The sequence below is a fragment of the Pristiophorus japonicus genome, chromosome 2 (genome assembly GCF_044704955.1).
Source record: "Pristiophorus japonicus isolate sPriJap1 chromosome 2, sPriJap1.hap1, whole genome shotgun sequence".
Lineage (NCBI taxonomy): Eukaryota > Metazoa > Chordata > Chondrichthyes > Pristiophoridae > Pristiophorus > Pristiophorus japonicus.
The window spans coordinates 375,261,468-375,330,518 of record NC_091978.1 but is presented as its reverse complement, the minus strand read 5'-3'; the positions used below and the strand labels follow the sequence as shown (position 1 = coordinate 375,330,518).

Here is a 69,051-nt window from a genome sequence, read left to right as displayed (position 1 = left end):
GGTGGGGAGAGAGAGAGATGGGGGAAAGAGAGAGAGAGAGACAGGGGGTGAGAGAGAGAGAGACACGGGGGGGAGATAGAGAGAGACAAGGGGGGGGGTGGGAGAGAGAGAGAGAGACGGGGGAGAGGGGCTGTGGGGAGAGAGAGATAGAGAGAGACAGGGGGGGGTGGGAGGGAGTGAGAGAGAGGACTGGGGGCTGGGGAGAGAGAGCGAGAGACACGGGGTGGAGAGAGAGAGACACGGGAGGGTGGGAGAGAGAGATACGGGGGGGGAGAAAGAAAGATGTGGGGAGGGGTGGGGAGAGAGAAGAGAGAGAGAGAGGTGGGGTTGGGACAGAGAGAGAGAGAGAGAGAGGCGAGGGTGGGAGAGAGAGAGAGGGGGGGCAGAGAGAGAGATAGACACATAGAATCATAGAAAATAGGTGCTGGAGTAGGCCATTCGGCCCTTCGAGCCTGCACCACCATTCAATAAGATCATGGCAGATCATTCCCTCAATACCCCTTTCCTGCTTTCTCTCCATATCCCCTTGATCCCTTTAGCCGTAAGGGCCATACCTAACTCCTCCTTGAATATACCCAATGAACTGGCATCAACAACTCTCTGCAGTAGGGAATTCCACAGGTTAACAACTCTCTGAGTGAAGAAGTTTCTCATCATCTCAGTCCTAAATGGCTAAACCCTTATCCTTCGACTATGTCCCCTGGTTCTGGACTTCCCCAACATCGGGAACATTCTTCCTACATCTAACCTGTCCAGTCCCGACAGAATTTTATATGTTTCTATGAGATCCCCTCTCATCCTTCTAAACTCCAGTGAATACAGGCCCATTCGATTCAGTCTCTCCTCATATGTCAGTCCTGCCATCCCGGGAATCAGTCTGGTGAACCTTCGCTGTATTCCCTCAATAGCAAGAACGTCCTTCCTCAGATTAGGAGACCAAAACTGAACACAATATTCCAGGTGAGGCCTCACTAAGGCCCTGTACAACTGCAGTAAGACCTCCCTGCTCCTATACTCAAATCCCCTAGCTATGAAGGCCAACATACCATTTACCTTCTTCACCGCCTGCTGTACCTGCATGCCAACTTTCAATGACTGATGTACCATGACACCCAGGTCTCGTTGCACCTCCCCTTTTCCTAATCTGCTGCCATTCAGATAATATTCTGCCTTCGTGTTTTTGCCACCAAAGTGGATAATCTCATATTTATCCACATTATACTGCATCTGCTATGTGTTTGCCCACTCACCTAACCTGCCCAAGTCACCCTGCAGCCTCTTAGCGTCCTCTTCACAGCTCACACCGCCACCCAGCTTAGTGTCATCTGAAAACTTGGAGATATTACACTCAATTCCCTCAGCCAAATTATTAATATATATTGCAAATAGCTGGGGTCCCAGCACTGAGCCCTGCAGTACCCCACTAGTCACTGCCTGCCATTCGGAAAAGGACCAGTTTATCCCAAATCTCTGCTTCCTGTCTGCCAACCAGTTCTCTATCCATGTCAGTACATTACCCCCAATACTATGTGCTTTAATTTTGCACACCAATCTCTTGTGTGGGACCTTGACAAAAGCCTTTTGAAAGTCCAAATACACCACATCCACTGGTTCTCCCTTGTCCACTCTACTAGTTACATCCGCAAAAAATCTAGAGGATTTGTCAAGCAGGATTTCCCTTTCATAAATCCATACTGACTTGGGCTGATCCCGTCACTGTGGGGAGGGGTCCTAGATGGTTTATCCCTTATCCTTAGCCTGTGACCCCTGGTTCTGGACTTCCCCAACATCAGGAACATTCTTCCTGCATCTAACCTGACCAATCCCGTCAGAATTTTATATGCTTCTATGAGATTCCCTCTCATTCTTCTAAGTTCCATTGAATATGAGCCGAGTCGATCCAACCTTGCTTCATATGTCAGTCCTACCATCCCGGGAATCGGTCTGGTGAACCTTCGCTGCACTCCCTCAATAGCAAGAAAGTCCTTCTTCAGATTAGGAGACTAAAACTGCACACAATACTCAAGGTGTGGTCTCACCAAGGCCCTGTACAACTGCAGCAAGACTTCCCTGCTCCTATACTCAAATCCTCTTGCTATGAAGGCCAACATGCCATTTGCTTCCTTTACTGCCTGCTGTCCCTGCATGTCTATAGGGCAGGACTGTTGGTGGGGGGCTCAGATTGCTCACTGAAGTCAATGTTTTGTCCCTGCTACATGACCTTCTTTGATGTAATTTGCCTTCATCCATTTTTTCTTCTTTCTCATCCAGCTTTAGGAATGCCACTGGAACCCACAGGGCCCGTTGGCACCATGAAAGGCTGGAGCACGTGGACAAAGAGGACATAATGAACCTGCTTTTGAAACTGCTATCCACAACAATGTTGTCCCGGACCACGCCGTGGATCATGATGACTGGGGGGCAGTGCTGTGTGGTGGGGTCAGGTTGGTGGAGGACCTTTGTCTTATGGATGTTTAGCGTAAGGCCCATGCTTTTGTACACCTCGGTGAAGGTGATGACAATAGCTTGGAGTGCAGCCTCTGTATGTGCGCAGACGCAGGCATCGTCCGTGTACTGTAGCTCGACGACAGAGGATGGGACAGTCTTGGATCTGACCTGGAGGCGACGAAGGTTGAACAGGTTCCCACTGGTTCTGTAGTTTAGTTGCACTCCAGCGGGGAGCTTGTTGACTGTGAGGTGGAGCATGGCAGCGAGGAAGATCATGAAGAGGGTCGGAGTGATGACGCAGCTCTGCTTGATCCCGGTTCGGATGTGGATTGGGTCGGTGGTGGATCCATTGGTGGATGATGGAACAGTAAGTAGTTTATCATTTCATTTCCGATGCTTCCCATTGGCATTCATATTTGAGGTGGTGTGAGTAAACATGTCCTTGTGTACACAGCCTGGGATTGTCTGGTAGAAATCCGCTCGATAGGGACCTGGCTGGATCATGAGCAGTTCTATTGGCCAACCCAAGGGCAGGGAAGGAGCAAAGGGAAGAAATGACAACATTCCTGGCCAGGGGAACACAAGAGGAAAACTCATTGATGTAGGTCAGTTGGAAAAACTCTGGCTAAGGAAGCTGGTAGGGCCTTGGCCTGTCAACGTAAGGGAGACAGCCAAGCCCAAGTGTTACAGAGACAGTTCCTCATGGGAAGGAGAAGCTGAGATGACTTAAAGTAAAATTTCATTAATTATGACTGTTGCTCTTTACTGACTGTAAAATAAAGCAGCTTAATGATTTATATCTGGCTTCATCTCACTAAAGTGCTGACCAATCCTCCTTTTGGAAGGAACGAGTAGCACAGGCGCCCTCTTGTGTGGGGAAAGTGGGTTTACTGTGTTAGCGTTAGTGTTTTCTTAGAAGAATCACTCAACACTCAGGGTCGGTTCCAATGCTGAAGCAGCTTTTAATACGCTCAGCGGGAAGGAAAAACTCAGGACCGTATCCAGGTTTCTCTTCACAGAACAAAGAGTTACATGTACCTTTATATGTTTCACAACAGTTACAAAACAGTTTACTACAGTTACACAGCCCATCACGGCTGGACACAAGCCAATCAGAACGATTATAGATTACATATAGGTTCTTTAATCCAATAGAATTCTCCTACTATCCAGGGAACCATATGTTCGGTTATTGTCAGCTTGGGCTGATCGATGGCTTTATAGGTTCTCTCCCTAGTTCTTTCATCTGGGAGAAATAATTGGTATATAGCCTTGTTTACAGCAAATGGTTTCCCTCTTATCTTTCTTCCTGAAATAATTGGTTTCATGGCCTTGTTCACAGGAGATGGTTTCCTTCTTATCTCTGTCTTCCCAGGCATTCCTACAGTGGGCCTCACAGGGTTATTGCTCGGTCAGTGAACGTTCAACAGTTCACAGTTTGACTACCTGATTTCCCATAATGCCTGGGCAGCCATTTTATGTGTGTGTCCATTTAAGCTTATGTGAGTTTTAAATATCCAGCAGGTGCCTAATGCCTAAGTCTATATATATTTCTACTCTCTACAACAATTCCCCCCTTTCGGTAAAGGGACTAGTCCTAGTCCCCTTTTAACCGACCGTACTGCCTTTATCTGATATTTGTGCACTGCCCGGTACTCCTTGCCTCAACGTGCTGGCCAGTCACGCGGTTTCAGGAGTTCCGGTTGCTTAAATCAAATTAACAAAGGCTAGCTCCTCCCGTCCCCTTATCAAACAGGCCTGTTTAATATCCAGGGAACGGTGATTAGTCCGTTTCCGCCATTTGTGGCGCCTGCATACCTGGCAGGCCATCACGCCCCATGTTATTGCTAAGATTAATTGTATTCCGACCAGTGTGTGTGAAATAATTCGGATCCATGGGTGGATGTTCACATTTATTCCCCAGTCCCAGACCTTTCTCCACCAACTCTGACTTTGTAAGTCTACCTCGGTATCTTCTTTGATTTTAGTTTGTAGCTGGTGATAGAGTTTTACAGATTGACCCACTCTGAGCCTCAACTCCCGTAATACTTCGGTTAGATGTGGGATAGGGACCTGCTCTGGCTCGTCATAATCCTGCAAATGATCATGGAGCTGATCAGTTACTTCAATAACTTTGGACTTCCGGCGCCTAACCTGGGTGATATGCGCTTGCCCGATCGCGACAGGTCGTAGTGGTGTAAAGCAAAAGTTTGGCTGCGGTATAGGGCACTGTAGGTCATTATACTGGTATGAACGCTCAGTAGTAGAGACGCAGTATCTTCCCCTCCCTCCGTAGCCTGCCCTCGCGAAGTGCATGTGTGCGGGCACTATTTCTAGTACACACCCGTTGGTTCGGTTAAACCCGCACTCGTCTAGTTCCCCTCGGCCCACCGGGTGAGGGCATACTGTGATTTCCCCCCTTTGCTTGCAATCTGCTAGGGAAATCCCAGTAAGTATGTTGTTTCGACGAACGGCAGAGGTGGTGGTTAGGTAGTAGCGTATGGAGACATTTTCCCGTATTACTCCGATATTCTCTAGTTGGTATAAGGGGAACGGCCCTGAGTCCGGCGTTGCTATGGGGATCAACAGGACTATCCCTATCCCGGTAGTCCTACCCATCTGGCAATCTGGAATTGCGGGGTATACTCGGGTCAGTCCCTTCAGAGTACAATTATCCAGTGTCCCCCTTTGGTTCGCCAACTGAGCTAAATGTGAACTGTCTATCCAATCGGGTACTTCCCCACGTTGGATCTGGTCGAGGTTGTGGCGGATCTGTCCCACCATCCACAGACCATAAGCATGACAGAGTTGCCCCTGTCTTTGCTTTATTGTATCTTCTTGTTCTCTATCAATGAGGTGATTGATGGTTTTAGCGTGAGCTTCCAGGACTGAGATGCCATCCAACTGGATTTCGGCACCCTCCTTTCCTAGGTTGGCCTGGTCTTCCTGGTTTTGCTCCAACCTCTCCAATAACCCCTTCATCACCCCTTTAAGCTGTTCTACCCTCTCATTTAGCCCTTGTATGTCTATCGAGTTCACTACGGAGGTTCCTGTATTAAAAACGGTAGCAACATCATTTACTATTTCCCTCTTCACCCTGGGTGCTAACCCCTGTCCCCGGAACTTACTGGCACCCATGGCATCGGCAGCCTGCTGCATTACGACTTTACTTAATACATTGTACATCTTCCTTGACTGTTCGGTACAATATTCCGGCATCTGGATGCCTGAAATATTGATCAGAACAGGCACAATTTCATGTTTAACATTATCATACAATAATTCCCCTTCGTTGTACATTGCAATCCCATTTTCTGGTCCCTTAGTAGTTATGGGACAAGGCAGTTCTTCGGGCAATGTAGTGATTCTTATGGGGCGCGGTGTCGGAGGGGGTGAGAAACATACATACAATGATATTGCAGCCGCCCCCGCCTCCTCGTAATACCCACACAGCCCCATTCTCTTCTTGCGGATGACTGATTGCTGGGATTGTCCCGGAGGCGCGCAAATTATGCCGAAAGTACATTCATCAGGCCCTATGACATCCCTCCGTTTAATGCATCTGCTCCTTATACCCGTGGAGCACTGTACACATACTCTTATTCTTATTAGGATTCTTATTAGGATTCACTTGTAACCATGCATTAAAATAAGTCCTGTCCTTGCTCCAGTCCTTGGCTGCTGGGATGCACATTCCGTCCGTTAAATTAAACAAGACTCCATAGTTCATATAGTTGTTTATTTCCAGCGTGCTCTGCTGTCCGTCGGTGTTGCCCAGGGTACGTGCATGTCGCAGGGCTATCCATATTACGAGTAGCGCCTTTCGTATTCCCATTCCGGTAAGTATTATCTGTAATTTTAAACAGACGGCCTGGTCGTCACCAGGGGTTAAGTTTTTTTGCTCTACGAGTGTCCCTGTCACCCTGCAAAATCAGAAGGACAAGGTTATAATCGAACCATTTCGAGCTGAATCTGTAGGGCGTGCGCCCGTGTCTTTACCCACTTAAATATTACCCAAACTCCTATTATGACCAAGGCCAAAGCTATTCCTCCAAACATCGCTGTCTGCTTTACCGTTAGGTTGGGTTTGTGGACTACACCTACCCACCGTGGGGTACATTGGCTCTATTGCCAGAGGTGATGGTGCTATGGCTGCGCACTGCACTATCCGTCTAGTCCCGTTATCTCTTCCAGCCTGTTTATCTTAGCTTTTAACTCTTCAATTTGTTTTATTGAATATCTATTAAGAAATCCAAATTAATAATGTTCAGTATAAAACGGCTGTCAATGGAAAGGGTTAACTCCTTTCCAGGTTTGTAAGAAGACCTGATGTCATTACGTGACTTCACGTAATCATCTGAAAAAAAAGTCTTTGTGCCTTCAAAACTGGCTTCGAAATTAGGAATCCGTTAAACAGCATAAATCATTAGAGTAAACTCCAATGTTTTCTTAACTTCTAATTCAAGTACTTGCCAAATAATTTTTTTTTTTAATTGTTTTAAAACAAGACCACACATACAATAGCAATTTTGTTTACTGAAATTCAATTCTGTTTTTTTTTTAATTTCTCTCTTTCTCCTCGTTATCTTCAAAACCCTCCTGCTTGTTTAGACTGTTCGGGACATTTTTGATAAACACTGTCCATTTTGGAAATCTTTTCAAACTGCATTGAAACTTTTTCATAATTGAAAATTCGAATCCATGTAGAGTGTTTTTTTTACTTATTCCAATTTTTTTTTCTCTTCTAATTAAACCAATATCTTTTTCACAGCAAACATCAACTAGTATTTAGTAAGTTATGTCTTTTTCCATTTAGTCCGTTACATCTTTTTTTTTCCTTTCTTCAAATTAGGTTTTGTATTTTACACGGAGGGTTCGTAACTCCATAAAGTTGTTAATTTAAAATCATTTGTTTACTTTCAAAGTGGCGTCTTTATCTTTTTCTTTTTCTCCATAACTGGAATGGAGACCAGCTTTGAGAGTTTGAGTGCTGCCTTTCGTTATCTCAAAATGCTCCAGTTTCAAAGTCGTTACTAAAGCTTGCTGTTTTTTAACATTTTCCAAAAGTTCCTTTTACACCTTCGCAGATAGCTCGCCACTTGCCCAGGAGTTTGACCTGATCAGATTTAATTTAATCTTTCTCTTTTTTTTTAAATCCACCTCAGTATTTCCTGTGCCTTCTCTGAATATCTCAAAATCCCAATTCAAACGTTGTAATTTCAATCTTTATTTAAAACTTTTTTTTTAGAAGCTCTTTTTTTTTAAAGCATTCTTTATCTCATTCCGAGACTAAATTTATGTCTTTCAACCCAATCAATCATTGCATGTTTTCTTTCGGCAAGTAAGTGAGCATGTCAAATAAATATTTTGCTCAACAAACCTATTCTTTATTTGTTTATTTTCCTAGCTCCGTAACTTATCATCCGAATAAATCCACACCTGCGTTTCTAACTTAAATGTCTTAAAACTTCCCACATACAGGACAACATTACAAAGGGTTTAAAAAAAGACTTTCACTCTGTTTCTAAAATAAACAGACACTTGCATTCCTCTTCCAACCAGGCTTTCGGAACATGAAAACATAAAAAATTCATTCTGCAGTCAAAAATCACACAGACACTTCTCACTCAACGATCAGACATTTACAACAGTCTCTCTTCTTGTTTTGGCCGGCTCTATTTTTGGATCCATGACCTTTCAGGGAATTCGTAGTTTTATCTAAATAATTCCTCACATAACTAATTCCTGAGGATTCCACCCTGCTTTAATCATTTTTTCAATTAGCTTCTTTTGTTTTTCCGCCAGGTGGCGGGTAAGCGACCCTTCTGGTCCCCACTCGAGTTTACTTGTTTTCATGGCCATTCCTGGGTAGGACTACTACCGTTAGGAATCTACTCTCAGAGGTCCGCTTTCTTTCTAGCGCGACTTGTAGTAAACTGTCTCTTGGCTACTGTCAGGTCACAAGTTCTGCTGTTGCACAAACTTATACAATTCTTAAAAACGCGTTTAAGCAATTCCCGCAGTGCTCTACGTATCCTTAACGACTACCTACCACCGCTCAGCCTGTTGGTCCGACCCTGTTCACAGGTTTGGATTCCGTTAGCCGCTGTACACCGCTTGGTTCTATCCCGGGGTATTTCAAATTACACTACTGAGTCCGGAAGATGTCTCTCGGTATCACGATCCCACGGTCTAAGTGTGTTCCCTACGCCTACTTGGTTCCTGGCCGTCACGTGGGACAAAAGTCCTCTTAATTCAGGCTCAGGCTAGGCGTTTGAGATATTAGACCGTCTCCTCATGTCGATCAACCAGCTTCCACCTTCCGCACCCTTTATACTTAAAAATAGTTTTTTATACTCACCCGGGTTTTTTTTCCAAGGGCGTCCAGCGACTCCGGGAAATCCCGTCGACTACGCCATTGTTAGCGTTAGTGTTTTCTTAGAAGAATCACTCAACACTCAGGGTCGGTTCCAATGCTGAAGCAGCTTTTATTACGCTCAGCGGGAAGGAAAAACTCAGGACCGTATCCAGGTTTCTCTTCACAGAACAAAGAGTTACATGCACCTTTATATGTTTCACAACAGTTACAAAACAGTTTACTACAGTTACACAGCCCATCACGGCTGGACACAAGCCAATCACAACGATTATAGATTACATATAGGTTCTTTAATCCAATAGAATTCTCCTACTATCCAGGGAACCATATGTTCGGTTATTGTCAGCTTGGGCTGATCGATGGCTTTATAGGTTCTCTCCCTAGTTCTTTCATCTGGGAGAAATAATTGGTATATAGCCTTGTTTACAGCAAATGGTTTCCCTCTTATCTTTCTTCCTGAAATAATTGGTTTCATGGCCTTGTTCACAGGAGATGGTTTCCTTCTTATCTCTGTCTTCCCAGGCATTCCTACAGTGGGCCTCACAGGGTTATTGCTCGGTCAGTGAACGTTCAACAGTTCACAGTTTGACTACCTGATTTCCCATAATGCCTGGGCAGCCATTTTATGTGTGTGTCCATTTAAGCTTATGTGAGTTTTAAATATCCAGCAGGTGCCTAATGCCTAAGTCTATATATATTTCTACTCTCTACAACACTGTTACACTATTACACATCTCGATATTGGGTAACAAGAGTAAACTCTTGGTCACGAGAGACACAAGTCAGTTTATGGGAGAAATAGATGTTGCTAATCTGAGAGATTATCTAACGCAGTCCCAAAATGTGCACCAGGTCCATCTGGAGCCTTCATTGCTTCAGATTAAGCCTCGTGTATCAGTTTGTGTTAAGGAGCCTGGTTTACACAGAATTACACAGGATATACAGCACAGAAACAGACCATTCGACCCAACCAGTCCATGCGGCGTTTATGTTCCACTCAAACCTCCTCATGTAACTCTATTCCCTTCTCCCCACCTGCTTGTCTAACCTCCCCTTAAATCCATCAATACTATTCGCCTCAACCACTCCCTGTGGTAGGGAGTTCCACATTCTCACCGCTCTCTGGGTGAAGAAGTTTCTTCAGCTTCAGTGAAATTTGGTGTTGGAGAAATCCGCCGTATTTATTATTTTCATGCTGTTTTGACTTTCTGTTTCTTTGATGTTCTACTTTTAGTAAATCTGATTACTGGCCTTTTAAGACATTCAGAAGCAGACTACACCAACAGGGTTCTGATAATTAGAGTTTTATTTAATACAAGACAAATCACAGTTAACAAGTCAGATTGCTAAAAGTCTGGCGATGGGTCCAATATGTGTGAGTTGTTCCCGATATTGTTTTACAGAACTGAGAGAGCCCCAGCGATCCAGTAATTCATTGTTCTGTTTATTATCCGGCTTCTCATTGACGTCCGGTATGGAATATATCACATGATTTCGTTAGTTGGCACACTGCTGAGCAGTGAGACTATCATGACCACCAGTATAATAAGCTACAGCATGAAATAATAATGATTAATCATTAAACTACGTATAATTAAACGTGAAAAATAATGCTTTGAAATTAAACAGTTTAAGGCATGTAGAATTTTCTTCATGTTCACCACCTTTGCCCAGAGATCTTTATCCACTCTTCAGCTTCCTTACAACATCTGTAATTTAATCAGCAACATTAATCATTGGGTCTTTCCAATACTTTCAGCTGAATGTCAGTTAACCATTTTTCTAGCGGTTTTTGGTGAACATTCAGTGAGCTGAAAAGCCTTTCTCCGTAAAACGAGAGTCACTTTCTACATGTGTCCAAAGGGGCTGATGTTGGCAAGGAAATGAGTTTCCCACGGGATGTGTCCCTTGCTCTTACTGCAATCACCAAGCATGGATACATGGAGCCTTTTAACTCTGTTCACACACAGCTGCGTGAGTGAAGCAAGTTTAACAGAAATTGGGAGGATTTGTTTCATCCTCACACACAAATATTGATCGATCCTCCAATATGGGCAAATGCTGCTCACACTTCATCGCACTCGATGACTCTCACACCTGCACGGTACAGTCTTGCTCTAAGTTGGAAAAGCTCTCTCGGGATTATTGACTATTGGATTCTGCAGGTCCTGTCCCCGGTTCTCTGCTGTCATTAAAAAGGATTTCAACATATTGTAAAATTTGCTCACAATACCAAATGTGGGTCCACAGGTAAGGGAGATTCCTGAACATGTCCAATCATTGCAGGGCAACGATCAAACAATAAATGGAATTCTAAACCACATCACTCAAACAGCAGAGTGTTAGTCAGGGAAAGTCGTGCTCAAGGCCTACTGGTCAGACCACACTTGGAGCACTGTGTCCAGCCCTGGTCACTGAGACACTGGTCAGACCACACTTGGAGCACTGTGTCCAGCCCTGGTCATTGAGATACTGGTCAGACCACACTTGGAGTTCGGTGTCCAGCCCTGGTCACTGAGACACTGGTCAGACCACAATTGGAGCACTGTGTCCAGCCCTGGTCACTGAGACACTGGTCAGACCACACTTGGAGCACTGTGTCCAGCCCTGGTCACTGAGACACTGGTCAGACCACACTTGGAACACTGTGTCCAGCCCTGGTCACTGAGACACTGGTCAGACCACACTTGGAGCACTGTGTCCAGCCTTGGTCACTGAGACACTGGTCAGACCACACTTGGAGTTCGGTGTCCAGCCCTGGTCACTGAGACACGAGGCAGACATTCAAATCCTGAGGCAGTTCAGATAAAGAGTCTGATCCTGTTGTCAGAGAACTGAGTTATAAGGAAAAACTTTGGGCTTTTCAGCTTTGAAAGGAGGCATCAGAGAGGTGGCCTTACAGAAATATACAAGATCAAAATAGTACAGGAAGAATCAAATCCATAGACTTGATCAACATTTGAGGATGGGTTAGTTGGTTATATAGGAGGCTGAAGGAGAGCAGGATAGTGGGATTTGGGAACTGAGCCGGCAAATGGGATCAGGACCATTACTCGCTGGAGGATCCACACCAACACAGACCAGCTGGGTCCAACGGCCTGTTTACAGGTTGTAATTCTATGCAATATTGCGACCACAGAAATGGGACAAAATTAAGGAGAATTTACTCTTCAAAAAGTGACACATAATCTCTGGTGATACTTACTGAATCTGTGTTTTACTCTCTGCGGTTCATTCAGTCTTGCGATCTGTCTATCTGTCTGCACCAGTTTCAGAGCTCGATCCGTGCCTCCAACCATGAGATTTCCTTCTTCCCTTCCGACCACGTCTCCCCCGACCCCGGCTTTTTGCTTTTGAACCTTTTTTCCTCCTGCAACGCCGGTTTCTCCGTCCTCTGCGACGCTTCTAAGTCAAATGGCATTATTTATATCTCAGTCCAGAAAACAGAATTTTCTTTACATTTACATTTTTCTAGAATAGAACATTATATTAAATATCTGAAGAATGGCCCTCTGACGAACCAATCAAGTCACATTTGCAGTTAAACCTGTCAATGCTCAGTACAGTGCCCTCCCTCGGTTTAACTCTGCATCGGACAGAGGTGTGTCAGCGTGGCTCAGGACCGGAGCTTCTTCCTCGGAGTGCACCGATCCTCGAATCAATCCCCACGGCATGGGGTGGAGAACTTTATCCAGCCCAAGGTTCAGTGCGGGACTGGGGGAGTGTTGCACTGTCGGTGGGGCTGGGGGAGTGCTGCACTGTCGGTGGGGGAGTGCTGCACTGTCGGTGGCGCTGGGGGAGTGCTGCACTGTCAGTGGAGGAGTGCTGCACTGTCAGTGGGGTTGGGGGAGTGCTGCACTGTCAGTGGAGGAGTGCTGCACTGTCAGTGGGGTTGGGGGAGTGCTGCACTGTCAGTGGAGGAGTGCTGCACTGTCAGTGGGGTTGGGGGAGTGCTGCACTGTCGGTGGGGGAGTGCTGCACTGTCAGTGGGGCTGGGGGAGTGCTGCACTGTCGGTGGGGCTGGGGGAGTGCTGCACTGTCGGTGGGGCTGGGGGAGTGCTGCACTGTCGGTGGGACTGGGGGAGTGCTGCACTGTCGGTGGGGCCCTTCTGTAGATGAGATGTTGAATCAAGTCTGCTGATGGAGGTGGACACACAGTGTCCCGTAGCGAGATCCGAAGAGCTGCAAGCTCTCGTGGGCAACCTGCTCGCTCAACCGGCGCCAGCAAAGCACATTCATTGCTTTTATCTCATTGGCTAATTATGGATCCTCACTCCGAGTAAGTTGGCTGGACCATTGGCTGAAAGAAGTGTTGGATATAACCAGTCATTAATGATCTGATTACTATGGTACTGAGTCTCTCCAACAAGTTACATAAATAGGGCGGAGGTTTCCGAGGCCTCCCAACACTGAGCTTCGTACGCAGTGAGCAACATATTGCAAAATCATTGGTGCCCCGCCTGCAATAATCCGCCCATTGGCATTTACGGCAGCAATTTTCGTAGGCAAGTTCGCCAATAACATCCTGGCAAGGCGCCCAACCAGCGACCAGGGAATGGAGATAGTTCCGCCCACTGTTACCTCAAGGTGTGATTTCCAAATGATCTGGTCTGGAATTTCCTGAAATGGCGAACCAGCAAGTTAAGCCAAAATTAATGCCGTTCTTCCTGTTGCTGAGTTATGTTGAAATTCTTTGAGAATCCCATTAGCATACGCCAGAATCTTAAAAACCAGCGTCCAACAATTGGAAATCATTGCCCGAGGGACGTGCTGAACTTACGCGCTCTTCTTTCTTTATGTCATCTTTAACAATGAAAATTAAAGTTTGAAGTCATCAAACTATCTTTTATACACATTAGGCACAGCATGTTTCAGCAAATGTAATCATGACGTTTTTAATGCTTAAAACAGTTCTTAATGCAAATCATTCTCGGGTCCATGAAGATACATTTTTAGATATAGAAGACACATTGTATGTCTCAGTGAGCAGAATTTAAAAACTGTGAAAAAACAAAATAAGTTTGGTCCTGTTGTGTGTAAAACTTTAGGCTTAAATTTATAACCCGTTCAGAATGGGTATAAATTCATGAAATTTGCATGAACTTCACTTTTGTATAAGAACATAAGAAATAGGAGCAGGAGTCTGCCATTTGACCCCTCGAGCCTGCTCCGCCATTCAATAAGACCATGGCTGATCTGACCTTGGCCTCAACTTCACTTCCCTGCCCGCTCCCCATAACCCTTCACTCCCTTATCATTCAAAAATCTGTCTATCTCCACCTTAAATATATTCAACGACCCAGCCTCCACAGCTCTCTAGGGCAGAGAATTCCAAAGATTCATGACCCTCAGAGAAGAAATTCCTCATTTACGTTTTAAATGGGCGCCCCCTTATTCTGAAACTATGCCCCTAGTTCTAGATTCCCCCACGGGGGGGAAACAGCCTCTTTGCATCTACCTTGCCGAGCCCCCTCAGAAGCTTATATGTTTCAGTAGGATCACCTCGAAGTCTTCTAAACTCCAATGAATATAGGTCCATCCTGCTCAACCTTTCTTCATATGACAACCCCTTCGCCTCAGGAATCAACCTCGTGAACCTTCTCTGAACTGCCTCCAGTGCAAGTATATCCTTCCTTATATAAGGAGACCAAAACTGTACGCAGTACTCCAGGTGTGACCTCGCCAACGCCCTGTACATTTGTAGCAGGACTTCCCTACTTTTATACTCTATCCCCCTTGCAATAAAGGCCAACATTCCATTTGCCTTCTTGATCACTTGCTGTACCTGCATACTAACTTTTTGTGTTTCATGTACAAGGACCCCCAGATTCCTCTGTACCACCGCATTTTGTAATCTTTCCCCATTTAAATAATAACTAGCTTTTTTATTTTTCCTACCAAAGTGGATAATCTCACATTTTTCCACATTATACTCTATCTGCTAAATTTTTGCCCACTCACATAATCTGTCTCTATCCCTTTGTAGATTATTTGCGTCAACCTCACAACTTGCTTTCCCACCTATCTTTGCATCATCAGCAAATTTGGCTACATTACACGCGATCCCTTCATTCAAGTCATTAATATAAATTGTAAATAGTTGAGACCCCAGCACTGATCTCTATGGCAACACACTAGTTACAGTTTGCCAACCTGAAAATGACCTGGTAAATGCAGGGAGGATGTTTCCACTCATGGGGGAATCTAGAATTAGGAGGTATAGTTTTAGAATAAGGGGTCGACCATTTAAAACAGAGATGAGGAGGAATTTCTTCTCTCAGAAGGTTGTAAATCTGTGGAATTCTCTGCCCCAGAGAGTTGTGGAAGCTGGGACATTGAATATATTTAACGCGGAGATACAGATTTCTGAGTGATAAGAGAGTAAAAGGTTATGGGGAGTGGGCAGGGAAGTTGAGCTGAGTCCATGATCAGATCAGCCATGATCGTATTGAATGGCAGAGCAGGCTCAAGAGGCGAATTCTGCTCTTATTTCTTATGTTCTTATGACCCATTTACCCTAACTCTCTGCTTTCTGTTAGTTAGCCAATTCTTTATCCATGCTAATATATTACCCCAAGCCCTGTGAGCTCTTATCTTGTGCAGTAACCTTTTATGTGGCACCTTCTCAAATGCTTTCTGGAAATCCAAATATATGACATCTACTGGTTCCCCTTCAGCCACCTTGCTCATTACATCCTCATAGAACTTGAACAAATTTTCTAAATATCCTGCTACTACTTCCTTTATGATGGACTCCAGTTAGACTAACTGGTTTATAATTTCCTGCTTTCTGTCTCCCTCTTTTCTTAAATAGGGGCATTACATTTCGAGTTATCCAGTTCGCTTGGACCTCTCCGGAATCCAGAGAATTTTGGTAGATGACATGGGGCCAGAGATATATTGTGGGGAAGTGCGAAATTATCCACTTTGGGAGGAAGAATGGAAAAGCAGAATATTTTTTAAAAGATGAGAGACTAGTAAATGTTGGTGTTCAAAGAGATTTGGGTGTCCTTGTACACCAATCATAGAAAGTTAACATGTGGGCACAGCAAGCAATTAGGAAGGCAAATTGTATGTTACCCTTTATTACAAGGGGTTTGGAGTATAGGAGTAAGGAAGTCTTGCTACATTATGTAGGGTTTGATGAGAGGGTGAACAGCCAGTTGCCGGGGTGCATATAGATACCAATGATACAGGTAAAAAACGGGATGAGGTCCTACAAGCTGAATTTAGGGAGCTAGGAGCTAATTAAAAGTAGGGCCTCAAAGGCAGTAATCCCAGAATTGCTACAGTGCCACGTGCTAGTCAGAGCAGGAATCGCAGGATAGCTCAAATGAATATGTGGCTTGAGGAATGGTGCAGAAGGGAGGAATTCAAATTTCTGGGACATTGGAACCGGTTCTGGGGGAGGTGGGACCAGTACAAACCGGACGGTCTGCACCTGGGCAGGACCAGAACCAATGTCCAAGGGGGAGTGTTCGCTAGTGCTGTTGGGGAGGGGTTAAACCAATATGGCAGGGGGATGGGAACCTATTCAAGGAGACAGAGGGAAGTAAAATAGGGGCAGAAGCAAAAGTAAAAGTAGAGGGCAGAGAAACCCAAGGCAAAAATCAAAAAGGGCCACATTACAGCAAAATTCTAAAGGGGCAAAGTGTGTTAAAAAGACAAGCCTGAAGGCTCTGTGCCTCAATGCGAGGAGTATTCCTAATAAGGTGGACCAATTAACTGCACAGGCAGCAATTAATGAATATGATATAATTGGCATCATGGAGACATGACTCCAGGGTGACCAAGGCTGGGAACTCAACATCCAGGGGTATTCAACATTCAGGAAGGATAGACAGAAAGGAAAAGGAGGTGGTGTAGCATTGCTGGTTAGAGAGGAAATTAACGCAATAGTAAAGAAGGACATTAGCTTGGATGATGTGGAATCTGTATGGGTGGAGCTGCGGAATACAAAAGGGCAGAAAATGCTCGTGGGAGTTGTGCATAAACCATCAAACAGTAGTAGTAAGGTTGGGGACAGCATCAAACAAGAAATTAGGGATGCGTGCAATAAAGGTACAGCAGTTATCATGGGTGACTTTAATCTACATATAGACTGGACTAACCAAACTGGTAGCAATACGATGGAGGAGCATTTCCTGGAGTGTATTAGGGATGGTTTTCTGGACCAATATGTCGAGGAACCAACTAGTGGGCTGGCCATCCTAGACTGGGTGATGTACAATGAGAAAGGACTAATTAGCAATCTTGTTGTGCGAGGCCCCTTGGGGAAGAGTGACCATAAGAACATAAGAACATAAGAATTAGGAACAGGAGTAGGCCATCTAGCCCCTCGAGCCTGCTCCGCCATTCAACAAGATCATGGCTGATCTGGCCGTGGACTCAGCTCCACTTACCTGCCCGCTCCCCGTAACCCTTAATTCCCTTTTTGGTTAAAAATCTAACTATCTGTGACTTGAATACATTCAATGAGCTAGCCTCAACTGCTTCCTTGGGCAGAGAATTCCACAGATTCACAACCCTCTGGGAGAAGAAAGTCCTTCTCAACTCGGTTTTAAATTGGCTCCCCCATATTTTGAGGCTGTGCCCCCTAGTTCGAGACTCCCCTACCAGTGGAAACAACCTCTCTGCCTCTATCTTGTCTATCCCTTTCATTATTTTAAATGTTTCTATAAGATCACCCCTCATCCTTCTGAACTCCAACGAGTAAAGACCCAGTCTACTCAATCTATCATCATAAGGTAACCCCCTCATCTCCGGAATCAGCCGAGTGAATCGTCTCTGTACCTCCTCCAAAGCCAGTATATCCTTCCTTAAGTAACTGTTCGCAGTACTCCAGGTGCGGCCTCACCAATACCCTATACAGTTGCAGCAGGACCTCCCTGCTTTTGTACTCCATCCCTCTCGCAATGAAGGCCAACATTCCATTCGACTTCCTGATTACCTGCTGCACCTGCAAACTAACTTTTTGGGATTCATGCACAAGGACCCCCAGGTCCCTCTGCACCTCAGCATGTTGTAATTTCTCCCCATTCAAATAATATTCCCTTTTACTGTTTTTTTTTCCCAAGGTGGATGACTTCACACTTTCCGACATTGTATTCCATCTGCCAAACCTTAGCCCATTCGCTTAACCTATCCAAATCTCTTTGCAGCCTCTCTGTGTCCTCTACACAACCCGCTTTCCCACTAATCTTTGTGTCATTTGCAAATTTTGTTACACTACACTCAGTCCCCTCTTCCAGGTCATCTATGTATATTGTAAACAGTTGTGGTCCCAGCACCGATCCCTGTGGCACACCACTAACCACCGATTTCCAACCCGAAAAGGACCCATTTATCCCACTCTCTGCTTTCTGTTAGCCAGCCAATTCTCGATCCATGCTATCAAGCGAAATCAGGGATAGCATTAAAGCCAAGGAAGTGGCATACAAATTGGCCAGAAATAGCAGCGAACCCGGGGACTGGGAGAAATTTAGAACTCAGCAGAGGAGGACAAAGGGTTTGATTAGGGCAGGGAAAATGGAGTACGAGAAGAAGCTTGCAGGGAACATTAAGAAGGATTGCAAAAGTTTCTTTAGATATGTAAAGAGAAAAAGGTTAGTAAAGACAAACGTAGGTCCCCTGCAGTCAGAATCAGGGGAAGTCATAACGGGGAACAAAGAAATGGCGGACCAATTGAACAAGTACTTTGGTTCGGTATTCACTGAGGAGGACACAAACAACCTTCCGGATATAAAAGGGTTCGGAGGGTCTAGTAAGGAGGAGGAACTGAGGGAAATCCTTATTAGTCAGGAAATTGTGTTGGGGAAATTGATGGGATTGAAGGCCGATAAATCCCCAGGGCCTGATGGACTGCATCCCAGAGTACTTAAGGAGGTGGCCTTGGAAATAGTGGATGCATTGACAGTCATTTTCCAACATTCCATTGACTCTGGATCAGTTCCTATGGAGTGGAGGGTAGCCAATGTAACCCCACTTTTTAAAAAAGGAGGGAGAGAGAAAACAGGGAATTATAGACCGGTTAGCCTGACATCGGTAGTGGGTAAAATGATGGAATCAATTATTAAGGATGTCATAGCAGTGCATTTGGAAAGAGGTAATATGATAGGTCCAAGTCAGCATGGATTTGTGAAAGGGAAATCATGCTTGACAAATCTTCTGGAATTTTTTGAGGATGTTTCCAGTAGAGTGGACAAGGGAGAACCAGTTGATGTGGTATATTTGGACTTTCAGAAGGCTTTCGAACAGGTCCCACACAAGAGATTAATGTGCAAAGTTAAAGCACATGGGATTGGGGGTAGTGTGCTGACATGGATTGAGAACTGGTTGTCAGACAGGAAGTAAAGAGTAGGAGTAAATGGGGACTTTTCAGAATGGCAGGCAGTGACTAGTGGGGTACCGCAAGGTTCTGTGCTGGGGCCCCAGCTGTTTACACTGTACATTAATGATTTAGACGAGGGGATTAAATGTAGTATCTCCAAATTTGCGGATGACACTAAGTTGGGTGGCAGTGTGAGCTGCGAGGAGGATGCTATGAGGCTGCAGAGCGACTTGGATAGGTTAGGTGAGTGGGCAAATGCATGGCAGATGAAGTATAATGTGGATAAATGTGAGGTTATCCACTTTGGTGGTAAAAACAGAGAGACAGACTATTATCTGAATGGTGACAGATTAGGAAAAGGGGAGGTGCAGCGAGACCTGGGTGTCATGGTACATCAGTCATTGAAGGTTGGCATGCAGGTACAGCAGGCGGTTAAGAAAGCAAATGGCATGTTGGCCTTCATAGCGAGGGGATTTGAGTACAGGGGCAGGGAGGTGTTGCTACAATTGTACAGGGCCGTGGTGAGGCCACACCTAGAGTATTGTGTACAGTTTTGGTCTCCTAACCTGAAGAAGGACATTCTTGCTATTGAGGGAGTGCAGCGAAGGTTCACCAGACTGATTCCCGGGATGGCGAGACTGACATATCAAGAAAGACTGGATCAACTGGGCTTGTATTCACTGGAGTTCAGAAGAATGAGAGGGGACCTCATAGAAACGTTTAAAATTCTGACGGGGTTAGACAGGTTAGATGCAGGAAGAATGTTCCCAATGTTGGGGAAGTCCAGAACCAGGGGACACAGTCTAAGGATAAGGGGGAAGCCATTTAGGACCGAGATGAGGAGGAATTTCTTCACCCAGAGAGTGGTGAACCTGTGGAATTCTCTACCACAGAAAGTTGTTGAGGCCAATTCACTAAATATATTCAAAAAGGAGTTAGATGAAGTCCTTACTACTAGGGGAATCAAGGGGTATGGTGAGAAAGCAGGAATGGGGTACTGAAGTTGCATGTTCAGCCATGAACTCATTGAATGGCGGTGCAGGCTAGAAGGGCCGAATGGCCTACTCCTGCACCTATTTTCTATGTTTTCTATGTAATACATTTCCTCTGACTCCGCGTACCTTTATCTTCTGCAGTAACCTTTTGTATGGCACCTTATCGAATGTATTTTGAAAATCTAAATACACCACATCCATCGGTACACCTCTATCCACCATGCTCATTATATCCTCAAAGAATTCCAGTAAATTAGTTAAACATGATTTCCCCTTCATGAATCCATGCTGCGTCTGCTTGATTGCACTATTCCTATCCAGATGTCCCGCTATTTCTTCCTTAATGATAGCTTCAAGCATTTTCCCCACTACAGATGTTAAACTAACCGGCCTATAGTTACTTGCCTTTTGTCTGCCCCCTTTCTTAAACAGAGGCGTTACATTCGCTGCTTTCCAATCCGATGGTACCTCCCCAGAGTCCAGAGAATTTTGGTAGATTATAACGAATGCATCTGCTATAACTTCCGCCATCTCTTTTAATACCCTGGGATGCATTTCATCAGAACCAGGGGACTTGTCTACCTTGAGTCCCATTAGCCTGTCCAGCACTACTCCCCTAGTGATAGTGAGTGTCTCAAGGTCCTCCCTTCCCACATTCCTGTGACCAGCAATTTTTGGCATGGTTTTTGTGTCTTCCACTGTGAAGACCGAAGCAAAATAATTGTTTAAGGTCTCAGCCATTTCCACATTTCCCATTATTAAATCCCCCTTCTCATCTTCTTAGGGACCAACATTTACTTTAGTCACTCTTTTCCATTTTATATATCTGTAAAAGCTTTTACTATCTGTTTTTATGTTTTGCGCAAGTTTACCTTCGTAATCTATCTTTCCTTTCTTTATTGCTTTTTTAGTCATTCTTTGCTGTTGTTTAAAATTTTCCCAATCTTCTAGTTTCCCACTAACCATGGCCACCTTACACGCATTGGTTTTTAATTTGATACCTTAATATGGTAGAATTCTTTATTAAGGTGGAGAGTGACGCAGTTAATTCAGAGACTAGGGTCCTGAACTTAAGGAAAGGTAACTTCGATGGTATGAGACGTGAATTGGTTAGAATAGACTGGCAAATGATACTTAAAGGGTTGACTGTGAATAGGCAATGGCAAACATTTAAAGATCACATGGATGAACTTCAACAATTGTCCATCCCTGTCTGGAGTAAAAATAAAACGGGGAAGGTGGCTCAACCGTGGCTAACAAGGGAAATTAAGGATAGTGTTCACATAGAAACATAGAAACATAGAAAATTGTTGCAGGAGTAGGCCATTCAGCCCTTCTAGACTGCACCGCCATTCAATGAGTTCATGGCTGAACATGCAACTTCAGTACCCCATTCCTGCTTTCTCGCCATACCCCTTGATCCCCCTAGTAGTAAGGACACCATCTAACTCCCTTTTGAATATATTTAGTGAATTGGCCTCAACTACTTTCTGTGGTAGAGAATTCCACAGGTTCACCACTCTCTGGGTGAAGAAGTTTCTCCTCATCTCGGTCCTAAATGGCTTACCCCTTATCCTTGGACTGTGACCCCTGGTTCTGGACTTCCCCAACATTGGGAACATTCTTCCTGCATCTAACCTGTCCAAACCCGTCAGAATTTTAAACGTTTCTATGAGGTCCCCTCTCATTCTTCTGAACTCCAGTGAATACAAGCCCAGTTGATCCAGTCTTTCTTGATAGGTCAGTCCCACCATCCCGGAAGAGGCGTATAAATTGGCCAGAAAAAGCAGCAAAACTGGGAAAAATTTAGAATTCAGCAGAGGTGGACAAAGGGTTTAATTAGGAGGGGGAAAATAGAGTATGAGAGGAAGCTTGCCGGGAACATAAAAACTGACTGCAAAAGCTTCTATAGATATGTGAAGAGAAAAAGATTAGTGAAGACAAACATAGGTCTCTTGCAGTCAGATTCAGGTGAATTTATAATGGGGAACAAAGAAATGGCAGATCAGTTGAACAAATACTTGGGTTCCGTCTTCACGAAGGAAGACACAAATAACCTTCCGGAAGTACTAGGGGATCGAGTGTCTCGTGAGAAGGAGGAACTGAAGGATATCCTTATTAGGCGGGAAATTGTGTTAAGGAAATTGATGGGATTGAAGGCCGATAAATCCCCGGGGCCTGATAGTCTGCATCCCAGAGTACTTAAGGAAGTGGCCCTTAGAAATAGTGGATGTATAGGTGATCATTTTCCAACAGTCTATCGACTCTGGATCAGTTCCTATAGACTGGAGGGTAGCTAATGTACACCACTTTTTAAAAAGGGAGGGAGAGAGAAAACGGGTAATTATAGACCTTTTCGCCTGACATCAGTAGTGGGGAAAATGTTGGAATCAATTATTAAAGATGAAATAACAGCGCATTTAGAAAGCAGTGACAGGATCGGTCCAAGTCAGCATGGATTTATGAAAGGGAAATCATGATTGACAAATCTTCTGGAATTTTTTGAGGATGTAACTAGTAGAGTGGACAAGGGAGAACCAGTGGATGTGGTGTATTTGGACTTTAAAAAGGCTTTTAACAAGGTCCCACACAAGAGATTGGTGAGCAAAATTAAAGCACATGGTATTGGGGGTAATGTACTGATGTGGATAGAGAACTAGTTGGTAGACAGGAAGCAGAGAGTTGGTATAAATGGGTCCTTTTCAGAATGGCAGGCAGTGACTAGTGGGGTGCCGCAGGGCTCAGTGCTGGGACCCCAGCTATTTACAATATACATTAATGATTTGGATGAAGGAATTGAGTGTAATATCTCCAAGCTTGCAGATGACACTAAACTTGATGGCGGTGTGAGCGTAAGGAGGACACGAAGATGCTGCAGGATGACTTGGACAGGTTAGGTGAGTGGGCAAATGCATGGCAGATGCAGTATAATGTGGATAAATGTGAGGTTATCCACTTTGGGGGCAGAAACACGAAGGCAGAATATTATCTGAATGGCGGCAGATTAGGAAAAGGAGAAGTGCAGCGAGACCTGGGTGTCATGGTACATCAGTCATTGAAAGTTGGCATGCAGGTACAGCAGGCGGTGAAGAAGGCAAATGGTATGTTGGCCTTCATAGCTAGGGGATTTGAGTATAGGAGCAGGGAGGTCTTACTGCAGTTGTACAGGGCCTTGGTGAGGCCTCATCTGAAATACTGTGTTCAGTTTTGGACTCCTAATCTGAGGAAGGACGTTCTTGCTATTGAGGGAGTGCAGCGAAGGTTCACCAGACTGATTCCTGGGATGGCAGGGCTGACATATGAGGAGAGACTGGATTGACTGGGCCTTTATTCACTGGAGTTTAGAAGGATGAGAGGGGATCTCATCGAAACATATAAAAACCTGGTGGAACTGGACAGGTTAGATGCAGGAAGAATGTTCCCGATGTTGGGGAAGTCCACAACCGGGGACACAGTCTAAGGATAAGGGGTAAGCCATTTAGGACTGAGATGAGGAGAAACTTCTTCACTCAGAGAGTTGTTAACCTGTGGAATTCTCTACCGCAGAGAGTTGTTGATGCCAGTTCGTTGGATATATTCAAGAGGGAATTAGATATGGTCCTTACGGCTAAAGGGATCAAGGGGTATGGAGAGAAAGCAGGAAAGGGGTACTGAGGTGAAAGATCAGCCATGATCTTGTTGAATGGTGGTGCAGAATGGCCTACAGCTACACCTATTTTCTATGTTCCTATGTTTCTACACCAAGTACTGTGTACACTTTCCTTTCTAAGGAAAACCTTGCCTTAAAGGGGTGCAACAAAGGTTCATTAAATTGATTACTGGGATGAGAGAGCTGTCCTATGAAAAGATATTGAGCAGATTGGGCCTATACTATCTCGAGTTTTGAAGAATGAGAAGTGATCTCAGTGAAACATATAAAATTCTTAGAGGGCTTGAGAGTGTAGATGCAGAGAGGTTGTTCCCCGGGCTGGAGAATCTAGAACCAGGGGTCACAGTCTCAGGATAAGGAATCAGCCATTTAAGACTGAGATGAGGAGAAATGTCTTCACTCAGAGGGTGGTGAATCTCTGGACATACAACCCCAGAGGGCTGTGGATACTCAGTCGATGAATATATTCAAGACTGAGATCAAAAGAATTTTGGCACTAAGGTAATCAAGGGATATTGAGATCGGCTGGGAAAGTGGAGCTTATGTTGAAGATCAGCCGTGATCTTATTGAATGGCGGAGCAGGCTCGAGGGGCCGAATGGCCGACTCCTGCTCCTATTTCTTATGTTTTTTTTATATTAATGTGGAGGTGTCACAGAATTGGTGCAAAATATCATGGCACTTCAAGCGCAGCATAAAAAGTGTGTAAGTGACTTCCACGATTTTTAGTGCCGAAAACAGTCTTTCACCGTACTTGGGCTATTGTTTTGGCACAGGTGATCAGAACTTTGTAGGCCATTGTTTCAACTAGCATAAATTCAAAATATATCTGTCATATACACTTACTCTGCATCTCTCTGATGATTCACTGCTTTCCGATGAAGATGAAGATGATGAGAATGATGTTGATGTTGCTGTCGTTGGTGCGTCAGTTGTTGTTGGTGTGTCAGTTGTTGTTGGTGCACCAGTTGTTGTTATTGCGGCGGTTGTTGTAGGTGCGTCAGTTGTTGTTGGTGCGTCAGTTGTTGTAGGTGCATCGGTTATTGTTGGTGCATTGGTTGTTGGTGCACCAGTTGTTGTTATTGCGTCAGTTGTTGTTGGTGCGGCGGTTGTTGTAGGTGCGTCAGTTGTTGTTGGTGCGTCAGTTATTGTTGGTGCGTCAGTTGTTGTAGGTTCGTCAGTTGTTGTTGGTGCGTCAGTTGTTGTAGGTGCGTCAGTTGTTGTTGGTGCGTCAGTTGTTGTAGGTGCGTCAGTTGTTGTTGGTGCGTCGGTTGTTGTTGGTGCATCAGTTGTTGTTGGTGCGTCGGTTGTTGTTGGTGCGGCAGTTGTTGTTGGTGCGGCGGTTGTTGTTGGTGCGGCGGTTGTTGTAGGTGCGTCAGTTGTTGTTATTGTGGCAGTTGTTGTAGGTGCGTCAGTTGTTGTTGGTGCGTCAGTTGTTGTAGGTGCGTCAGTTGTTGTTGGTGCGTCGGTTGTTGTTGGTGCGTCGGTTGTTGTTGGTGCGTCAGTTGTTGTTGGTGCGTCGGTTGTTGTTGGTGCGTCGGTTGTTGTTATTGTGGCAGTTGTTGTAGGTGCGTCAGTTGTTGTTATTGCGGCGGTTGTTGTAGGTGCGTCAGTTGTTGTTATTGCGGCGGTTGTTGTAGGTGCGTCAGTTGTTGTTATTGCGGCGGTTGTTGGTGGGTCAGTTGTTGTTGGTGCGGCGGTTGTTGTTGGTGCGTCGGTTGTTGTTGGTGCATCGGTTGTTGTTGGTGCGTCGGTTGTTGTTGGTGCGGCGGTTGTTGTTGGTGCGGCGGTTGTTGTTGGTGCGTCGGTTGTAGTTGGTGCGGCGGTTGTTGTTGGTGCGGCGGTTGTTGTTGGTGCGGCGGTTGTTGTTGGTGCGTCAGTTGTTGTTATTGCGGCGGTTGTTGTTGGTGCGTCAGTTGTTGTTATTGCGGCGGTTGTTGTTATTGCGTCAGTTGTTGTTATTGCGGCGGTTGTTGTTGGTGCGTCAGTTGTTGTTATTGCGGCAGTTGTTGTTATTGCGTCAGTTGTTGTTATTGCGTCAGTTGTTGTTGGTGCGGCGGTTGTTGTTGGTGCGGCTGTTGTTGTTGGTGCGGCTGTTGTTGTTGGTGCGTCGGTTGTTGTTATTGCGTCAGTTGTTGTTATTGCGTCAGTTGTTGTTATTGCGGCGGTTGTTGTTGGTGCGGCTGTTGTTGTTGGTGCGTCGGTTGTTGTTGGTGCGGCGGTTGTTGTTGGTGCGTCGGTTGTTGTTGGTGCGGCGGTTGTTGTTGGTGCGTCGGTTGTTGTTGGTGCGTCGGTTGTTGTTGGTGCGTCGGTTGTTGTTGGTGCGGCGGTTGTTGTTGGTGCGGCGGTTGTTGTTGGTGCGTCGGTTGTTGTTGGTGCGTCGGTTGTTGTTGGTGCGGCGGTTGTTGTTGGTGCGGCGGTTGTTGTTGGTGCGGCGGTTGTTGTTGGTGCGGCGGTTGTTGTTGGTGCGGCGGTTGTTGTTGGTGCGTCGGTTGTTGTTGGTGCGTCGGTTGTTGTTGGTGCGTCGGTTGTTGTTGCTGCGTCGGTTGTTGTTGGTGCGGCGGTTGTTGTTGGTGCGTCGGTTGTTGTTGGTGCGGCGGTTGTTGTTGGTGCGTCGGTTGTTGTTGGTGCGTCGGTTGTTGTTGGTGCGTCGGTTGTTGTTGGTGCGGCGGTTGTTGTTAGTGCGGCGGTTGTTGTTGGTGCGGCGGTTGTTGTTGGTGCGGCGGTTGTTGTTGGTGCGTCAGTTGTTGTTATTGCGGCGGTTGTTGTTGGTGCGTCAGTTGTTGTTATTGCGGCGGTTGTTGTTATTGCGTCAGTTGTTGTTATTGCGGCGGTTGTTGTTGGTGCGTCAGTTGTTGTTATTGCGTCAGTTGTTGTTATTGCGTCAGTTGTTGTTATTGCGTCAGTTGTTGTTGGTGCGGCGGTTGTTGTTGGTGCGTCAGTTGTTGTTGGTGCGGCGGTTGTTGTTGGTGCGGCGGTTGTTGTTGGTGCGGCGGTTGTTGTTGGTGCGTCGGTTGTTGTTGGTGCGGCGGTTGTTGTTGGTGCGTCGGTTGTTGTTGGTGCGTCGGTTGTTGTTGGTGCGGCGGTTGTTGTTGGTGCGGCGGTTGTTGTTGGTGCGGCGGTTGTTGTTGGTGCGGCGGTTGTTGTTGGTGCGTCAGTTGTTGTTATTGCGGCGGTTGTTGTTGGTGCGTCAGTTGTTGTTATTGCGGCGGTTGTTGTTATTGCGTCAGTTGTTGTTATTGCGGCGGTTGTTGTTGGTGCGTCAGTTGTTGTTATTGCGGCAGTTGTTGTTATTGCGTCAGTTGTTGTTATTGCGTCAGTTGTTGTTGGTGCGGCGGTTGTTGTTGGTGCGGCTGTTGTTGTTGGTGCGGCTGTTGTTGTTGGTGCGTCGGTTGTTGTTGGTGCGGCGGTTGTTGTTATTGCGTCAGTTGTTGTTATTGCGTCAGTTGTTGTTATTGCGGCGGTTGTTGTTGGTGCGGCTGTTGTTGTTGGTGCGTCGGTTGTTGTTGGTGCGGCGGTTGTTGTTGGTGCGTCGGTTGTTGTTGGTGCGGCGGTTGTTGTTGGTGCGTCAGTTGTTGTTGGTGCGTCGGTTGTTGTTGGTGCGTCGGTTGTTGTTGGTGCATCGGTTGTTGTTGGTGCGTCGGTTGTTGTTGGTGCGTCGGTTGTTGTTGGTGCGTCTGTTGTTGTTGGTGCGTCAGTTGTTGTTGGTGCGGCGGTTGTTGTTATTGCGGCGGTTGTTGGTGCGGCGGTTGTTGTTGGTGCATCGGTTGTTGTAGGTGCGTCAGTTGTTGTTGGTGCGTCAGTTGTTGTTGGTGCGGCGGTTGTTGTTATTGCGGCGGTTGTTGGTGCGGCGGTTGTTGGTGCGGCGGTTGTTGTAGGTGCGGCGGTTGTTGTTGGTGCGTCAGTTGTTGTTATTGCGGCGGTTGTTGTTGGTGAGGCGGTTGTTGTAGGTGCGTCAGTTGTTGGTGCGGCGGTTGTTGTTGGTGCGGCGGTTGTTGTAGGTGCGTCAGTTGTTGTTATTGCGGTGGTTGTTGTTGGTGCGGCGGTTGTTGTTGGTGCGGCGGTTGTTGTAGGTGCGTCAGTTGTTGTTGTTGCGTCAGTTGTTGGTGCGGCGGTTGTTGTTGGTGCGTCAGTTGTTGTTGGTGCGGCGGTTGTTGTAGGTGCGTCAGTTGTTGTTGGTGCATCAGTTGTTGTAGGTGCGTCAGTTGTTGTTGGTGCGGCGGTTGTTGTTGGTGCGTCAGTTGTTGTTGGTGCGTCAGTTGTTGTTGGTGTGTCAGTTGTTGTTGGTGCGGCAGTTGTTGTTGGTGCGTCAGTTGTTGGTGCGGTGGTTGTTGTAGGTGCATCAGTTGTTGTTGGTGCGGCGGTTGTTGTAGGTGCGCCAGTTGTTGTTGGTGCGGCGGTTGTTGTTGGTGCATCAGTTGTTGTTGGTGCGGCGGTTGTTGTTGGTGCGTCAGTTGTTGTTGGTGCGGCGGTTGTTGTTGGTGTGTCAGTTGTTGTTGGTGCGGCGGTTGTTGTAGGTGCGTCAGTTGTTGGTGCGGCGGTTGTTGTAGGTGCGTCAGTTGTTGTTGGTGTGGCGGTTGTTGTAGGTGCGTCAGTTGTTGTTGGTGCGTCAGTTGTTGTTGGTGTGGCGGTTGTTGTAGGTGCGTCAGTTGTTGTTGGTGCGTCGATTGTTGTTGGTGCGGCGGTTGTTGTAGGTGCGTCAGTTGTTGTTGGTGCGTCAGTTGTTGTTGGGGCGTCAGTTGTTGTTGGTGCGGCGGTTGTTGTAGGTGCGTCAGTTGTTGTTGGTGTGGCGGTTGTTGTAGGTGCGTCAGTTGTTGTTGGTGCGTCAGTTGTTGTTGGTGTGGCGGTTGTTGTAGGTGCGTCAGTTGTTGTTGGTGCGTCGATTGTTGTTGGTGCGGCGGTTGTTGTAGGTGCGTCAGTTGTTGTTGGTGCGTCAGTTGTTGTTGGTGCGTCAGTTGTTGTTGGTGCGTCAGTTGTTGTAGGTGCGTCAGTTGTTGTAGGTGCGTCAGTTGTTGTTGGTGCGGCGGTTGTTGTAGGTGCGTCAGTTGTTGTTGGTGCGTCAGTTGTTGTTGGTGCGTCAGTTGTTGTTGGTGCGGCGGTTGTTGTTGGTGCGTCAGTTGTTGTTGGTGCGTCAGTTGTTGTAGGTGCGTCAGTTGTTGTAGGTGCGTCAGTTGTTGTTGGTGCGTCAGTTGTTGTTGGTGCGTCAGTTGTTGTTGGGGCGTCAGTTGTTGTTGGTGCGGCGGTTGTTGTTATTGCGGCGGTTGTTGGTGCAGCGGTTGTTGGTGCGACGGTTGTTGTAGGTGCGGCGGTTGTTGTTGGTGCGTCAGTTGTTGTTATTGTGGCGGTTGTTGTTGGTGAGGCGGTTGTTGTAGGTGCGTCAGTTGTTGGTGCGGCGGTTGTTGTTGGTGCGATGGTTGTTGTTGGTGCGTCAGTTGTTGTTATTGCGGCGGTTGTTGTAGGTGCGGCGGTTGTTGTTATTGCGGCGGTTGTTGTTGTTGCGTCAGTTGTTGGTGCGGCGGTTGTTGTTGGTGCGTCAGTTGTTGTTGCGTCAGTTGTTGGTGCGGTGGTTGTTGTTGGTGCGGCGGTTGTTGTTGGTGCGGCGGTTGTTGTTGGTGCGTCAGTTGTTGTTGGTGCGGCGGTTGTTGTAGGTGCGTCAGTTGTTGTTGGTACATCAGTTGTTGTAGGTGCGTCAGTTGTTGTTGGTGCGGCGGTTGTTGTTGGTGCGGCGGTTGTTGTAGGTGAGTCAGTTGTTGTTATTGCGGTGGTTGTTGTTGGTGCGGCGGTTGTTGTTATTGCGGCGGTTGTTGTTGGTGCGGCGGTTGTTGTTGGTGCGTCAGTTGTTGGTGCGGCGGTTGTTGTAGGTGCATCAGTTGTTGTTGGTGCGGCGGTTGTTGTAGGTGCGCCAGTTGTTGTTGGTGCGTCAGTTGTTGTTGGTGTGGCAGTTGTTGTAGGTGCGTCAGTTGTTGTTGGTGCGGCGGTTGTTGTCGGTGCGTCAGTTGTTGTTGGTGCATCAGTTGTTGTTGGTGCGGCGGTTGTTGTAGGTGCGTCAGTTGTTGTTGGTGCGTCAGTTGTTGTTGGTGCGGCGGTTGTTGTAGGTGCGTCAGTTGTTGTTGGTGCGTCAGTTGTTGTTGGTGCGGCGGTTGTTGTAGGTGCGTCGGTTGTTCTTGGTGCGTCAGTTGTTGTTGGTGCGTCAGTTGTTGTTGGTGCGTCAGTTGTTGTTGGTGCGTCAGTTGTTGTTGGTGCGGCGGTTGTTGTTGGTGCGTCAGTTGTTGTTGGTGCGGCGGTTGTTGTAGGTGCGTCAGTTGTTGGTGCGGCGGTTGTTGTAGGTGCGTCAGTTGTTGTTGGTGCGTCAGTTGTTGTTGGGGCGTCAGTTGTTGTTGGTGCGGCGGTTGTTGTTGGTGCGTCAGTTGTTGTTGGTGCACCAGTTGTTGTTGGTGCATCAGTTGTTGTTGGTGCGGCGGTTGTTGTTGGTGCGTCAGTTGTTGTTGGTGCGGCGGTTGTTGTTGGTGCGTCGGTTGTTGTTGGTGCGTCAGTTGTTGTTGGTGCGTCAGTTGTTGTAGGTGCATCAGTTGTTGTTGGTGCATCAGTTGTTGTTGGTGCAGCGGTTGTTGTTATTGCGTCAGTTGTTGTTGGTGCGGCGGTTGTTATTGGTGCGGCGGTTGTTGTTATTGCGTCAGTTGTTGTTGGTTCGGTTGTTGTTATTGCGTCAGTTGTTGTTGGTGCGGCGGTTGTTGTTATTGCGGCGGTTGTTGTTGGTGCGGCAGTTGTTGTTATTGCATCAGTTGTTGTTATTGCGGCAGCTGTTGTTATTGCGGCGGTTGTTGTTATTGCGTCAGTTGTTGTTGGTGTGTCAGTTGTTGTTGGTGCATCAGTTGTTGTTGGTGTGTCAGTTGTTGTTATTGCACCAGTTGTTGTTGGTGCGGCGGTTGCATTAATATTTAAGTTTATGCATTGCACGTCAACGCTCTGGATGACATCAGTTTGGATTGTGACCTGGCTGGTGCAAGTAGCAGCTACCTACAGATAGAAAGGTTGATATTGTGATTCAGTAACAGAGTACCACACCAGGCACAATAGTGAGTGGGCATCGACAGTGGAATATTTAACTAATGGCCACGTGCCTGAGTGGCCAATACTGTAAACATCAAGGGGTTTTATTAAGACAGGATACTGTTTGATGATCAGGGTAATGTTGCATTACACATTAATGTGATGTTGTGATAGTCCCACAGTGAGGGAGACCTTACAAGGGGCTCAGTGTCGGAGACCCAATCCTCGTTATTCCTTTGCTGCTCCCTGAGCTGCACTGCCACATCCAGGATTATCCGTTGAGAGGGACGGAGGGGCTCCCAAAACAAATGGTAGATTAGAGACAGGACTCTGTGCCCTGCCATGTTTCCGACCATTAACACCTTACCAACACTGGGCATCAGCAAGGCTGTTGCCTTCTGATATCCAGCATTTCTAAAGCAGTGGATGGGGGAAGGTGAACAATGACAGAGCTGCCTTGCTTAAAGGAACTGATCACTGAACCCATCAGAAAAGTGAGGCCACTGACAGAGCTGGGTTGGGGACTCAGATTTGTTGCAGCAAAATCCTGAAGCTCTGCAGAGAAATTATAATTCTGATATTTCCTGAAATATGTCTTTCTTTGTTGTACCCCACCCCCCTTACTGTCACACCGTGCATTCTGTACCCCTCCCCTCTCACACCATGCCCTGTACCCCTCTCTTTCCATACCGTGCACTCTGTAATCTTCTGTTACATGTTTGACACTTTTTGAACAATTTGTCGGAGAATGTTTAAATATTTGACTCTGTGCCGCAGATTTGATGTAACAGAACTCCATGAACAGCACCCATTCTGCTTAAAGCCTTTGATGAAGATGTCACAATCAGTCACTCAGAATCACTCAAAATCACAGAGTAGAATCAGGCAGCTCAATGTTGTTCCTTCTCTTTGGGATCGTGTACCAGCATTTCAGCATTTATACTCACGGAGCGATAACAGGGAACGTTTTTAAATGAGCCATTGATTGGCAAGTTGCAGGAATTATTAATGAGAAAAGCAGGCTGTGCCCCTGTGGGGCTGTTTTACGAGCAGTCACAGATAAAGTTGCAGAATCCCTTTACAAAGTGAAACCTCTTTCAGTTGGGTGAATGGTGCCCACTTGTGATGGGTTTTTTCTGATGGAACAATTTCCTTAATCAAACCCATCAGAGCAAAATACCTCGACATCAGTCGGGATAAAGGACAGCCACCAATCAAACCAATGAATAAACAGCCCCCTTTCTGGACTCCGATGTCTCAAACCTCTTGTTGAGCAGTTGGGTTTCGACATGTTGGATTTGGTTGAAGGTTCAGAATTGAAGAGAGCAGCCACACACCGTGCTCCTTAAATCCTTCCTTAGTGTCTTGCTCAGGCAGGTTCTGCTGGCGAAAGCCTGTTTCACTCTCAACTTCAAACTCACTTCCTTCCCTCATCAAATCATCTGTTTCCCTCCTGTAATATTGCTCAGCTCCATCCCTATCCATGCCTTTATCAGCCCCAGGCTCAATTGCTTCAACGCTTTTCCTGCTGGTCTCCCAAACTCCATCCTTCGTAAGCTGCAACAGATTCAAATTCCCATTGCTCATGTCCTGTCCTGTACTAATCCCTCTTCACCTGACACTGCTGCCCTGGTTCATCCCCACTGCGTGCCTACATCCGGGCCAGGGTGTCCTTAGAGATGGAGCACGTGGTGTCCACCGGTACGCTCGTGGCCTTCCGCGAGATGTGGGCACCGGAGGGACTGGAGTGCATTATTACCCCCGGCAACCAAATTTTTATTTGATTTTATATGTTTTAAAGTTTAATTTGTTTTAAATGCCGGTTTAAGTGTCCCCCTCCCCTTTTATAGGGGGCACTTGAAAAATTATGATTTTAATGCCCCCCCAAAAAAAAACCCACAAAAATCACCCAAAAAAAACAAAAAAAAACAAAAAAAGGGCAGATCAGGGGGCACTTGATTTAATTTATTATGTTTTCCCAAAAGAGTTGTGGAGCTGTTGGAGGCGTGGCCTAATCATTTGGAGCCTGGAGCAGTGAGGGAAGGTGCTCTCTGCTTTAGCTCCTGCTTGAAGGCCTGGAAAACCCTGAGAACAGCCCAGGAAGAAGAGGAAGGGGCTTACAACACTTCCAATCATTCAGAGGGAGAGGAGGAGAGCAGAATTATCACATTTGCTACTGCTGCAGAGAGATGGAGAGAGGGGGAAATAATAACATCCCCACTGCGTTCCTTTCAAATCCTTGGGGTGGATTTTGGGTGTCCTGGTGTGCTGTTAATGGCCTGAGAATGGGGTCCCTGGCCTGAAAATGGGGTCAGTGGCCTCACCGGCCCATGGACGCACCCCCATCTACACACCCACCCAAGGACACACCCCACCCCAATGGACACACCCACCCAAGGACACACCCACCCAAGGACACACCCCTCCCCAATGGACGCACCGCCCCCACCCAAGGACACACCCCTCCCCAATGGACACACCCCCCCACCCCATGGACACACACCCCCACCCCATGGACACACCCCCCACCCCATGGACACACACCCCCACCCCATGGACACACACCCCCATCCCATGGACACACACCCCCACCCCATGGACACCGCCACTGCATCTGGCAGCATTTTAACAGGGGCCTAATACCGGGGGTCCAAAGATAGGCCTGTCTCAATATGGAAACCCCTGTCCTGTGAGGGAAATAGGATCCTGGATCCTTTTGAGGGAGGACCTGTAGAGCAAGAGAGAGAGAGAGAGAGGGAGAGATGGGCCAGATACCAGGCAATCATTAAATAGGAAACGATAGAGACAGACAGCAGGTAATGATTGAATAGGGAGAGCTGGAGACAGACAATGGGACATTATTGCAGGGAGCGGGGGTCAGACAGCATGAATTACAGAGAGAGAGATGGAGACAGACCCCAGGTAATTTAGATATGTGAAGAGAAAAAGATTAATGAAGACAAACGTAGGTCCCTTGCAGTCGGATTCGGGTGAATTTATAATGGGGAACAAAAAAATGGCAGACCAATTGAACAAATACTTTGGTTCTGGCTTCACGAAGGAAGACACAAATGACCTTCCGGAAGTACTAGGGGACCGAGGGTCTAGTGAGAAGGAGGAACTGAAGGATATCCTTATTAGGCGGGAAATTGTGTTAGGGAAATTGATGGGATTGAAGGCCGATAAATCCCTGGGGCCTGATAGTCTGCATCCCAGAGTACTTAAGGAAGTGGCCCTAGAAATAGTGGATGCATTGGTGATCATTTTCCAACAGTCTGTTGACTCTGGATCAGTTCCTATGGACTGGAGGGTAGCTAATGTAACACCACTTTTTAAAAAAGGAGGGAGAGAGAAAATGGGTAATTATAGACCGGTTAGCCTGACATCAGTAGTGGGGAAAATGTTGGAATCAATTATTAAAGATGAAATAGCAATGCATTTGGAAAGCAGTGACAGGATTGGTCCAAGTCAACATGGATTTAAGAAAGGGAAATCGTGCTTGACAAATCTTCTGGAATTTTTTGAGGATGTAACTAGTAGAGTGGACAAGGGAGTACCAGTGGATGTGGTGTATTTGGACTTTCAAAAGGCCTTTGACAAGGTCCCATACCAGGTGTGCAAAATCAAAGCACATGGTATTAGGGGTAATATACTGACGTGGATAGAGAACTGGTTGGCAGATAGGAAGCAGAGAGTCGGGATAAACGGGTCCTTTTCAGAATGGCAGGCAGTGACTAGTGGTGTGCCGCAGGGCTCAGTGCTGGGACCCCAGCTATTTACATTATACATCAATGATTTAGATGAAGGAATTGAGTGCAATATCTCCAAGTTTGCAGATGACACTAAACTGGGTGGCGGTGTGAGCTGTGAGGGGGACGCTAGGAGGCTGCAGGGTGACTTGGACAGGTTAGGTGAGTGGGCAAATGCATGGCAGATGCAGCATAATGTGGATAAATGTGAGGTTATCCACTTTGGGGGCAAAAACGCGAAGACAGAATATTATCTGAATGGCGGCAGATTAGGAAAAGGGGAGGTGCAACGAGACTTGGGTGTCATGGTACATCAGTCATTGAAAGTTGGCATGCAGGTACAGCAGGCGGTGAAGAAGGCAAATGGTATGTTGGCCTTCATAGCTAGGGGATTTGAGTATAGGAGCAGGGAGGTCTTACTGCAGTTGTACAGGGCCTTGGTGAGGCCTCACCTGGAAGGTCAGCAGGTACAGGGGTGAGGGGATTGGGAATTATTACAGGAGAAGGATTCGGTTGGCAGAGTTCTGGAATAGTCACTGCAGAGGGAGGGAGAAAGGGCATTATTAGAGAGGGAGAAAGGGACAGCCAACATCACTAAAGTAAAGACCAGGTCAGAGAGAGGTCGCGTTCACAACGTGAAACTGGGAGCAAATAGTCTGACCAGAGCCCTTAAAGTCAGAAGCAAGGCCTTCTCCACATGTCACTTCACCAACTTTAAACAACTCGAGAAAGCTTCAAACAGTTACACAGAGGCAGTAGAAATCAAAAAGAAGGTTACCTGAAAATTGGTGATGACCCCTTTAAATATCGCTGGCGGGGTCTGGGGGGTCCTTCCTGCTGCTGAACACATGCTCAGTTGTGCAAGGTTAACACAGGACGTTAGTTTCCGTGATGTCGACAAAAATAGCAGCACTGGCATCAAATCGACATTGCACACTGATTGACGTCACAATCTGCCTTTCACCATATTTCCAGCACCGATCCTAATGGCCACCCCACTCTTACCAAGCATGCCTCAGTGGGCAGAGGAAACATTACAGGGACACCCTCAAAGCCTCCCTGATAAAGTGCAACATCCCCACCGACACCTGGGAGTCCCTGGCCAAAGACTGCCCTAAGTGGAGGAAGAGCATCCAGGAGGGCGCTGAGCACCTCGAGTCTCATCGCTGAGAGCATGCAGAAACCAAGCACAGGCAACGGAAGGAGCATGCGGCAAACCAGTCCCACCCTCCCCTTCCCTCAACCACTGTCTGTCCCACCTGTGACAGAGACTGTAATTCCCACATTGGACTGTACAGCCACCTGAGAACTCACTTTTAGAGTCTTCCTTGATTTCGAGGGACTGCCTACGATGATGATGACTCTTACCTAAGAGAGGGAACGGTCAAGGGCAGTCCCACTCAACTGGACAATGGAGGTGAGCCATTGGGGAGGTCTACTGTGCCAAAATCAGCATTATAGTTTACAGTATAATTGCCCTATCTCAGATCCCAGCTTGTGCTTATTGAGGTTCAATTTGACAGTACAGCCTTGCAAAACTACCCCTATAATGCGGAGAGACTGGAGGGTGCTTTATTGGTTTCTGCTGTGTGGGGGGTCAGTGAGAAATACCAACTGACGGCAATGCAGATTATGAAATGAGGGAGGAGGAGTGAAATATTAGATGAGATAAACATAGTGAGAGAGGAAGTATTAAGGGAGTTAGCAGCTTTGAAAGTGGATAAATCCCCAAGCCTGGGTGAAATATATTCGAGGCTGTTAAGAGAAGCAAAAGAGGAAATAGCAGAGGCTCTGACTATCATTTTCCAGTCCTCTCTGGCTACAGGTGCAGTGCCAGAGGACTGGAGGATTGATAATGTTGTACCTTTATTTAAAAAGGGAGAAAGGGATAGACCGAGTAATTACAGGCCAGTCAGCCTAACCTCAGTGGTGGGAAAATTATTGGAAAAAATCCTGAGCGACAGTATAAATCTTCATTTGGAAGGACATAGATCAATCAAGGACAGTCAGCATGGATTTGTCAAGGAAAGGTCATGCCTGACGAACTTGATCGAATTTTTCGAGGAGGTAACCCAGAGGGTTGATGAGGGCAGTGCATATGATGTAGTGTATATGGATTTTAGCAAAGCATTTGATAAGGTCCCACACGGCAGACTGATCACGAAAGTAAAAGCCCATGGGATCCAGGGCAAAGTGACAAGTTAGATCCAAAATTGGCTCAGAGGCAGGAAGCAAAGGGTAATGGTTGATGGGTGTTTTTGTGACTGGAAGGATGTTTCCAGTGGGGTTCCGCAGGACTCAGTACTGGGTCCCTTGCTTTTTGTGGTATATATCAATGACTTGGACTTAAATGTTGGAGGTATGATTAAGAAGTTTGCAGATGATACTAAAATTGGCTGTGTGGTTGATAACGAAGAAGAAAGCTGTAGACTGCAGGAAGATATCAATGTACTGGTCAAGTGGACAGAACAGTGACAAGTGGAATTCAATCCAGATAAGTGTGAAGTAATGCATTTGGGGAGGTCTAACAAGGCAAGGGAATACACATTAAATGGTAGGACACTGAGAAGTGTAGAGGAACAAAGGGACCTGGGAGTGCAGGTCCACAGATCCCTGAAGGTAGCAGGCCAGGTAGATAAGTTGGTTAAGAAGGCATATGGAATACTTGCCTTTATTAATCAAAGCATGGAATACAAGAGCTGGGAGGTTATGCTTGATCTGTATAAAACACTGGTTAGGCCGCAGCTGGAGTACTGCGTGCAGTTCTGGTCACCACATTACAGGAAAGATGTGATTGCACTGGAGAGGGTGCAGAGGAGATTTACAAGAATGTTGCCTGGACTGGAGAATTTTGGTTATGAGGAAAGATTGGAGATGCTGGGTCTGTTTTCTTTGGAACAGAGGAGGCTGAGGGGAGACCTGATTGAGGTGTATAAAATTATAAGGGGCCTGGATAGAGTGGATAGGAAGGACCAGTTTCCCTTGGCAGAGGGATGAACAACCGGGGACATAGATTTAAAGTAATTGGGGGGAGGTTTAGAGGAGATATGAGGGGAAATTTCTTCACCCAGAGTGTGGTGGGGGTCTGGAACTCACTGCCTGAAAGGGTGGTAGAGGCAGAAACCCTCATCATATTTAAAAGATATTTGGATGTGCACCTGAAGTGCCGTAACCTACAGGGCCATGGACCTAGAGCTGGAAAGTGGGATTAGGCTGGGTAGCTCTTGGTCAGCCGGTGCAGACACCATGGGCTGTAAATTTCTATGGTTCTATGACAGAGGACTAAACTTCAAATGTTCCACGGTAGCTCATTGTGCCATTTTCCCACCACACGAAAGCCTCCAGTCTCAGGATTCATTGCAACAGAGAAGCAAACGAAAAGCTTTGTAATACTCACAAGATCCAAGACAGGTTTCAGTTCATATTGTGCTGGGTCAGATCCAGAACCATTGAGGCACTCCGCTTTCTGGACCTCAATAACTAAATTTGCCTCAAATACACGTTCTCCGGCATCAGTAACCTACCCAAAGAAAAAGCGCTACACTTAATGAAAGATGTTTGAGATAACACATAAATAATGATACAATATCAGGCAGAAATATTCTGATACAAAAGCAAAACACTGCAGATGCTGGAAATATGAAATAAAAAACAGAAGATGCTGGAAATCTCAGCGGGTCAGGCAGCATCTGTGGAGAGAGAAACAGAGTTAATGTTTCAGGTCGCTGACCCTTTGTCAGAACTGGAAGAAGTTTCAGATGTAACAGCTTTTTAAGCTGGTGTAGGGGCAGGGAAAGGGGGGAGGGGAGGGAAGATCAAAAGGAAGGTCAGTGATTGGGTGGGAGGCCAGAGAGATTAAAGAACAAAAGGGATGATGGTGTGAGGCAAAGGGAGATGGTAATGAGTCAAGTTAAGGAACAACAGGTAGCTCTAGATAGGGTGTGAATGGCAGACTCATCAACAGCTGCCGTGGGAAAGAGAGAAAAAAAATTTAGAAGAGAAAAAGAAATATGGGCAGTGGTTACGTTTTGAAATTGTTGAACTCGATGTTGAGGCCAGAAGGCTGTAAAGTGCCTAAACGAAAGATGAGGTGCTGTTCCTCGAGCTTGCGTTGAGCTTCATTGGAACAGTTTAGGAGGCCAAGGACAGAGAGGTCAGAGTGGGAGTGGAGCGGGGAATTAAAGCGACAGGCGACCGGAAGCTCAGGGTCACGAACAGAGGTGTTCCGTAAAGCGGTCACCCAATCTACGTTTGGTCTCCCCAATGTAGAGGAGACCACATTGTGAGCAGCGAATACAGTATACTACATTGCAAGAAGTACAAGTAAATCGCTGTTTCACCTGGAGGGAGTGTTTGGGGCCCTGGACAGTGAGAAGGGAGGAGGTAAAAGGGCAGGTGTTGCAACTCCTGTGTTTGCACGGGAAGGTGCTGTGGGAAGGGGAGGAGGTGCTGGGGGTGACTGTGGAATGGACCAGGGTGTTGTGGAGGGAGCGGTTCCTTCGGAATGCTGAGAGGGGAGGGGAGGGGGAGATTTGATTGGTGGTGGGATCACGCAGGAGGTGGCGGAAATGGCGGAAGATGATCCGTTGAATTTGGAACTGATGAGGTTAAAGGCGAGGTCAGGGGAAACCGTATTGTGGTTCTGGAAGGTAGGGGAAGGGATGAGAGCAGAGGTGCCGGAAATGGCATGGACACGGTCGAGGGCCGTGTATATCACGGTAGAGGGGAATCCTCGGTTGAGGAACAAGGAAGCACTGTTATGGAAGGTGGCGTCGTCAGAACAAATTCAACGGAGACAGAGCAACTGGGAGAATGGAATGGAGTCCTTACTGATAGCGGGATGGGAGGAGGTGTAGTCCAGGTATCTGTGGGGGTCAGTGGGCTTATGGTGAATGTTTGTCAATAGACTATCCCCAGGTAGCTGTGGGGGTCAGTGGGCTTATGGTGAATGTTTGTCAATAGACTATCCCCAGGTAGCTGTGGGGTCAGTGGGCTTATGGTGAATGTTTGTCAATAGAAATATTCTGATGTGGAACGAGTTGGAGAGCAAAGCGAGAGTTGCTGCACAGCGGCAACTGGTGGCCAGAACCTGTCACTGCGGCGGAACTGCAGCCTCAGGTGGAGCTTGCACAGGGAAATCCCATTATAATCTTTACAAGGCAATTTCACGTTAAAAGTTCACACAAAAGCATCAGAAATCAATACTGACATCATAAAGTAGTTTAGTTGGACAGAAATTGCAATCAAACATTAATTTATAGAAAGATATAGAAAGCGAATTGTTCCATTACTTTTATAAAACGCTACAAATTATTATTTTCTATCTCTCGACAGTAGTATAATTTGTCACAGTGCAATCCTTGCTAACTCCACAGAATAAATTCACATTAATGACCTTTATTACTAGAGACAAAAATGAATCCGTTGGATTCGATGGCACTTACATTTACCAATTCACAGCCGGTCACAGTAAAGAGGTTATTAAGGGTGGATTCCTCATTCACCTTCGTAAGTGTAGCATTTAGCGCTGGTGGAACCTCTGGTCGGGTAGAAGCTTCACACGGTATTCCTGAACCAAAAAGCAAAGAGGTTTAAGTAACATTGGGACAAGACCAACTGATGATCAGAACAACAGCTCTTGCTCCAATCATCCCACAGCGCCCTTCAATACTTGCCAGAACAGCGGAGGATCCGGACTGCAGCAAGAATGAAGAGAATGATTTTCATCTTGTCATCTGGATCGGTGGAGGACACTTCTACCTCGTTCTTCTCTGTCTATTGACTGGTTCTGTTCAATGGTTATATACTTCAGAGCACGCAAGGCCGGAGGGCAAATTATAACCAATGTTGTAAACTGACCAATCACTGCACCGACTCCACTGCATTCAGTCCCCTGCAAACTTCCCAGGAGTTGGTTACATGTTGTCCAAGTGTATTGCTGAGTGTTGCAATGTGTTTGTAAGGAGTGAGGTGTGTCCGTTTCCAGTTTCACCATCAGGACACATCATGCTGCTAACTATTTTAAGGATTTTGCAAATTAATTATGATGAAATGCAATGGAATAAAGAAGTGGTGAATTTTAAATATCAATAAATGAACTCAGAGACCTGGAACCTATCGCTCACTGCTGGGTCACTAGATATTTCAGTGTGTGGCAACAGAATTCTTACAAGCTCCGGAATGGTCCGAAAACCGGTCTGCTGCTTGCCTGCTGTAACCGACACCTGTCCCGTCCCTTCACCTCACCATTGGCAGCAGTACCTTCAGCCACCCGGTCCCATTCTCTGGAGTTCCCTCCCTAAATTCCTCTCCCTCTCCACTTCCTTGACTTCGAGGGAGAGAAATTGGCCTCCTTTGCGCTTCCTGTTAGCGCCTCCGCGGGGTGATAATGGGGCGTTCACAGCATGCCGACCTAGCGCAGTGAGAGTACTGACACCCGCGAACTTGCATGGCAGGTTAGTGATGGCGCTAAAACTTACCGCCGCAATCTCTACATCCCGTTGATCGTGACATCATCGCATAGCGACGCGTTATCGCCCTGGTTATAAAATTGGCTTCCGCCCCCTGCAGCATCGCCGGGGGTCAACAATGGCAGCTGCAAGAAGCGTTGTGACCATGGCTGACCGCTTGGGGAGCAGTAAAGGTGGTTAGGGAGGCCAAAATTTTAAAATGTCTTCATACTGATGTGTTTTCATGTTTTTCCAGGCCATGAGTGATCAGCTCTGAATCAAAAAACTTAATCAAAGAGCTTAAGGCCGAGGTCCAACAAAAAACCCGCAACCTAAGGAATAGATGGTGGGTGGAGAAAACACAGGAGATACAGCAGCTGGCCGACAGCCATGATGTGCAAGGATTCTTCATCGCAGTCAAAGCCACTTATGACCCAAGCACCCAAGGCCCCACCCCACTGCTGGTCAAGAACGGGGAGACACTTATCAAGGACACCGAGGCAGTGAGGACTCGCTGGAAGGAACACTTCGAAGATCTCCTTAATCGAGACTCTGCCTTCGACACAAGTGTCCTCGACTCTATCCCGCAGCATGTCACCCGCCACCACCTCAGCAAAACCCCAGCCCAGCACAAGGTAGAAAAGGCCATCTGCCAGCTCAAGAACAACAAGGCATCGGAATGGATGGAATCCCCGCTGAGACACTAAAGTATGACAGGGAGGCATGACCTCATCTCTCTCATCTGGAAGGAGGAGAGCATGCCGGGATATCTCAGAGATGCAGTAATCGTGACCATCTTTTAAAAAGGGGACAAGTCTGACTGTGCCAACTACAGAGGAATCTCCCTGTTGTCAGCCACTGGGAAAGTCATTGCAAGAATCCTCCTCAATCGTCTTCTCCCTGTGGCTGAGGAGCTCCTCACAGAGTCACAGTGCGGATTCCGTCCACTACGGGGTACAACGGACATGATCTTTACGGCGCCACAACTACAAGAGAAATGCAGGGAACAGCACCAACCCTTGTACATGGCCTTCTTTGACCTCACAAAGGCCTTTGACACTGTTAACAATGAGGGACTATGGAGCGTCCTCCTCCATTTTGGCTGCCCCCAAAAGTTGGTCACCATCCTCCGCCTGCTCCACGACGACATGCAGGCCGTGATCCTTACCAACGGATCCATTCCAGACCCAATCCGCATCCGGACCGGGGTCAAACAGGGCTGCGTCATCGCCCCATCCCTCTCCTTAATCTTTCTGGCCGCCATGCTCCACCTCACAGTCAACAAGCTCCCCGCTGGAGTGGAACTAAACTACAGAACCAGCGGGAACCTGTTCAACCTTCGTCGCCTCCAGGCCGGATCCAAGACTGTCCCATCCTCTGTCGTCGAACTACAGTACGCGACCGACGTTTGCGTCTGCGCACATTCAGAGGCTGAACTCCACGTCATCGTCAACATCTTCACCGAGGTGTATGAAAGCATGGGCCTTACGCTAAACATCTGTAAGACAAAGGTCCTCCACCAACCTGACCCCACCACACAGCACTGCCCCCCAGTCATCATGATCCACGGCGCAGCCCTGGACAATGTGGACCACTTTCCATACCTCGGGAGCCTATTATCAGCAAGAGCAGATATTGACGCTGAGGTTCAACATCGCCTCTAGTGCGCCAGCGCAGCCTTCAGCAGCTTGAGGAAAAGAGTGTTTGAAGATCAGGCCCTCAAATCTGGCACCAAACTTATGGTCTATAGGGCTATAGTGATACCTGCTCTCCTGTATGGCTCAGAGACATGGACCATATACAGTAGACACCTCAAATCGCTGGAAAAATACCACCAGCGCTGCCTCTGCAAGGTCCTGCAAATCCCCTGGGAGGTCCATGTTGTCCAGGGTTACAGGAAAGACCGCTGACCCAGTAACGCAGGAATGGTACAGAAATTCTGCCCATTGACATGAGTTTGGAATTCTGCCTCTTAGAGTCAATGGGGCTTCATATAATCTCTATATGGCCCTGAAAATGTCTGGTCTCTGCATTAGGGTTAGGGTTACATGCCATTTCGTATTAGCGATGGGGCTGGGAGCTTCCATCAGGAGAAGCAGGAACTTTATTTAAATATGGCGATGTGAAGGGGAAGATGTGGCAATCAATTCCCAACATTAGTTTACTGCAGGATCTCCATCATAGACAACCTTGGGGAAACGATACAGTGTGGGTAACTAGGGACTGAGAAACCAGATGGAGGTTCACTGAAAGGGCAGAGTAATGTAAGGGAATCTATCCCTAGGCCATTCCTGGACTTCTGTTGGTATATTTCGAGGTTTTGTTTCTTACTGGCATTTAGCTTCACTCACACCTTTCTGGCAACTATTCTCAAAAAAGGCAGATTGTGCCCCCACAACCCAACATGGTCATTGGGAATATCCAGCAGCGATTGTCATGTTCTTCATTTCCTGCAATATCTGACCTGTTGTCAACAAAATGTGTTTGAAAAGTGTCGTTAGGTGTTGCAATGTATTTTGCACGGAGTGAGGTTTGTCAAATTCCAGTTTCATAGCTAATAAATTCCAGGCTGCTAGTTATATTGAGAACTTTGCAAATTAATTATGATGAACTGCAATGGAATAAAGAATTGGTGAATCTACAAATTAAATAAATGTACTCAGAGACCTGGAACGTATTGGTCAATGCATGTTTTGCTGTGGAGCAACAGAAGTGTTACAGCTCAGATTCCTATCCTGGTATCTAGCTCAGGAATAGTCTGAAAACCTGTTCGTTACTTGTCTGCTATAAGCTACACCTGTCTCCGTCCCTTCATCTCACCATTGGCAGCAATACCTTCAGTCATCCCCACCCTCTGAAATTCCCCCCCTAAACTGCTCTGTCTCTGCACTTCTCTGTCTGCCTTTAAACCCCAGTTTTTAGCAGGTTTTTGCTTAAGCCTTCCAATACCTCCTTTTCAACTCCTCATCCATTTTGCTCAGGCATCTGTGAAGTACCTTGGATCAGATTTCTACATTAAAGGTCTATCAATGCAAGTTATTGATGGCATCGAGAGTCTTAAGGGAACTTAGTTGAGACCGTTACAGGAAAGACCATTGTTCCAGTAATGCAGGAAAGGCTCAGAAATTCTGCCCATTGACATGAATTTGGCATTTTGCCTCTGAGTCGATGGGGCTGGAAGCCCCACATAGGGGAAGCAGGAACGTTATTTAAGTATGGAGATGAGAAGGGGGAATGTCCTGCAATCCAGTCCCCAACATTTGGGCATTGCAGGATGACCATCATAGACAACCTTCAGGAAACCAAACATTCAGGGGTTGAAATTGGGCATCGCCCCATTTGGGGTAGTAACACAGGTGAGACGCGACTTCCCGTGCCCAGTGCGGACCTCCCACCCCGTGAGCACAATGATGGGGTGCTCCACTTCATCTCGGGAGTGGGACTGGAGCAGTAAGCGCTATGCGAGCTCTGCAGTGGGCAGAATGCCCACCCTCCCGTTAAAGGGGAGGGGACACTGCGAGCTCTGCAGTGGCCAGAGACACACCCTCCCGTTAAAGGGGAGGGCACTCTGCGAGCTCTGCAGTGGGGCGAGGGCCCACCCTCCCGTTAAAGGGGAGGGGACTCTGCGAGCTCTGCAGTGGGCAGAGGGCCCACCCTCCCGTTAAAGGGGAGGGGACACTGCAAGCAACGAGACCTGGGTGTCATGGTACATCAGTCCTTGAAAGTGGGCATGCAGGTACAGCAGGTGGTGAAGAAGGCAAATGGTATGTTGGTCTTCATAGCGAGAGGATTCGCGTATAGGAGCAGGGAGGTCTTACTTCAATTGTACAGGGCCTTGGTGAGGCCTCACCTGGAATATTGTGTTCAGTTTTGGTCTCCTAATCTGAGGAAGGACGTTGTTACTATTGAGGGAGTGCAGCGAAGGTTCACCAGACTGATTCGTGGGATGGCGGGACTGACATATGAGGAGAGACTGGATCGACTGGGCCTTTATACACTGGAGTTTAGAAGGATAAGAGGGGATCTCATAGAAACATATAAAATTCTGACGGGACTGGACGGGTTAGATGCAGGAAGAATGTTCCCGATGTTGGGGAAGTCCAGAACCAGGGGTCACAGTCGAAGGATAAGGGGTAAGCCATTTAGGACCGAGCTGAGGAGAAACCTCTTCACTCAGAGAGTTGTTAACCTGTGGAATTCCCTGCCGCAGAGAGTTGTTGATGCCAGTTCATTGGATATATTCAAGAAACATATAAACATAGAAAATAGGTGCAGGAGTAGGCCATTCAGCCCTTCGAGCCTGCACCGCCATTCAATGAGTTCATGGCTGAACATACAACTTCAGTACCCCATTCCTGCTTTCTCGCCATACCCCTTGACCCCCCTAGTAGTAAGTACTACATCTAACTCCTTTTTGAATATATTTAGTGAATTGGCCTCAACAACTTTCTGTGGTAGAGAATTCCACAGGTTCACCACTCTCTGGGTGAAGAAGTTTCTCCTCATCTCGACCCTAAATGGCTTACCCCTTATCCTTAGACTGTGACCCCTGGTTCTGGACTCCCCCAACATTGGGAACATTCTTCCTGCATCGAACGTGTCGAAACCCGTCAGAATATTAAACGTTTCTATGAGATCCCCTCTCATTCTTCTGAACTCCAGTGAATACAAGCCCAGTTGATCCAGTCTTTCTTGATATGTCAGTCCCACCATCCCGGGAATCAGTCTGGTGAACCTTTGCTGCACTCCCTCAATTGTAAGAATGTCCTTTCTCAAGTTAGGAGACCAAAACTGTACACAATACTCCAGGTGTGGCCTCACCAAGACCCTGTACAACTGTAGCAACACCTCCCTGCCCCTGTACTCAAATCCCCTCGCTATGAAGGCCAGCATGCCATTTGCTTTCTTAACCACCTGCTGTACCTGCATGCCAACCTTCAATGACTGATGTACCAAGACACCCAGGTCTCGTTGCACCTCCCCTTTTCCTAATCTGTCACCATTCAGATAATAGTCTGTCTCTCTGTTTTTACCACCAAAGTGGATAACCTCACATTTATCCATATTATACTTCATCTGCCATGCATTTGCCCACTCACCTAACCTATCCAAGTCACTCTGCAGCCTCATAGCATCCTCCTCGCAGCTCACACTGCCACCCAAGTTAGTGTCATCTGCAAATTTGGAGATTTAATCCCCTCGTCTAAATCATTAATGTACAATGTAAACAGCTGGGGCCCCAGCACAGAACCTTATGGTACTCCACTAGTCACTGCCTGCCATTCTGAAAAGTACCCATTTACTCCTACTCTTTGCTTCCTGTCTGACAACCAGTTCTCAATCCACGTCAGCACACTACCCCCGATCCCATGTGCTTTAACTTTGCACATTAATCTCTTGTGTGGGACCTTGTCAAAAGCCTTCTGAAAGACCAAATACACCACATCAACTGGTTCTCCCTTGTCCACTCTACTGGAAACATCCTCAAAAAATTCCAGAAGATTTGTCAAGCATAATTTCCCTTTCACAAATCCATGCTGACTTGGACCTATCATGTCACCTCTTTCCAAATGCGCTGCTATGACATCCTTAATAATTGATTCCATCATTTTACCCATTGCCGATGTCAGGCTGACCAGTCTATAATTCCTTGTTTTCTCTCACCCTCTTTTCTCAAAAAGTTGGTTTACATTGGCTACCCTCCACTCCATAGGAACTGATCCAGAGTCTATGGAATGTTGGAAAATGACTGTCAATGCATCCGCTATTTCCAAGACCACCTCCTTAAGTACTCTGGGATGCAGTCCATCAGGCCCTGGGGATTTATCGACCTTCAATCCCATCAATTTCCCCAACACAATTTCCCGACTAATAAGGATTTCCCTCAGTTCCTCCTTCTTACATAAGAACATAAGAACATAAGAATTAGGAACAGGGGTAGGCCATCTAGCCCCTCGAGCCTGCTCCGCCATTCAACAAGATCATGGCTGATCTGGCCGTGGACTCAGCTCCACTTACCCGCCCGCTCTCCATAACCCTTAATTCCCTTATTGGTTAAAAATCTATCTATCTGTGACTTGAATACATTCAATGAGCTAGCCTCAACTGCTTCCTTGGGCAGAGAATTCCACAGATTCACAACCCTCTGGGAGAAGAAATTCCTTCTCAACTCGGTTTTAAATTGGCTCCCCCGTATTTTGAAGCTGTGCCCCCTAGTTCTAGTCCCCCCGACCAGTGGAAACAACCTCTCTGCCTCTATCTTGTCTATCCCTTTCATTATTTTAAATGTTTCTATAAGATCACCCCTCATCCTTCTGAAATCCAACGAGTAAAGACCCAGTCTACTCAATCTATCATCATAAGGTAACCCCCTCATCTCCGGAATCAGCCTCGTGAATCGTCTCTGTACCCCCTCCAAACCCAGTATATCCTTCCTTTAGTAAGGTGACCAAAACTGCACGCAGTACTCCAGGTGCGGCCTCACCAATACCCTGTACAGTTGCAGCAGGACCTCCCTGCTTTTGTACTCCATCCCTCTCGCAATGAAGGCCAACATTCCATTTGCCTTCCTGATTACCTGCTGCACCTGCAAACTAACTTTTTGGGATTCATGCACAAGGACCCCCAGGTCCCTCTGCACCGCAGCATGTTGTAATTTCTCCCCATTCAAATAATATTCCCTTTTACTGTTTTTTTTTCCCAAGGTGGATGATCTCACACTTTCCGACATTTCACACTTTCCGACATTACTGGACCCTCTGACCCTTTTATATCCGGAAGGTTGTTTGTGTCCTCCTTAGTGAATACCGAACCAAAGTAGAACCGAGTTAGATATGGCCCTTACGGTTAAAGGGATCAAGGGGTATGGAGAGAAAGCAGGAGAGGGGTACTGAGGTGAATGATCAGCCATTGAATGGGGGTGCAGGCTTGAAGGGCCGAATGGCCTACTCCTGCACCTATTGTCTATGTTTCTAAAGGGGAGGGCGTGCTGCGAGCTCTGCAGTGGGGAGAGGGCCCTCCACTATGCCACCGGGGATGTGGGGTACTACGGCTGCAGCCTGGCGCGGAAGTTGAGTGTCGGGCTGCACCATTGCGACACGGACCCCACAAAATAAAGAATGGAAAGTCCTCCGGAGGAAAAAAATGTTTTCGCGCACCTCCCCTTTGATTTCCGCCCCGCAAGCGGAGTGCGGCCGGGTTTGTGATCCGTGAGGCTGACACTGGCATTGCCCGCAGCACCGCAAAGGCATTGCCCAATTTCCGCCGCGGGCCGAAAACGGGCGGCTGTACTTGGTGATGACATCATCATCGCCGGCGCAGTGGTGTGGGCTGCTATTGGCGAGAGCGGGGTGCTGCCAGTTTTACGTCTCCACTAACTCCCATGCAATTTCGCGGTAGCCAGTAATGCCCCCCCCCACCGCGGCAAAAACCCATTTGTGCCCCGTTAGTGCCGCACAGGAGCCCAATTTCACCCCCTCAGGGGAGCTTGGAACTGAGAAGTCAGTTTGAAGTTCACTGAAAGAACCTAGGAACATCGGAACAGAAGGAGGCCCTTTCGCCCTTCGAGCCTATTCCACTGTTGGGAACGGTAGCATAGTGGTTAAATTACAGGACTGGTAATCCAAAGACCTAGACTAAGAATCCATGAGACGTGAGTTTAAATCCCACCTCGGCAGCTGTGGAATATAAATTCAGTTAATTTGTTTTTAAATCTGGAATTTGAAGCTACTGTCAGTAATGGTGACCAGGAGACTATTGGATTGTGGTAAAAACCCATCAGGTTCAATAATATCCTTTAGGGAAGGAAATCTGCCGCCCTTACCCGGTCTGGCCTATATGTGACTCCAGACCCACAGCAATGTGGTTGACCATTAGCTGCCCCCTGAAATGCCGAGCGAGACACTCAGTTGTACACAACTGCTGCAGGAAACAATAAAAATAAAACTGAACGGACCACCCGGCATCAACCTCGGCACTGGCTTCGGACATGACAACGGCACACCCAGCCCAGTCAACCCTGCAAAGTCCTTCTCACCAACATCTGGGGACTTGTATTAAAATTGGGAGAGCCGTCCCACAGACTGGTCAAGCAACAGCCTGACATAGTCATACTCACAGAATCAGACCTTTCAGCCAATGTCCCAGACTCCTCCATCACCAACTCTGGGTATATCAGGACAGACCCACCAGAGGTAGCAGCACAGTGGTATACAATCGGGAGGGTGTGGCCCTGGGAGTCCTCAACATTGACTCCGGACCCCATGAAGTCTCCTGGCTTCAGGACAAGCATGGGCAAGGAAACCTCTGGCTGATTATCACCTACCGCTCTCCCTCAGTTGATGAATCAGTATCCTCCATGTTGAACACCATTTGGAAGAAGCACTGAGAGTAGCAAAGGCACAGAATGTACTCTGGGTGGGAGACTTCAATGTCTATCACCGACCGAGCCGGCTGGGTCCTAAAAGACATAGCTGCCAGACTGGGCCTGCAGCAGGCGATGAGAGAACCAACACGACGGAAAAACCTTCTTGACCTCGTCCTCACCAATCTACCTGTCGCAGATGCATCTGTCCATGACAGCAGTGGCAGCAGCGACCACTACACAGTCATTGTGGAGACCAAGTCCTTTCTTCACACTGAGGACACCATCCATCGTGTCATGTGGCACTACCACTGGGCTAAATGGGAACGATTCAGAACAGATCTAGCAGCTCAAAACTGGGCATCCATGAGGCACTGTAAACCATCATCAACAGCAGAATTTTACCATGGCCCGACATATCCCTCACTCTACCATTACCAACAAGCCAGGGGACCAACCCTGGTTCAATGAGGAGTATAGAAGTGGAGCAGCACCAGTTGTACCTAATAATGAGGTACAAACCTGGGAAGCTTCAACACAGGACTACATGCATGCTATGCAGCGGAAACAGCATGCTGTAAACAGAGTGAAGTGATCCCTCAATCGACTAATCAGATATAAGCCCTGCAGTCCTGCCACATCCAGTGGTGAATGGTGGTGGGCCATTAAACAACTAACGGGAGGAGGAGGCTCCATGAATATCCCCATCCTCAATGATGGCGGAGTCCAACACGTGAGTGCAAAGGACAAGACTGAAGCGTTTACAACCATCTTCAGTTAGAAGTGCTGAGTGGATGACCATCTCATCCTCCACCTGAGGTCCCCACCATCACAGAAACCAGTCTTCAGCTGATTCGATTCACTCCACGTGATATCAAAAATCCGCTGAGCACACTGGGTGCAGCAAAGGCTATGGGCCCCGACAACATCCCGGCTGTTGTGCTGAAGACGTGTGCTCCAGAACTAGCCATGCCTCTGGCCAAGCTGTTCCAGTACAGCTACAGCACTGGCATCTACCCAACAATGTGGAAAACTGCCCAGGTATGTCCTGTCCACAAAAAGCAGGACAAATCCAATCCGGCCAATTACCGCCCCATCAGTCTACTCTCAATCATCAGCAAAGTGATGGAAGGTGTCATCGACAGTGCTATCAAGTGACACTTACTCACCAGTAACCTGCTCACCGATGTTCAGTTTGAGTTCCAGAGGACCACTCAGCTCCAGACTTCATTACAGCCTTGATCGAAATATGGACAAAAGAACTGAATTCCAAAGGTGAGGTGAGAGTGACTGCCCTTAACATCAAGGCAGCATTTTACCGAGTGTGGCATCAAGAAGCCCCAGTAAAACTGGTCAATGGGAATCAGGGGGAAACTCTCCACTGGCTGGAGTCATACCCAGCACAAAGGAAGATGGTTGTGGTGGTTGGAGGTCAATCATCCCAGCCCCAGGACATCGCTGCAGGAGTTCCTCAGGGCAGTGTCCTCGGCCCAACCATCTTCAGCTGCTTCATCAATGACCTTCCCTCCATCATAAGGTCAGGAGTGGGGATGTTCGCTGATGATTGCACAGTGTTCAATTCCATTCACAACTCCTCAGATAATGAAGAAATTCAAAGCAGCATGCAGCAAGACCTGGACAACATTCAGGGTGATAAATGGCAAGTAACAGCCCCGCCACAAACTGTGTTCCCTAACCACTGACTCCATCCCTCTCCCTAGCATCAATCTGAGGGTGAACAAAACTGTTCACAACCTAGATGTCATATTTGACCCTGAAATGAGTTTCCAGCCACATATCCACGGCATAACTAAAACCGCCTATTTCCACCTCCGTAACATTGCCTGCTTCCGCCCCTGCCTCAGCTCTTCTGCTGCTGAAACCCTCATTCATGCCTTTGTTACCTCTAGACTTAACGACTCCAACTCACTCCTGGCCAGCCTTCCACATCCCACACTAAGTAAACTTGAAGTCATCCAAAACTCAGCAGCCCGTGTACTAACTCGCACCAAGTCAAGATCACCCATCACCCCTGTGCTCGCTGACCTACATTGGCTCCCAGTTAAACAATGCCTCGATTTCAAAATTCTCATCCTTGTTTACAAATCACTCCATGGACTCGCCCCTCCCTATCTCTAATCTTTTTCAGCCTCACAACCACACATGTCTGCACTCCTCAAATTCTGGCCTCTTGAACATCCCTCATTATAACTGCTCAACCAGTGGTGGCTGTGCCTTCAGCTGCCTGGGCCCTAAACTCTGGAACTCTCCCTAAATCTCTCCAGCTCTCTTTCCTCCTTTAAGATGCTCGTTAAAACATACCTCTTTAAACAAGCTTTTGATCATTTGCCTTAATTTCTTCTGTGGCTTGGTGTCAAATTTATCTGTTTGTCTGTAACACTGTTGTGAAGAACCTTGGGACGTTTTACTATGTTAAAGGCACTATATAAATAAAAGTTAACATTATTATTTAGTGCCAGGCAATGACCATCTCCAACAAGTGAGAGTCTAACCACCTCCCCTTGACATTCAGCGACATTCCCATCGCCGAATCCCCCACCATCAACATCCTGGGGGTCACCATTGACCAGAAACTTAACTGGACCAGCCACATAAATACTGTGGCAACAAGAGCGGGTCAGAGGCTGAGTATTCTGCGGCGAGTGTCTCACCTCCTGACTCCCCAAAGCCTTTCCACCATCTACAAGGCACAAGTCAGGAGTGTGATGGAACACTCTCCACTTGCCTGGATGAGTTGCAGCTCCAACAACACTCGAGAAGCTCGACACCATCCAGGACAAAGCAGCCACTTGATCGACACCCCATCCACCACCTTCAACATTCACTCCCTCCACCACCGGCGCCCCCTGGCTGCAGTGTGTACCATCTACAAGATGCACTGCAGCAACTCGCCAAGGCTTCTTCGGCAGCACCTCCCAAACCCACGACCTCTACCACCTAGAAGGACAAGGGCAGCAGGCGCATGGGAACACCACCACCTCCACGTCCCCTCCCAGTCACACACCATCCTGACTTGGAAATATATCGTGACTGGGTCACAATCCTGGAACTCCCTCTCTGGCAGCACTGTGGGAATTCCTTCACTACACGGACTGCAGTAGTTCAAGAAGGCGGCTCACCACCACCTTCTCAAGGGCAATTAAGGATTGGCAATAAAAGTGTTTGCAGCACTCCAATTTTGTAGTGCACTAACTGCACTATTTTAGATTAACCTTCAAATGTAACGTGGCCATGGCCCCTTTAAATATCCTAGCTGAAAAGGCGTCATGGATGACATCAGCAGAGCTGCACTATTTCATTGGTAACGTGCAGGGCAGGTTTAACAGGCCCGATTGCTGTAAAGACGTTGTGTGCAGTGGGGTCGCGATCTGCCGTGGCCTCCGCCCGCACTAGTCCCACCCAGTTGGGGAAAATTGCGGTCGTAAAGTCACAACGAATGCGGTTTCACCGCATCAGTACAAAATTTGAGGATTTCAATCAAGCAGCTGCAATCCTTTTCATTGCGCTATGACAGAGAGGATACACAAAACGATTCCTCAGGCATATTAAGTCGAATTTCCTCAAGGAACATGATAACCCACCACCACGAAACAGGGAAACAGTTAAACTACCATCAATAACAACATATAACACAGTGGCCCAACAAATTCATGGAGTAATCAAAAATCATTTTGATAAACTGAAAGGGGAGGTTAATTTAGCCAATGTAGCACATCAGCTTTTAAAAGAAGCCTAAATTTAAAAGACCTATTTGGATTTCCAGGAGGCATTCGATAAGGTGCCACATAAAAGGTTACTGCACAAGATAAAAGCTCACGGGGTTGGGGGTAATATATTACCATGGATAGAGGATTGGCTAACTAACAGAGAACAGAGAGTCGGGATAAATGGGTCGTTTTCCGGTTGGCAAACTGTAACTAGATCGGTGCTGGGGCCTCAACTATTTACAATTTATATCAATGACTTGGATGAAGGGACCGAGTGTAATGTAGCCAAGTTTGCTGACGATACAAAGATGGGTGGGAAAACAAGTTGTGAGGAGGACAGAAAGAGTCTGCAAAGGAATATAGGTAAGTTAAGTTAGTGGGCAAAAAATTGGCAGATAGAGTATAATGTGTGAACATATGAGGTTATCCACTTTGGTAGGAAGAATAGAAAAGCAGAATATTATTTAAATGGAGAGAGATTATAGAATGCTGCAGTACAGAAGGATCGGGGGATCCTCGTACATGAAACACAAAAAGTTAGTATGTAGGTACAGCAAGTGATCAGGAAGGCAAATGGAATGTTGGTCTTTATTGCAAGGGGAATAGAGTATAAAAGCAGAGAAGTCCTGCTACAACACTACAGGGTATTGGTGAGGCCACACCTGGAGTACTGCATACAGTTTTGTTCTCCTGATTTAACGAGGGATATACTTGCATTGGAGGCAGTTCAGAGAAGATTCACTGGGTTGATTCCTGAGATGAAAGGGTTGTTTATAAGGAAAGGTTGAGCAGGTTGGGCCGATACTCATTGGAGTTTGAAAGAATGAGAGGTGACCTTATCGAAACAAAAGATTCTGAGGGGGCTTGACAGGGTAGATGCAGACAGGATGCTTCCCCTCCTGGGGGAATCTAGAACTAGGGGCAAAGTTTCAGAATAAGGGGTCACCCATTTAAGATGATGAGAAGGAATTTCCTTCTCTCAGAGGGTCAAGAATCTTTGGAATTCTCTACTCCAGGGAGCTGTGAAGGCTGGGTCATTGAATATATTCAAGGTGGAGATAGACAGATTTTTGAACAACAGGGGAACCATGGATTACAAGGAACAGGCAGGAAAGTGAAGTTGAGGCCAAAATCAGATCAGCCGTGATCTTATTGAATGGTGGAGCAGGCTCGAGGGGCCATATGGCCAACGCCTGCTCCTATTTCTTATGTTCTTATTGGTCAGTAGCAGAGTATGGACAATCCAAAACTGCGGAGATAGGAAATGTGGGACAAGTAAATACCTATAATTTCAAAAAACAAGTCAAAATAGGAACACAGGGAAAACAGCCTTTATGAAACAGAAAATCACATGCAAACAATGCAAATTATCCACTCAAGTCAATGCAAATAATGCCACATAGATGAAACAGGGAACACGCTAAGAACCAGGCTCAGTGCTATTAGAACATAAATAAAGATAAAGCCATGAGCAAACATTTCATTGAACATGGAGCTCGATCCCTGGAAATTATCGGACTGGAAACCAATATGAACTGGACACACCTACAAAGGAAAAGGAGGGAGAGAGATACTGGAATACAAAATGAGAAACACAGTCACCAAATGGTTTGAATCAAATAATAAAACCCTCCAATTACCTGAACCTGAAGAAACCTTCCATTAACTCTAAATCAATCTCAAGCCCTAGACTCTTTCTGCCTGCTCTTTCAATCAAATATATCTTCTTTCAAGAGTTGAATACATACCCGAAAACCAAATTATAACCACAAAGAGGGATAAAAAAATAAAGGCAAGTACAACTGGATAGGAAGCAATGGGAAGCAGACAGCAAACAAAAGTGACATATACCAATGACATTTTTTAAAACTCAAGAAATTAGAACACAAACACACGAGGAGACATTTCCCAACTGCCTGCAAAACCGACCCGAACCCAACCCCTAACCCGACCCCGAACCCGACCCCCTAACCATAACCTTACCCCTAACCCTACCCCTAACGCTACCCCTAACCCTACCCCTAACCCTACCTCTAACCCGACCGCTAACCTGACCCCTAACCCTACCACTAACCCGACCCCGAACCCTACCCCTAACCCTACCCCTAAACCTACCCCGAAACCGACCCCTAACCCGACCCCTAACCCAACACCTACCCCTAACCCGACCACTAACGCTACTCTAACCCTACCCCTAACCCTAACCCGACCCCTAACCCTAACCCTAACCCAACCCCGAACCCGACCCCGAACTGTAACCTTACCCCTAACCCTACCCCTAACGCTACCCCAACCCTAACCCTACCCCTAACCCTACCCCTAACCCGACCCCTAACCCTACCCCTAACCCAACCCCTAACCCGACCCCTTACCCGACCCCTAACCCTACCCCTAACCCGACCCCTATACCTAACCCTACACCTAACCCGAACCCGAACCCTACCCCTAACTCTACCCCTAACCCTACCCCTAAACCGACCCCTAACCCTACCACTAGCCCTAGCCCTACCCCAAACCCTACCACTAACGCTACCCTAACCCTACCCCTAACCCTACCCCTAACCCTACCCCTAACCCTACCCGTAACCCTACCCCGAACCCGACCCCTAACCCGAACCCTAACCCGAACCCTAACCCGACCCCTAACCCTACCCCTAACCCTACCCCTAACCCTACCACTAACCCGACATCTAACCCGACCCCGAACCTTACCCCTAACCCTACCACTACCCCTAACCCGACCCCTAACCCTACCCATAACCCTACCCATAACCCGAACGCTACCCCTACCCCTAACCCGACCCCTAACCCTTACCCTACCCCTAACTCTACCACTAACCCTACCCCTAACCCTACCACTACCCCTAACCCGACCCCTACCCCTAACCCTACCCCTACCCCTAACCCTACACCTAAACCTACCCCTAACCCTATCCTACCCCTAATCCTACCCCTAACCCAAATCCCGAACCCTACCCTATCCCTAACCCTTCCCCTAACCCTACCCCTAACCCTACCCCTAACCCTACCCCTAACCCTACCCCTACCCCTAACCCTACCCCTAACCCTACCCCTACCCCTAACTCTACCACTAACCCTACCCCTAACCCTACCACTACCCATAACCCGACCCCTAACCCTACCCCTAACCCTACCCCTAACCCTAACCCTACCCCTAACCCTACCCCTAACCCTACCCCTACCCCTAACCCTACCCCTAAACCTACCCCTAACCCTACCCCTACCCCTAACCCTACCCCTAACCCTACCCCTACCCCTCACCCTATCCCTAATCCTACCCCTAACCCAAACCCCAAACCCTACCTTATCCCTAACCCTTCCCCTATCCGTACCCCTAACCCTACCCCTAACCCTACCCCTAACCCTACCCCAAACCCTACCCCTAACCCTAACACTACCCCTAACCTTAACCCTACCCCTACCCCTAACCCGACCGCTAAATCTACCCCTAATCCTACCCAAACCCGAACCCTACCCCTAACCGTAACCCTCACCCTACCCCTAACCCCACCCCGAACCCGACCCCTAACCCTACCCCTAACCTTAACCTTACCCCTAACCCTAACCCTAACCCTAACCCTAACCCTAACCTTAACCCTACCCCTACCCCTAACCCTACCACTAAACCTACCCCTAACCCTACCCCAAACCCTACCCCTAACCCTAACCCTACCCCAAACCCTAACACTACCCCTAACCCTACCCCTAACCCTACCCCTAACACTAACCCTAACCCGACCCCTAACCCTACCCCTAACCCTAACCCTACCCCTAAACCTACCCCTAACCCTATCCCTAACCCTACCCCTAACACTAACCCTAACCCTACCCTAAATCCTACACCTAACCCTACCCCTAACCCGACCCCTAATCCTACACCTAACCCTATCCCTAACCCTACCCCTAACCCGACCCCTAATCCTACACCTAACCCTATCCCTAACCCTACCCCTAACACTAACCCTAACAATAACCCTACACCTAACCCTATCCCAACCCCTAACCCTACCCTTAACCCAAATCCTTACACTAACCCTACTCCTAACCCGAACCCTACCCCTAACCTTACCCCGAAACCTAACTCTACCCATAACCCTAACCCTAACCCAAACCAAACCTCTAACCCTACCCCTAACCCAACCCCGAACCCTAACACTAACCCTAATACTAACCCTACCCCTAACACTAACCCAAACCAAACCCCGAACCCTACCCATAACCCTAACAATAACCCTAACCCTAACCCTAACCCTAACCCTACCCCTAACACTAGCCCAAACCCTACCCCTAACCCTACCCCTAACCCTAACACTAACCCTACCCATAACCCTAACCCTAACCAAACCCCTAACCCTAACCCTAACCCAAACGCTACGCCTACCCATAACCCTACCCCTATCATTAACGCTAACACTAACCCTAACCCTACCCATAACCCTACCCCTATCACTAACTCTAAGCCCAACACATAACCCTACCCCTAACATTGATACAAATGCTAACCTTAATACCATAGCCCTCACAGTACTACTCTAACCATAAATTAACCCTGACACGAAATGCAGTGTTCCCCTAACCCTAAACTCTAACCCCAACCCTAAATTCAGTGTTACCCTTACTCTAGCCCGAAATCCAGCATTATCCTAACGCCAACCTGAAACCTACCCTAATCCCAGAACATAACTCCGCTATACCTAACCCTAAATCTAACCCAAAGTGCAGTGTTACCCTAACCCTAACACTAAACCTAACCCTAAATCATAAACCCCAACACTAAATCCTAACCCCTAACCCTAACTCTAAATCCTAAACCTAACCCCTATCCCCTAACCCTAAATGCAGTGTTACGCTAACCCTATCCTAACCCTAACCCAACCCCTAATCCCTAACCTAACCCTAACACCTACCCCTAATACCTTATCCCTAATATTAAATGCAGTGTGAGGAGTTCATGGATTTCTTTGTCTCTAAGATTGAGACCATCCATTCAGCTACCTATGCCATTTCCCTTCCTTCCCCGAGCCCACCAGGCCAAACTTCCTCCGAGGCTCCCCCCTGCTCTAGCCCTGACTTCACAACTTTCTCCAGTTTCTCTCCGATCTGCCCTTGTGACCTCCCCGAACTCATTTTGTCCATGACCCACTTTTTGCTCCCTCGACCCTATTCCCACCAAACTGCTGACCACACAACTTCCTTTTCTGGCTCCCTCAATAGTCAGAGGAGCAGACAGACTTTTCTGCTGTTGCAGACGTGACTCCAGGATGGTATGTTGCCTCCCTGGTGCCAGGGTCAAGGATGTCACTGAGTGGCTACAGAAGATTCTGAGCGGGGAGGGTGAACAGCCAGAGGGCATGGTCCATATTGCTACTAACGACATTATGTAGAAAGAGAGATGAGGTCCTGCAGGCAGATTTTAGAGAGATAGGAAAGAGATTAAAAAGCAGGACCTCAAAGGTAGTAATCGCTGGATTACTCCCAGTGCCACACACAAGTGAGTATAGAAATAAGAGGATAGAGCAGATGACTGCATGCTGGAGAGATGGTGCGGGAGGGAGTGCTTCAGATACCTGGGGCTTTGGGACCAGTTCTGGGGAATGTGGGACGTGTACAGACCGGACGGATTGCACCTCAACAGGGCCTCATGGGGAGGTTTGCTAGTGCTGTTGGGAAGGGTTTAAACTAATTTGGCAGGGGAATGGACACCAGGATATAACATTGGAAAGGGGAAATAAAGTGCTGAAAGGATTGGGAGAGGCAGAGAGCAATAAAGTAAGAAACAGTAAGGTATTAGGTGGGATCCAACTAAGAGAGAATACAGGATGGTGTAAGATGGGTTTACAGTGTATGTATGTAAACGTATGTAATCAAGGTAAGTGAGCTGCAGACACAAATAGCCACATGGGAATTTGATGTTGTGGCATTAACTGAGACCTGGCTCAAAAAAAGGGCTGGAATGGGCATTAAATATTCCTGGTTATAAGGTGTTCGGGAAAGATAGGGAATGAGAGATAGGAGGTGGTGTGGCAGTATCCGTTAAGGAAAATGTTACAGTGCTGAAGAGAGAGGATGCCCTCGAGGGGTCAAGGACAGAATCTATATGGCTGCAGTTAAGAAATAATAGAGGTGTATTCGGTGTATTCTCATCATAGGCAGTCCCTCGAAATCGAGGAAGACTTGCTTCCACTCCTAAACGAGAGCCACAGACCCTGCCACAGGTGGGACAGATAGTCGTCGGGGGAAATGGTGGGGCTGGTTTGCCGCACGCTCTTTCCGCTGCCTGCGCCTGACCTCTTCACGCTCTTTGCGTTGAGACTCGAAGAGTTAATATTTTGATGCTAAAATGATTACTGTGATTAAAATATTTCTTAACTCTAACTGTGATGTATGTAGCACTCAAATCACTGACTCCACACAGTCTGGTGTTGTAGTAACTGCTGTGACCTTGGTCCTTTATTGTGTAACTCCAGAGTGCCCCTCAGGTGTAGTGGGCAGCCCTTTATACTCTGTCTCCCACCACAGTGCCCCTTGTGGCGCACCATTGTAACTATACATTTAATGTACATGGACAATACATAACATCTCACTCCCCCCCAGTTCCAAAAGCAAATTGCCGGTAACCTCGGCCTTGTTGGTCCTGGTTGATTTGTGAGTGAGAGTCCCTGACCATCCACTTCCCTCTTCCCCCCATGTGGAGATTATGCTTGCGATCCGGTGCAGTCCTTACATGGGTGATACAAGTACACAAACATAATCTCCAATAGAAAGCAAGTATATATAGGCAGTACATTTGTATGCGTTGAAGAGTTATATCAAAAGGTAGCAGGTACACTGAACAGTTATTAAATCCCAGCTCCACTGGGTGAGGTATGGTGGCAGCATACTGCCCCTTTTTGCATGAGGTAATGGGCTGCGCTGAGGCAGGGTATCGCAACTGGTGCGTTGCCTCTGTTCTCAGAAAATAGTTGCTTTTGCGGCTTGTCTGCAGCCGCTGAACAATTGCATAAATCACATAAAATCAGAAATCGCATTAATCCTTTTAACTGTGCATTGTGATATTAACTCTTTTCACCAATCACCTCAATCATTTTAATCACAGTAATCATTTTAGCATCAAAATCTTAACTCTTGTCATAAATCACGTCATCATACAAATCACAGTAAGCATTTTGACTCACTCTTGCCCTTACAAAAGTCTCTTTGTTGGGACTGCCAATGGTGTAAGGCCCCTCTAAGACTCCCGGGTACATTTCCCTTTTAGGACGCCATTTTGTTTTTTCCACGAGGTTTCTACTGGGCGCTGCCATTTTAGGTGCTCTGCTGGTGCCTGCTCTCCCTCTCGAGAGAGAGAGAGCCACCACACACTGAACGCACCCGGTAGCCACAACGCACCGGCCCCCGCATCCCCTGGAGCACCCCACGCAGCTGACCTTTTTGCCCGGGAGCCGCCACACACACACGTCCTCCGGAGCCGACCTCCTCGGAGCACCGGCCCTCACCATGTCGGCGAGCGAGTCCCGCTCCCGGAACTGCCGATTCACCGCTCCTCCCGCTGCAAGCCCCGCGAACAGTGCCTGCTGGAGCAGTCCGTCGAAGCCCTTCTCTCTTCTCCAGCTCGTTCGGCGCTGCTGCTGGTTCCAGCGCCTCTTTCTCACTCTCAGGCTTTGCAGGGGAGAGTCGATGGCCACCGCTGCCCTGCCCAACCCCACACACGCTTCCTTCCCTGCCATCCGATCCGAAGGTGCAGGCCTGCTCTGCCTGTGAACACGGGGGACAGCGGTCTGTGGACAAATGAAGTCTTCTCAGCTCCCACGGACCTTCCCCATCCATCTCCTGCCGAGTAGCATCAGCCCATCACCTGCAGTGATCCACAAAGGTAAGCCGTGCGTCTCGTCTCCGTGAGATACCTGCACATCCGCTCTACCAAGAACAGGTATCGGTTCCTTGGTGTAGGTGGTCAGCTTCGCCGTGACCGGGACCAGCTTGGGTCGTGCAGCTGGGTTGATCCACAGTTAATCAAAAGTTTCCTGACTCATCAGTGACTGACCTGACCTCGTGTCCACTTCCATAATCACCGGGACTCCGTTAATCTTGACTTCCATAATCACTGGGACCGAATCGTCAGTACACGTGTACAGTCCAAACACATCATCTTCTTCCAGCTGGGGCAGGGATGCCCGTCGAGCCAAACCGTAATGCTCCTCACTGAACAGTGGATCATCTACCATCTCCTCAGCCACACGGTGAGTCGTGTCTCTTTTGCACATACGCTGAAGGTGGCCTTTCGTGTGGCAGGTATTGCACGTATACTCCGCAAACCTGCACCGGTGAGCCCCATGGCTCCCTCCGCAGCGCCAGCATGGTGCTGCTCGATTAGCCCCCCTCAGCGGACTCTGAGTTCCAGGACCCTGAGGTCTGTGCTCTCTGCCCTGGACAGAGCCACGTTCTGCAGTTTTGTCCGTGACGGGCGCTATCCTGTGAATGGTACCTGCTGGGTTCGAGACTGTGGATCATCTGCTTGGTGCTGCAAGTCGAGGTCATAAGTGCCCGGCAGATGTTGATGGTTTGCTGCAGGGTGACTGCAGGTTCAGTGGATAGCAGCTTGCGAAGGAGGCCCTCATGGCCAATCCCCATAACAAAGTCGTCTCGCAACGCCTCGTTAAGATGTGTGCCAAAATCGCACGGTGCCGCGAGTCTCCTGATGTCTGCAGCATATTTGGTGACATCCTGGCCCTCAGGTCTGCAGTGGTGGTAGAATTTGTGCCTGGCCGTGAGGATGCTCTCCTTCGGTTTCAGTTGGTTACGAATGAGTTCAATCCGTTGCTCATATGACTTGTCCCTGGCGCTCGCGGGTGCCAGCAAATCCCTGACAAGACAGTAAACCTCATCGCCACAACTGGACAGCAATATTGCCTTACGCTTCTCCCTCAGTGCGTTCGTGTTCCCTGTCAGGTCGTTTGCTATAAATAGTACTCGAGCCTTTCCGTAAAGGCATCCCAGCCATTACCCTCTGTGAAATCCTTTAGAGTGCCCAAAGTAGCTATGGTTGCACGAAGAGCTTGTCCGTGTCTTTGTCGCCAATTTGTGATGTATGTAGCACTCAAATCACTGACTCCACACAGTCTGGTGTGACCTTGGTCCTTTGTTGTGTAACTCCAGAGTGCCCCTCAAGTGTGGTGGTCAGCCTTTTATACTCTGTCTCGCAGGTACTTTCGGGTCTCCCACCACAGTGCCCCTTGTGGCACACCATTGTAACTATACATTTAATGTACATGGACAATACATAACACTAACCATATAGATTGTGTCCTTGACTCCACAGCATTCCCTCTCTCCAGCACTGTAACATTTACAAATACTGCCACACCAACTCTGATCTTTCCTGAACACCCGATATCCAGGAATGTTTAATACCCAATCCTGCCCTTTTTTGAGCCAGGTCTCAGTTATTGCCACAACATCATATTTTCCCATCTGGCTATTTGTGCCTGCAGCTCAGCAACCTTGTTTACTATGCTTCATGCGTTCACATACATACATCTTAGACCATCCTGTGTTCTCTCTTAGTCTGACCACCTAATACCTTACTATTTCTTGCTTTAGTGCTATCCATCTCTCCCAATCCTTTCTCCTTTCTAATGCTACATCCTGGTGCCCATCCCCCTGCCAACTTAGTGTAAACCCTCCCCAATAAAACTAGCAAACCTCCCCGTGAGATTTAAACGAGATTTGATAGAGTTGGTCAAAATCATGAGCGATCGGGACAGTGTAGATACAGAGAGAAACTGTTCCCATTGACAGAGAACCAGAGGGCACAGATTTAAGGTGATTGGCAAAAGAGCCAAAGGCGATGTAAGAAAAAACCTTTTAACGCAGCGAGTAGTTAAGATCTGGAATGCACCACCTGAAAGGGTGGTGAAGGCAGACTCAATTTTATCTTTCAAAAAGAAGTTCGATAAGTATCTGAAGGAAAAGTAATTGTGGGGCTATGGGGTAAGGGCGTGGGAGTGTGACTAGCTGAGAGTCGGTATGGGTTCGGCCAGCCGAATGGCCTTCCGTGCTGTAACCATTCTGATTCTATGTTAGCTGACATTGTTAACTTCTCTCTCCTCAGGAACTGTTCCCCTCTCCCTGAAATCTTCCATCATCACCCTCTCCTCAAAAAAACAACGCTTGGCCCCTCCATTCTTGCAAACTACCGCCCCATCCTCTCTAAAGTACTTGAACATGTTGTCAGCTCCAAAATCCGTGTCCATCTTTCCCGCAACTCCATGTTTGAATCCCTTCAATCCCATTTCCGCCCCAGCCACAGGACCAAAACGGTTCTCATCAAAGTCACAAATGACATCCTTTGTGTCTGTGACAAAGGTAAGCAATCCCTCCTGGTCCTCCTCGACCTGTCTGCGGCCTTTGACACGGTTGACCACTCCATCCTCCTCCAACGCCTCTTCACCATCGTCCAGTTGGGTGGGACTGCACTCGCCTGGTTCCATTCTTATCCATCTCATCGTAGCCCAAGAATCACCTGCAACGGCTTCTCTTCCTGCCCCCACCTCGATACCTCTGGTGTCCCCAAAGGATCTGTCCTTGGCCCCTCCTGTTTCTCATCTACATGTTGCTCCTTGGCGACATCATCCGGAAACACGGCGTCAGTTTCCACATGTACACTGATGACACCCAGCTCTACCTCACCCCCACTTCTCTCCACCCCTCCACGGTCTCTAAATTATCAGGCTGCTTGTCCAACATCCAATTCTGAATGTGCCAAATTTTCTCCAATTAAATATTGGGAAGACCGAAGCCATTGTTTTCAGTCCCCACCACAAACTCCATTCCCCAGCCACTGATTCCATCCCTCTCCCCAACATCTGTTGAATCAGTCTGGTGAATCTTCGCTGCACTCCCTCTACGGCAAGTACAGTCAGTAAACTCCAAAAGTACTTCTGCGGGGCTGGCGCAAGCGGATGTCAACAGTTCGGGAGGTCCGAGAGTTCGGGAGGTCGGAGGTCAGAGAGTCGGAAGGTCGGAGAGCCGGGAGGTCGGATATCTGAGAGTTTGGGAGGTCTGAGAGTTCGGGAGGTCCGAGTGTTCGGGAGATCGAAGGTCTGAGAGTTCGGGAGGTCAGAGAGTTCGGGAGGTCGGAGAGTCGGGAGGTCGGAGGTCCGAGTGTTCGGGAGGTCGGAGAGTCGGGAGGTCGGAGGTCTGAGAGTTCGGGAGGTCCGAGTGTTTGGGAGGTCGGAGAGTCGGGAGGTCGGAGGTCTGAGAGTTCGGGAGGTCCGAGTGTTTGGGAGGTCGGAGGTCTGAGAGTTCGGGAGGTCGGAGAGTCGGGAGGTCGGAGGTCTGAGAGTTCGGGAGGTCGGAGAGTCGGGAGGTCGGAGGTCTGAGAGGTCGGGAGGTCGGAGGTCTGAGAGTTCGGGAGGTCCGAGTGTTCGGGAGGTCCGAGAGTTGGGAGGTTGGAGGTCTGAGAGTTCGGGAGGCGAGGAGTTCACAGCCATCGTTCAGGCAGGTAAGTGATTGGTAAGTGGGAACCTGTTCAACCTTTGTCATCTCCAGGCCAGATCCAAGACAGGCCCAACCTCTGTCGCCGAGCTATAGTACGCAGACAATACCTGCATCTGCGCACATTCAGAGGTTGAACTCCAAGTCATAGTCAACATCTTCACTGAGGCGCACGAAAACATGGGCCTTACACTAAACATCCGTAAGACAAAGGTCCTCCACAGCCTGTTCTTGCCACACAGCACTGTCCCCCAGTCATCAAGATCCACGGCGCAGCCCTGGACAACGGGGACCACTTCCCATACCTCGGGAGCCTCTTATCAACAAAGGCAGACATTGACGACAAGATTCAACACTGCCTCCAGTGCGCCAGCGCAGCTTTCGGTCGCCTGAGGAAAAGAGAGTTCGAAGACCAGGCCCTCAAATCTGGCACCAAGCACATGGTCTACAGGGCTGTAGTAATACCCGCCCTCATGTATGGCTCAGAGACATGGACCATGTACAGTAGACACCTCAAATCGCTGGAGAAATACCACCAACGACATCTCCGCAAGATCCTACAAATCCCCTGGGAGGACAGACACACCAACATTAGCGTCCCCGACCAGGCCAACATCCCCAGCATTGAAGCATTGACCACACTCGACCAGCTCCGCTGGGCAGGCCACATCGTCCGCATGCCAGACACAATACTCCCAAAGCAAGCACTCTACTCGGAACTCCTTCACGACAAACGAGCCAAAGGTGGGCAGCGGAAACGTTACAAGGACACCCTCAAAACCTCCCTGATAAAATGCAACATCCCCACTGACACCTGGGAGTCCCTGGCCAAAGACCGCCCTAAGTGGAGGAAGTGCATCCGGGAGGGCGCTGAGCACCTCGTGTCTCATCACCGAGAGCATGCAGAAACCAAGCGCAAGCAGCGGAAGGAGCGTGCGGCAAACCAGTCCCACCTCCCCTTCCCTCAACCACTGTCTGTCCCACCTGTGACAGGGTCTGTGGTTCCCATATTGGATTGTTCAGTCACCTAAGAACTCATGCTAAGAGTGGAAGCAAGTGTTCCTCGATTCCCAGGGACTGTCTATGGTGATGATGAATCTCTCTTTCTCTTTTATAATCGGGTAAGTCGAACTAGAGGGATGGCAGGGCAGCTCAGTCCCAGGGAGTGCACATCCTGCGGCATGTGGGAAGTCCTGGGTGCCTTGCGCGGCCTAGACAACCATGTGTGCAGGAGGTGTCTCCTGCTTCAACTACTCGAGCCCCGCGTTTCGGAGCTGGAGTCAATACGGTGCATCCGCGAGGCTGAGTGCTACGTGGACAGCACGTTTCAGGAGGTGGTCACCCCGCAGCTTAAAAGCGTGCAAGCAGAGGGGAAGTGGGTGATCACCAGATGGAGGAAGAATGCTAGGCAGGTAGTGCAGGAGTCCCCCCTGAGTCCATCTTGCTTTCCAACCGATATTCTCTTCTGAGCACTGGTGGGAGCGATGGTGCCTCTGGGGAGTGCAGCCAGAGCCAAGTCCAAGGCACCACGGGTAGTTCAGCTGCACAGGGACAAAGAATGGAAGAGCACTAGTGGTAGGGGATTCGATAATCAGGGGAGGCGTTTCTGCGGCTGCAGGATAGTATGGTGCCTCCCTGGTGCCAGGATCAAGGATGTCACAGAGCGGACGCAAGGCATTCTGGGGGGAAGAGAGGAAACAGCCAGAGGTCATGGTCCATATCGGGACCAATGACATAGGTAGAAAGAGGGATGAGGTCCTGCAGGCAGAATTTAGGGAGCTAGGAGAAAAATTAAAGGGTGGACCTCAAAAGTAGTAATCTCCGGGTTACTACCGGTGCCACATGCTAATGAATACAAGAATAGAAGGATAGTGAGGATGAACGTGTGGCTGGAGAGTTGGTGTAGGAGGGAGGCCTTTAAATTCCTGAGGCATTGGGACCACTTCTGGGGGAGATTGGACCTGTACAAACCGGTCGGGTTGCACCTCAACAGTGCTTGACTAGGTTAGCTTAAAAATAATTGAGAATAAATATACAGTCTGATGGAAGACAAACATCAAGAACATATAATCGAAATGAAAACCCTGAAACAAAGGAAAATAAATGTCTTTGAAGAAATATTTGTAACGTTTAAAATTCAGTAGCTATTCAGTGACTGCACTTAATATATAATACAGTTAATGCATTGATATCGATATAACGATTCACTAATGTACAATACATTGAAAGCACCAATAGTCAATACATTCGTCTGGATAGATCTTAGTGTACAATACAGACAATACATTCACCTTGGCATCATTTGAGTGGACCAATACATTCAGCTGGATAGATCTGCTATTATCTTTTAGTATCTCGTTCCCATTCAAGTGCTGAAAAGTGAATAATGCTGAATTAATGGACTACATCTAACGGCGAATAGGTTGCTCAGGTTCTTGGATTCGTGGAGAACATTTTAATTTCTTAGCAGCTTCTTTTACACTAAAGATGTCTGGACTGAACTGCAAGAGGCCCATTGTCGCTCTAGCAAATAAATCAGAAGAGGGTGAATATTACCAAAATTTAAAAATACATATAAGAATCACTTGATTTATTTCAACATTTCTCTTTTTATCATGAGACTGAAGGTGGTGGAAAGTGATGATTTATTGGTGACATACTGAGGGACTGTAACCCTGCTGCCTGTGTCCTAACTCGCACCAAGTCCTGTCCACCCATCACCCCTGGGCTCACTGACCTACATTGGCTGCCGGATAAGCAACGCCTCGATTTTAAAAAATGTATCCTTGTTTTCAAATCCCTCCATGGCCTCGCCCCTCCCTATCTCTGTAATCTCTTCCAGCCCCACATTCCCCCGAGATCTCTGTGCTCCTCTAATTGTGTCCTCTTGCGTATCGCTGATTATAATCACTCCACCATTGGTGGCTGTTCCTTCAGCTGCCTGGGCCCCAAGCTCTGGAACTCCCTCCTTAAACCTCTCTTTCCTCCTGTAAGACGCTCTTTGACCAAGTTTTTGGTCATCTGCCCTAAAGTCTCCTTATGTGGCTCCGTGTCAAATTTTGTTTTATGAAATTCCTGTGAAGCACTTTGGGATGTTTAACGTTAAAGGCGTTATATAAATACAATGTTGTTGTTATCATCAGCGCCAAGGAACAAAGCAGTTTTAACAATTCATATAACATAAGAACATAAGAAATAGGAGCAGGAGTAGGTCATACGGACCCTCGAGCCTGCTCCGCCATTTAATACAATCATGGCTGATCTGATCATGGATTCAGCTCCACTTCCCTGCCCGCTCCCTATAACCCCTTAATCCCTTATCGGTTAAGAAACTGTCTATCTCTGTCTTAAATTTATTCAATGTTCCAGCTTCCACAGTTCCCTGAGGCAGTGAATTCCACAGATTTACAACCCTCTGAGAGAAAAAATTCCTCCTCATTTCAGTTTTAAATGGGCGGTCCCTTATTCTAAGATTATGCCCCCTAGTTCTAGTCTCCCCTATCAGTGGAAACATCCTCTCTGCATCCACCTTGTCAAGCCCCTTCATAATCTTATACGTTTCGATAAGATCACCTCTCATTCTTCTGAATTCCAATGAGTAGAGGCCCAACCTACTCAACTTTTCATCATAAGTCAACCCCCTCATCTCCAGAAACAACCAAGTGAACCTTCTCTGAACTGCCTCCAAAGCAAGTGTAACCTTTCTAAATATGGAAATCAAAACTGCACGCAGTATTCCTGGTGTAAGTTTCTAAATGAAGGAAAACTTGGCAACACTTGGGTTTGAAGTGATCATCCATTGGGAATTGATATAACAATTCTATCAAATCACACATTAAATAGAATGCTGCAAAATGACCAATTAAATTAATGTTAGCCTTTTGCACATAGTGATGGAGACTATCTTCAGAACACTGCCACCTCCCTTTTACAATATGGTTTATTTGGAGACAGCTGAGAGAAAAACAACCACAAGCCCCCTTGATAGCTGCTGAAATCATTCTCTCCAACCTCTGCTGACCCAGTAACAACTGCTTCCCACCTGCAGAATCGGAATCCTCCTACCCCTTCAACATACGCCCACCCAATGCCACTTGCAATATAAAGATTCACAGTCAATCAAGCACCCTCTTTGTTCTTCAACCCCTTTCCCTTCACCTACTGCTTGGCTCCACAGTGTTTCCTTTTACAGGGCTCTCAAATGCAGGCTGCAGGAGTGCTTCAACCATGGAACAGCAGCAGAATCTGTTCTGCACCCTCTCCGAGACCTTGATATCTTTCCTAAAGTAAGGTGCCAAAAACTGCTGGATTTTCCGACACCACGATAACCCCAATTCATTGTCCTGGGTCTGAGCTTCCATCCCCACGGATGGTTGGGTGCAAGCACAATTTCCAT

General features: G+C 47.5%; 2 protein-coding genes across 2 annotated transcripts; both read right to left on the bottom strand.

Annotated features, from left to right (window-relative positions):
* Positions 1–10,115: 10,115 nt before the first annotated feature.
* Positions 10,116–40,538, bottom strand: LOC139235141 (secreted phosphoprotein 24-like). The gene is made up of 5 exons (XM_070866362.1): positions 40,275–40,538; positions 40,044–40,168; positions 37,997–38,119; positions 12,033–12,232; positions 10,116–10,536 (listed from the first exon to the last, which is right to left on the bottom strand). The coding sequence occupies exons 1-4, from the start codon at positions 40,324–40,326 to the stop codon at positions 12,080–12,082; spliced, it is 453 nt and encodes a 150-aa protein (XP_070722463.1). The 5' UTR covers positions 40,327–40,538; the 3' UTR covers positions 10,116–10,536; positions 12,033–12,079.
* LOC139228271 (mucin-2-like) lies at positions 13,622–32,437 on the bottom strand. Its single transcript, XM_070859457.1, has 4 exons — positions 32,114–32,437; positions 29,110–30,817; positions 28,679–28,818; positions 13,622–13,630 (listed from the first exon to the last, which is right to left on the bottom strand). The coding sequence occupies exons 1-4, from the start codon at positions 32,435–32,437 to the stop codon at positions 13,622–13,624; spliced, it is 2,181 nt and encodes a 726-aa protein (XP_070715558.1).
* Positions 40,539–69,051: the final 28,513 nt, after the last annotated feature.

What these genes read in the sequence shown, in the direction of transcription:
- LOC139228271 (XM_070859457.1), bottom strand. Translation starts at nt 32,437, where the DNA reads ATGAGCAATGGGAATTTGAATCTGTTGCAGCTTACGAAGGATGGAGTT. An exon ending in ACCCAACTGCTCAACAAGAG is followed by an intron (nt 30,818 to 32,113) that starts GTTTGAGACATC and finishes TTCTATCTGTAG; the next exon opens with GTAGCTGCTACTTGCACCAG. An exon ending in AACTGACGCACCAACAACAA is followed by an intron (nt 28,819 to 29,109) that starts CCGCCGCACCTA and finishes CAACCGCCGCAC; the next exon opens with CAACAACAACTGACGCACCT.
- LOC139235141 (XM_070866362.1), bottom strand. Translation starts at nt 40,326, where the DNA reads ATGAAAATCATTCTCTTCATTCTTGCTGCAGTCCGGATCCTCCGCTGT. An exon ending in CCGGCTGTGAATTGGTAAAT is followed by an intron (nt 38,120 to 40,043) that starts GTAAGTGCCATC and finishes TTCTTTGGGTAG; the next exon opens with GTTACTGATGCCGGAGAACG. An exon ending in TGAAACCTGTCTTGGATCTT is followed by an intron (nt 12,233 to 37,996) that starts GTGAGTATTACA and finishes CATTTGACTTAG; the next exon opens with AAGCGTCGCAGAGGACGGAG.